The 72,089-nt window shown below is 40.1% G+C and overlaps 1 protein-coding gene and 1 long non-coding RNA gene across 4 annotated transcripts; one reads left to right on the top strand and one right to left on the bottom strand.

Annotated features, from left to right (window-relative positions):
• Positions 1 to 13,570: 13,570 nt before the first annotated feature.
• LOC141509194 (alpha-enolase-like) lies at positions 13,571 to 60,914 on the bottom strand. Of its 3 annotated transcripts, none has more exons than XM_074218532.1 (13): positions 60,807 to 60,914; positions 60,475 to 60,515; positions 50,972 to 51,065; positions 45,200 to 45,295; positions 35,565 to 35,623; positions 31,833 to 31,902; positions 20,743 to 20,876; positions 20,255 to 20,477; positions 18,956 to 19,159; positions 18,097 to 18,298; positions 16,875 to 16,983; positions 16,457 to 16,571; positions 13,571 to 13,846 (listed from the first exon to the last, which is right to left on the bottom strand). In XM_074218532.1, the coding sequence occupies exons 3-13, from the start codon at positions 51,054 to 51,056 to the stop codon at positions 13,683 to 13,685; spliced, it is 1,461 nt and encodes a 486-aa protein (XP_074074633.1). In that variant the 5' UTR covers positions 51,057 to 51,065; positions 60,475 to 60,515; positions 60,807 to 60,914; the 3' UTR covers positions 13,571 to 13,682. The 3 variants fall into 3 exon arrangements, with proteins under 3 accessions (XP_074074633.1, XP_074074636.1, XP_074074635.1); XM_074218535.1 differs by having other exon boundaries at positions 16,457 to 16,515; XM_074218534.1 differs by having other exon boundaries at positions 60,475 to 60,534; positions 60,807 to 60,905.
• LOC141509195 (uncharacterized) lies at positions 45,248 to 51,092 on the top strand. The gene is made up of 2 exons (XR_012474600.1): positions 45,248 to 45,342; positions 50,901 to 51,092. It is a non-coding gene; the product is annotated as an uncharacterized LOC141509195 (long non-coding RNA).
• Positions 60,915 to 72,089: the final 11,175 nt, after the last annotated feature.

Below are 72,089 nucleotides of genomic sequence, written 5' to 3'. Positions count from 1 at the left end.
CTCTCCCCCCCCCAACCTCCGGACAGAAAGCAATCTAACATAGACTGTACATGTGTAATCATGAATATAGCGGTCTTAAAAATGAAATTGAAGGCAATGCCAGTCGATAAAGGAAGCATTTTTTAATTTAGTATATAAAAATCCTCAAAAGTAAATGCTATTATCCTCATTTTGTTATGGAGGAAACTGAGGCAGACAGAGGTTAAAGGGACTTGCCCAGAGTCACACAGCTAGAGGTGGAACCCGCAGATAAGGAATTTGACATTTGCTGTCCATGGTAGCTGTCACTTAAGCGTCTGCCTTTGTTAGAAGGAAGGGGGGAAGTTAGTGAGGGAGGGGGAAAGGGGGATGACTAGTGTGAAAACAGATGGCACTTTGGAAAATGAGTCTGTGACCCCTGACTCCCATGTACGTGCCAGAGAGCTCGTAGGAAGCGTCTTCTGGAGGCGGCTCCGGGTGAGGGAGGAGCTGAGATGGCCCCCGGCCCAGCCCCTTGAACCCCTGCGCCTATCCGCATGGTCTTTGGGGGGTGACGAAAGCCCCCGTGGAAAGGCAGCAGCCGGTTTGAAATCGACACCTGGCCCCCCACCCGCGCGCTCTGCGCGCTCCCATCCAAGAAAGCTCCCTTTGTCTCGTTTGTCCTCAGCTTGCCTGATTCATTAGGCAACGCACCGAGAGCTTCTCTAAATGGCATCTCCAGCCCTTCTCCAAAAGGAACTTTGAGTTTCCGGGCGATGGAACTTCTTCTCCAGGAGATTGTGGGTGGGGGCGGCTGTGCCCTTTCGGGATTCAGTCAACTAGTGGGAGTACGGCCGGTTTTCAGCCTTTGTGGTAGAGCAGTCGGCTGGGACTCCGTGACCCCATTTGGGGTTTTCTTGGCAAGGACACCGGACTGGTTTGCCATTTCCTTCTCCCGTTCGTTTTATTGTTGTTCAGTCATTCAGGCGGGTCCCGGAGGATGGGAGCCTGCCAAGCCCTTCCATTCTCCTCCATCCCTCAAAGTCTGTTCGAGCTCATATTCATTCTTCTGCTCATTTTCCAGCAGGGACTTTTAGGGAGGGGGCGGCAGCTGAGGCAGAGCTGAGCCTCCCTTCAGATTGTGAACACGGGTGGGGCAGAGCTGAGCCTCCCCTCTGATTGTGAGCACAAGTGACTCCCCTCTGATTGTGAGCACAGGTGACTTCCCTAGGTGACTCCCTTCTGATTGTGAACACGGGTGGGGCAGAGCTGAGCCTCCCCTCTGATTGTGAGCACAAGTGACTCCCCTCTGATTGTGAGCACAGGTGACTTCCCTCTGATTGTGAGCACAGGTGACTCCCTTCTGATTGTGAACACGGGTGGGGCAGAGCTGAGCCTCCCCTCTGATTGTGAGCACAAGTGACTCCCCTCTACAAGTGACTCCCCTCTGCACAGGTGACTCCCCTCTGATTGTGAGCACAGGTGACTCCCCTCTGATTGTGAGCACAGGTGACTTCCCTCTGATTGTGAGCACAGGTGACTCCCTTCTGATTGTGAACATGGGTGGGGCAGAGCTGAGCCTCCCCTCTGATTGTGAGCATAGGTGACTTCTCTCTGATTGTGAGCACAAGTGACTCCCCTCTGATTGTGAGCACAGGTGACTCCCCTCTGATTATAAACACAGGTGACTCCCTTCTGATTGTGAACACAGGTGGGGCAGAGCTGAGCCTCCCCTCTGTGAGCACAAGTGACTTCCCTCTGTGAGCACAGGTGACTCCCCTCTGATTGTGAGCACAGGTGACTCCCCTCTGATTGTAAACACAGGTGACTCCCTTCTGATTGTGAACACGGGTGGGACAGAGCTGAGCCTCCCCTCTGATTGTGAACTCAAGTGACTCCCCTCTGATTGTGAGCACAGGTGGGGCAGAGTTGAGCCTCCCTTCTGACTGTGAACACAAGTGACTCTTCTCTGATGTAAACACAGGTGACTCCCCTCTGATTGTGAATACAAGTCGCCTCTGTGAACACAGGTGAGGCAGAGCTGAACTCCCCTCTGATTTGATTTAGTCTGATTTGATATGAACACAATCAGAGGGGAGGCTCAGCTCTTCCTTGTCTGCTGCCCCCTCTCCACTCATTCATTTTCTAGATGAGGAAACTGAGGCAAATGGGTTATGGGATTTGCCTAGGGTCACACAGTTAAGTGTTTGAGGTCGAATTTGACCTCATCTTTCTGACTGCAAGCCAGCATTCTACTACTTAAGGCTTAAGTACTTAAAAAAATTTATTTCTATCATTTAAAATGGCTTCTGCAACACGGTAACCCTCTCTCCATTTATAGAGTCAGGTTGTTAATTTAGGGTTAGGCTTCCCATCCTGGTGAGTCGATCAATAAATGAATCAATGAAAAAAGCTGCACTTTCCCTTCTCATCTTGTGATTCTGCTGGTTATTTTCTTGGCTCTCATAAAAGCAAGGACAGGGAATCCTAGAATTTAGGATGATGAAGCCACCAGTCTTTCTTTTATATTCAAAGATTATGTTTATAACAGCAATTACTTCTTGTTTGAAAAGTGTTGGCTGAAAAGGTGGATTTCTAAGCACTTTCCCCCCTCAGTGTGCATTTATTGAGACTGTTCTTTGTTCTGCAACCCAGACCAAACTGCTGTTGACTCCTGATTCAAAAAGAGCCATTCCATTTTCTTATTGCCACATACCAGGCTAATACAGCTAATGCTGTTTCTTAACTAGGAATAGCACAAAAGTCTCCAGGATAATAAATGCAAGGGGGCTGGCTTGGAGACCCAGGGTCTCTGCTCAGGGGCACTTAGAATTGGAATATGCTTCATTTTCCTGGGTTATGGATCAGATGGAAGAATGGCTGACTTCCCCCAAGGGCAGGAAGGCCCTCTATAACTGCTAAGCATTTTCTTCTTCTTTTGGGGGGATATTTATTCTCTTAATAGTATTTTATTTTTTTCAATGATATGTCAAGATAGTTTTCAACATTTATTTTTGTAAAATTTTGAGATTCAAATTTTTCTCCCTCTCTTTCCTCCCCAAGACAGTATGCAAATATATTTAACATATTTCCATATTAGTCATATTGTGAAAGAAGAATCAGAACCAAAGGGCAAAATCAGGGAAAAGGAAAAAAGAACCCTCAAAAATGAAAAATAGCACTGAGCCTTTTCTTCTGTTGTTTTTTTTTTGGCAAGGCAATGGGGTTAAGTGACTTGCCCAAGGTCACACAGCTAGGAAATTAAGTGTTTAAGTTCAAATTTGAACTCAGGTCTTCCTGACTCCAGGGCCAGTGCTCTATCACACAGTGCCACCTAGCTACCCTAAGGATTTTCTTCTTAGAGATTCTAGATTTCTTTATCAGAGGAGTCATTTTCTTGCATTGTGAAAATTCCCTGTCTTTGCCATTTAGTTATTTGATTCTGGCTCTCTCAGAATAAATTACAGCCCCGAATGCTAAATTCAGGTTCTGGAGGAATCTTATGGGTTGTTTCCTTCTTTCTGATCCTCTACTTACTATGTCATTCTGCCCATGATGAACTTTATTTTGACTAAAGTCAGCACTGGGCTTGATATAAAGAAACAAGATAGCCAAAGGTTTGCCCACTCTGGCTGTCTATCTGTCACACACACACACACACACACACACACACACACACACACATACACACACAGAAGATCAGAGATTAGATCTGGAAGAGACTTTTGTGAGAACCCATTATTTACAGATGTGGAAACTAAAGTCCAGATAAGTTTTGTGACTCGACCAGGGATACACACAACTAGTAAATGGGAGGGTTAGTATTTAAATGTAGATCCTGAAATCTATCCATTATATCATGCTATTGTTTTTTCTAGTCTAACTCCATTTTACAGAGGAGGAAACTGAGATCATTGAAATAAAAAAGAAACTTGTCTAACTTGATCCATTAGAAAGTGATAGGGTGGGGCAACTAGGTGTCGAAGTGCATAGAGCACTGGCTCTGGAGTCAGAAGTACCTGAGTTCAAATCCGGTCTCAGACACTTAATAATGACCTAGCTGTGTGGCCTTGGGCAAGTCACTTAACCCCATTTGCCTTGCAAAAACCCAAGAAAAAAAAAGAAAGTGATAGGGCTGGTATGTGAATTGAAGTCCACAAGTTTTTCACCTTTTAAATTAAGTCTTTCATAGATGATTGCAAATGCCAACCTAAGATACTTTCAGTATTTTCTTTTTTTTTGCTAGCAAGCCTTATAGTTATAGAGATACATATATAGATATAGATATACATAGATTAACTTTTGGAATCATAGTTCAGTAAGGACATTAATAGGGTTGGAATCAGGAAGACTTGAGTTCAAATTCAGCCTCAGATACTAACTGGGTCACTTGGTCACTTAACTCTGTTCACCTCAGTTTCCTCATCTCTAAAAGGAGTTGGAGAAAGAAATGGCAGACCTGTCTAATATCTTTGCCAAGAAAACCCCAAATGGAGTCATGAAGAATCAGAGACTACTGAAACAACTGAGCAACAGCAACTTGGGAGGCTCAGGTGAAGGAACTGTCAGTGGTTAGCCTGGTAGAAGAGAAATCTTAGAGGGGCCATAATAGCTACCTTCAATGAATCAGTCAACGTGTAATAATTCAACATTCAGGTTGTACTGAACAATGGGAACACAAGAAATTAAAATACACAGTTCTTGCTCTCAAGGAACTCATGGTTTAATGGGGGGAAACAATATATAAACTAGAGAGTTGGAAGGTCTGGGAAACTAATTCACCGTTGATTAAATTGTGAAGTCACCCATTTTGGAGAACAAAGTGGAATTATGTCCAAAGAATGAAAAAACTGCCTATACTCTTTGACCCAGAAATATCACTATTCAGTCTGCTTCCCAAAATGATTAATGGAAAAGAACCTATCTGTTCTCAAATATTGTTTACAACTCTCTTTGTGGTAACAAAGAACTGGACATTGAGGGGATGGACATCCATTGAGGAATGGCTGAACTAGTTGTAGTATATGGTTGTGATGGAATACTATTATGTTATAAGAATTGATGAGTTTAATGATTTTAGAAAATCATGGAAAGACTTGCACAGAATAATGGAAAGCAAATTGAGAAGAACCAAGAAAATGTTGTAATGGCCATTTTGTTTTCAGAAGAACTCTGAACAACCAAATAATTTTGACCTAATTAATTAACTACAAAGGACCTATGATGGAACATGCTATCTGCATCCAGAGAAAGAACTGATAAGTAGAAGTATATATAGCTTGGATTTACATATATGTATGCATATTTGTGTCTAATGGTAGCCATTTCTTTGGAGAGAAAAATAAAGTTGCAAGATAATTTTCTTATATATTTAAAAGGAAAAGCAAGTTGTATATAATAGTTAGATTTTCATGTGCAATCCTTTCTTTAAAAAAAGTCTACTTTATTATAGAAATATTTGCTTTATTTCCTAAGTTCTGAAAAAAAAAGGTGGGAGTAGTAGAAAAGATCTCTTGCAGAAGATAGTATTTTAGCTCAGTTTTGAAGGAAAGCAGGGAAACCAGGAAGCAGAGATGACTAGGGGAGAACATTCCAGGCACTGGAAGTATGTCTGGTGAAAGGAACACTAAAGAGGCCATTATCACTGGATTGTATAAGAGAATCAGGAGTAAGAAAATTGGAAAGGTCATAAAGGGTTTTGAATATCAAATGGATGATTCTATATTTGATTCTGAAAGTAGCAGGGACTTGCTAGAATTTGTTGAATAGTCTTCAAATATTTGAAGGTGCTTAGAGTGCCAGGCACTTGAGGGCTGTGATATCAGTGCAAGAGGGATTAGGTATTCTTTTTGCTCACTGTTTTTCTTTTTGGGCTCAGGGAATAAAATCAGAATCAATAGGTGGACATCCCAAAGGACAAATTTAGACTTGATTTTAGGAAAACATTAATTAGAGCTCTCCCCAAATGGAATGGGTTATTTTAGAATAAGAAAAGCCTGGATGAACACTTATGGGATATGTTATTCTGGCATAGATTGGCCTAGGTAATTGCTGGGGTTCTTGCCAACTCATAAAATTCTGGGATTTTGTGATTCCCTAGAAAGAACCTTTGGATTATTGTGATAGCCTGAGCTGAATATGAAATTTAAATATGGGGAATTTCATTTCATTAGAATTTCACATTCCCCTTAAGGAGGGCTGGGAGTATATAATCCCTTCTCCTATTGAGGTTAATTTGGCTTCTGATTAAGCTTGGTTAGGGTCAGTTTATACCTAAATGAGAAGATCTTGGTTGGTCTTTGAGAGGAAAAAGGAAAAACCTTATGTGGACTACACTGGAGCTGGATCTGGATTAACTTCTAAGGCAAACCTTTTAATTCACTCAAGGATCTGTGTTCAAACAACTGGGTTTTGAGAAGGGGAACTGATGAAGATGGTGAAGGAACTGAGGACTGTGGGGTACTTGATTGTCTCAGTGAGCATCTAAGAATACTTTTCTGCTTTGATGGATCTGTGATCTCATCAGGAAGGAGGGTACTCCTTTCTACCAGCTCACTTCCAAATTCCTCTCCTCCTTCTCTTCTTCTTCTTCCATCCTTTTTCATGTCTTTCTGTAAATTTGCCAAAGAGTATCTACTCAATGTTATTCTTGTTCTAATGTTTCATCAGCATTAGTGCTTTAGGGATATCATTTTTTTATTCCATCACACAAGTCTTTCCATATAACCAGTCCTATCTCCTTTTCGAGATCTATTTGTCTTCAATGCATTTGTACACATCCACAATGGTAACACGTATCTTATGACTACCTTGAATCTTTTCATTGCCCTTTGGATTCACCTTCAATTTTGATTCTTCTCAGACTGTGGTATTCCATAATTTGAAACCATTTAGGATAACTCAGAGAATGCTGTTGCTAAAAAAGCTTGGTTTTTAAGCAGTGAACATTTTAGAATCTCAACTACTGTTTAACCTGATCTCCTCCTATTCAGTTTGGTCCCAGTTCATTTGCTCTCTGAAATGTCTATACAAGATGCACATTCCATTCTTTCCCCTCATACAGCATTTTTCTATTTTCTTTTCCTCTTTTGATACTCTACCTTGTATTACAGGTGATAATGCATCTGGAAATCAGGAAGACCTGAATTCAAATCTGACTTCAGACTTGCTAGCTAAATGATTCTAGGCAAGTCATTTTACTGCTATCTGCCTCAGTTCCCTCAATTGTAAAATAACAGTAATAATAAAACCTCCCTCCCTGGGTTGTTGTGAGTAAAGTGCTTAGTTCCTATAAAATCTTGTTTGTTCCTTTGGCAGCTCTTGAAGATCAGGGACTATTTTTCAGATTTTTTATCTCTGGAGCCTAATACTGTGCCTTAATAAGGGATGCCCAAGAAAGGTTTGTAGATTTGTTATGTGTATGCAGATGGCCAGTCAATGAATTGTGGATCTGGGGTTTTGTAATGCTGGGCAATATGCATTTTATCTCCAATGCAGGTGTTTATAAGCAATCTATTCTGAATGACTTTAGAATCATTGCAGAGGCTTTGTTGTGTTCCAAGGCTCAGTTTAATTAGTCCTATGGAACTAGAGCATTTTAGAGAATCACTGAAAGGGAATCCTTCTGTTTGAATTCTGCACAGGTGTCTCCACAATGCTGGAAAGCACAAGGTAAGCTTATGTTTCTCTGCTTGATGCCTCATTTTAAGGATACTCAGGAGATTGTGAATTTATCTCTATGGTTGCATCTGTTATAGAAATGACTATGATTTTTAACATATTTGAAACTACTGAAAGGTACATCTATTCTACCAATCTATATTCCACTAAGTCCAATGTTTTAAACCAACAAAGGCTGGGTGCTTCCTTTTATAATGTCTACCCCTCTTAGGAGGATGGTGGATTTGGCTGTGAGGTGGTAATGACCCAATAGCCTCTCTCCACCCCCACTAAATGAAGGAACCAGAGGAAAAGTTAAAAAATCTTGAGCTTTGGGGTTTCTAGGTGGTGCAGTGGATAGAGCACTGGCCCGGAAGTCAGGGAGACTTAAGATCAAATCTAACCTCAGATACTTAACAATTACCTAGCTGGGTGGCCTTGGGTAAGCCATTTAACCCCATTGCTTTGCAAAAACCTACAAAAAAATCTTGAACTTTTCTGAATTATCTTGTCAGAATAAGGTAGCAATCCATCCCTCAAATTCCTTTTCCCTTGTGCAGAAACTAGCCAGCCCTGATCAGCAAATAGCCAACAATTCTCCAGCACTCTTTATCTTCTCCTATTAGCGTTAATCAGCACCAGTCCTCATTCCAACTTCCCTGCACTTTTCCCTCAATGACTGGTCCTGGGGCAGCTGGGTGGCACAGTGGGGGCAGCTAGGTGGCACAGTGGATAGAGTCTTGGAGTCAGGAAGACCTGAGTTCAAATATGACATCAGACCCTTAATAATTACCTAATTATGTGACCTTGGGCAAGTCACTTAACCCTATAACATTGCAAAAAACACCCCCCCCAAAATATCTTGCATTAGTTGGGGAAGCGAGTGTCCTTTTCCTTCTAGGGTCTAGTGGGGTATCCAACTCCATCCAGGGTAGCAGATTACCTTGTGTCTATTCCTTGACTACCCCTTTAATTTAGTAGTTTTTCAATCATGGTTGACTCTTTGTGACACCATTTGAGGTTTTCTTGACAAGGATACTGGAGAGATTGGAGATTTCCTTCTCACTTATTTAACAGAAGAGAAAACTGAGGCAGACATGCTTAAGTGACTTGCTCAGGCTCACACAGCTAGTATATATGTAAGGATGAATTTGAATTTAGGAAGTCTTCCTGTCTCCAGGGCCCACGCTCTATCCACTAAACCACCTAGATGTGCCTCATTTTGTGTTTATCTACCCTCAATAAAACTGACTTGCTTTATTATATCTCAGGTGGCAGTATTACCTGGTGGTGCCAGGTTTTGGAAATAAAATTTTTACTCAGGCTCTATTAAGATGAAAGGGCAATAAATCTGGATTATAAAGCCAGGACTCAAATCCCGCTTTAGCTTCTTCTGCCTTTGTGACCTTAGGAAAGTCACTTAACCCCTTATCTTCCTTATTTCTAAAGTGAGGTGGCTGGACTAGAATGATCTCTAAAGTTTATATACAGTAGTGTACAATTTAACTGAGATAAAATCAAATAATTAAATTTATTGATAACTAATTTTACAACTTTAAAAAAACTTAATAAGACCTAGGTCCTTATTTTCTTGCAATCACTTTCACATGAGTTGGCATTGAGTTCATAGGATTTTTAATTCATTATGAAATAACTTGTGATACGAAGGATACCTTTGATGAATAGACCATTTTTCAAAGTCTTAACTTTGATCATAGCCCATAGATTTTCAGTGCAGTACAAATCAGGTGAGTTTCCAGGCCATTAAACTAGATTTATTTAAATGACTTGAATAAATTTCTTAATTGTGATCACATCTTTTGGGATGTGTGGCATTGTTCAAGGTTATATTACAATAGTCCGTCTCCAAATTAGGATTTAATTCCAGAACAGTTTAAATGCATATCTCAGCATATCACTATATCAGAATGCATAATTTCTTCAAAGGGGACAAGACTCTCAGATCTACTGAAAATATTAAAAAAATTTTTGGATGCTCTGTATTTTAAAGTGTCTTCTTTTTATAGGTTGACCTGGACTTCTGACAATAGTTTTGGATTATCCTTGAAAGTGAATTTTTGAACTGGGAAATAATTTTCACAACTAGTGTTTCTGATAAAAGTCTAATTTCTGAAATACATAGAGAAATGAGTTGAATTCATAAGATTATTTCTCAATTGATAAATGGTCAAAGGATATGAACAGACTGTTTTCAGATGAAAATTTAAAGCAATATATAGTCATAAGAAAAAAATACTTCAAATCATTATTGATTAGAGAAATGCAAATTAAAACTATGAGATACCACCTCATCCCTATTAGATTGACTAAGATGACAAAATAGGAAAATGATCAATGTTGGAGAGCATGTGGGAAAATTGGAATATTAATGCTCTATTGGTAGGATTAGTGAACTAGAGCAACCAGGAACTATGCTCAAAGAGTAATAAAACTGCTCATACCTTTGACCCAGCAATATCAATAGTAGGCCTATATCTAAAAGAAATCATAAAAAAATGGGAAAAGTCTCACATGTTCAAAAATATTTCTAGTAGCTCTTTAGGTAGTGGCAAAGTATTGGAAATTGAGGGGATGCTTATCAATTGGGGAATGACTGAACAAGTTATGGCATATGAATGTTATGGAGTATTATTGTTTAGTAAGAAATCTTGGTCAGAGAAGCATGGAAAGAATGGCAATAACATTGTGAATAGATCAACTTTGATGGATTAGCTTCTCTCAGCAGATCAAGGACCCTGTTACAGACTTTCAAGGAGATATAGATATATCTGTATAAGGGAGACCTATTATAGACAATGCCATCCACATTCAGAGGGGGAAAAAACAGAATCTCAAAGTATACTTTTAAAAAATTTTTCATTCTTTTCCTATTTCATGAATTTCTGTTCCTTTAGTCCTAATTCTCCTTACCTCAAAATGACCAAAATGCAAATATTTTAAAACACAAATGTACATATACAGCTTTATCAGATTGTTTGCCACCAAGGGTAGGAGGAAGGAAGGGTAGTAGAAAAATGTGCAATTTATAAATTTGCAAATCAATTCATGTTGAAAAACCTCCATAACATGTAATTGGAAAAATAAATTATAAAAAAGGAAATTTCTGTAAAAAATGTGGACTTTTCCACATCTTCAGTAATCTAGGCTTTGCATTATCTTGTTCATAATGGTTTTTTTTTTTTTTTTTTTTTTTTAGGTTTTTGCCAGGCAGTGGGGTTAAGTGGCTTGCCCAAGGCCACACAGCTAGGGAATTATTAAGTGTCTGAGGCTTCATTTGAACTCTGGTCCTCCTGACTCCAGGGCCAGTGCTCTATCTACTGCACCACCTAAGCTGCCCCATGACATGTTTTTTCTTTAAAAGTTAGTTTTTTTAAACTGGCTTTCATGCTGTTCTTCCAACTTTTAAGAAGCTTATGAAGCACTATCGAATGCCCAACCCTTGAACCTTCAGGCCACTCTGAAGGGCTTTGCTTATTTTCTGAGGATTAGTCTGTTTCCCAGAGGTAGTTTGGCAGTTCAGGGCATTGTCTTCTATTTTTGACCACACTTTTTGCTTAGGTTTAAATGATTTTATTTCATTGTTGGCTTGAGCCATCCTTGAAAACACTTGACCTATCTATACCAATAGCTGCTGCAACATCTTCAATAATAGTCCCTGAAATGTGGTATTTGAGATCTACAATTTTTGCACATTTTCTTGGAACAATAGCTATTTTTAAAGATCATAGACTGAAAAGAACAAGAGAACAATGAAAAGTCTTTATAGCCCTAAAGGCAGCACTCAGCTGATAGAAAGCTAATTAAAGGTGGGGAGGCTAAATCAATTCAGTTTCACCTGGTCAAGGTTGGCTGTGTGAGCTGAAGCAAAAACCCATGGCTTTTGCCAGTACCAAATGAAACCATGTCAAAATAGTGGCTTGCCACTCACTGGAAATTGAAATCCTATGATCAAATACCTTAAGATGCTATCTGAGAAAGTCATCTATGAATGCCTGGTGCTTTCCTTCTTGATATTATGTGCATGAATACAACATTCTTATAAGGTTTTATAGAGTTGGTCTATTCCATTCTTTTAGAATTTTCCCCTTTCTAAAGTATCTTGGAAATTCATTCCTGTCTGCCTTGATTTTTAGGTTTTTGCAAGACAATGGGGTTAAGTGGCTTGCCCAAGGCCACATAGCTAGGTAATTATTAAGTGTCTGAGACCAGATTTGATACTCAGGTACTCCTGACTCCAGAGCAGGTGCTCTATCCACTGCACCACCTCCTGTCTGCTTTGAAATGGTAGGACAGTCAGTACCATTTCCCTTGAAGGTCAGTCAGGTCTTCCTTTTATCCTTCCTTTTACTGCTAGTGTAATGTCCTTACATCAGTTCAGATTGACACCCTGGGCAAAGCCATCTCCCTTTACATCCATTTGATTGACCAAGATTTTAAGAATGACATGGCTTAGTTGGCTTCCACACTACACTTTTTCTGATTGCCTATTTCTCATCTCTTTTGTAAGGAGATCACCTCCAGTCTTTCATCATCATCTCCTCTGATATTAGTGCAGGTGAATTTGTAATCTAATATTATTGGTTGAGGCATTTTTCTGACCAAAATTTTTTCATTTATAGATCATCAGTGTGGGTGTGGGTCATTTCCTCCAATTTAAGAATTGTTTGGTTCTTGACACCCAATTCCCCTTTGTCAAGTGTAAGAGACAAAAAAAGATTCCATTTGGATCTCATGGGCTGCCTGGACCTGGCTAAACTTAGGTTTCATTGGCAGAGCCTTCATGAACCCAGGGTCACTACCTTGCTACAATGAAATATCAGGGGACAACTTTAGCGAAGAATTTTAAAATGTAATGACAAAAATATATACTGGACAAATTTCGAACAGCCTGTGTAGGGAGTTATAATTTTAACTTGAACTTTAATTCTGTTTTAATGAACTCAGTCCTTGGTTCTTCATAAGAATATTGTCATACAGGTGAACTTCCTCTCTCTATATCTATATAATGTGAGGTACTAGCCTCTAAGGACTCCACTGGGGATATGGGATGTCAGTAAAATAGAACAGCTTGTTCTATAAAGATGAAGAAGTCCTAAGTTAAGGGATTCATGAGATTATAGATTTAGAATGGGAATTTTAGAGATCTACTCTGATCTTTTAATTTTAGAGATGAGGAAACTGAGGCCTGGAGAAGTGACTTACCTCACCATCCTGCAGGTCACAGGTTAATTGAGTTGGGATTTAAATTGAAGTCCTCAGATCTAGCACATTTCCCACAACCCATGCTACTCAGTGTAGAGGTCAGGTGAGCTGTTCTGGTTCATTCAATATGTGAATGTTCATTCCATTAGTGAACATTTTCATATTGTTTATCAACAGTCATCATTCCAATTTTGTTTTATTTACAGAAGTTTTCCTTGGTGCTATTAAGCCATGTAACTGCACATACTGTGGACTTTCTTTGGGGTTCAGTCTCATCCAGAACATGAAGGGGGAGGTAGAGGTGGTCTTTTCTATGTCTTCTTCTGGCTCCCCAATTCTAGGTGATACTTCTACTTTCTCCCACACACTAGGTGATGGTGGCATTTTTCATCTTTGGATGCTATTTAGTCAGAGGACTTAGTTAATAGTCATACCTAGCTTCTAGACCAAGTCCAAAATCACGGATCATCACAGAGCAGGTGCTTAATACCTGAACAGAACTGAAACAGAGTCTTACATTCAAGCCCATTAAATTGTACCTGTTTTTTTGCAATCCTTCAGATCATACTTTCTGTCTCTCCTCCCCAGCTCTGAAACCCAGTACAGTGAATTAACCTCCAACCCATGAACCCTACTCCCGAGCTACCCTTGTCTCCCTCACCTCTGTCCAAGTGCAATTCGAGATAAGATATAGAGCATTAATGAGCATGCCAAGCATTTTTTCAATGACTAAGGGGTAGAAAGATGATTTATTCCCAGTTGGTCCCTGTCCCATCTGAGATGCAACCACGCCTTCCTCATGGGTTAACACGCTTGCTTTTTGACATGACACATAAAAATCGCTAGCGTGGTGATGGCCGGGGGTTTCTCACAAGGCTTCTCTGAAGACTTCTCAGAAGACTTCTCAGAAGACTTCTCAGAAGACTTCTCAGGCTGGCTGGCGGCACTTGCCTTTCTGAAGTTCTTCCCAGCGAATTTAGCCTGGTTGCCCAGCTGTTCCTCAATTCTGGGGAGAACAGAAATAGTAAACTATATCACGTGTCAGATTTCAACGCCATACAACTCCTTGCTCAGGGATTGCAGCAAGCAGGCGGTGAGAGATGGAAAATGGAAATGCTGCTGCCTCGACTACCTCCCCTGGGGACTGGGTCACGGTAGATGATTCACAAACCAAGTATGTGAATGGAAACATTAGGCGTTCTACTGGATCAAGAATGGCCAAAAGCTCTCAGAATGTGGTGAGCCCGGAGAGCCCTCTCAGAATGTGGGCAGCTTCTCTGCCAATGCTCATCATGGTTCTCAGCAATGCCCTTGATCACAGCTTCTTGTAAATATTCTCATGATATACTCTGTCTCGTTTTCCTAATCTACCTCAAGGGGCCTCCTCACCCCACAGCCTTGGCTTGGCAGTTGCTCTGTCCAGACTGGTCCCATCCTTCTCAGGCCTCACAGTGGGAGGAGGGGGGTTAGCTTTCTCTGCCATCCCAGTTCTCCTTCCTGACAAGTCTAATATTCACCCTCCAAACACTTCACCCTTCCAGGTGCTCAGTTGTCTCATGTTCCATTCCTGCTCCCCCCTTCCCTCCCTCCTACCCTCCCCAGCTGTTCACAGGTAAGGGGGCAACTTAATACTTCAATTCTGGTCAAGATTTCTGTCTTCTCATCTTTCCAAGTCACCCCACTCTTGGACTCCAGGCTACTTTTCTAGTTCATCACAAAGCTGCAAAAATAATCTAATAGAAGATGTAGACTAATACTCTCACTCTCCTGCTCACACACCTGAAGTTACTGCCTATGGCCTATAAGGAAAACTAATGATCCTGAAGCCCTCTAGCTCCCCTTCTAGCTTAAAGTACCCTTATTCTCCTGCTAGCTGTTTCCTGAACTTGATGTACAAGGACAGATGCTATGTGGTACAATGGATAGAGAGCCAAGCCTCAAGTCAGGAAGAACTGAGTTCAAATCTGATCTCAGACACTTGCCAGTTGTGTGACCCCAGGCAAGTCACTTCTCTCTGCTTGCTTCAGTTTCCTCATCTGTAAAATAAGCTAGAGAAAAAAATGACAAACCTCTCTAGTATTTCTGCAAGAAAACCATATGGGGGTCATGAAGAGTCAGACATGATTGAAAAAAAAATGATTGAACAACCGCCACCAAAACCAAGCCTTGAATGTAGTTCTATTAATAAATAGCTGGCACGATTCTCCTTGCCAATGAACATTTCCAAGTTAGATAAAATAAAGGAAAAGGCTGCTTGTGCTCTCTGGCCACAATCTAAATTCCCTGTCTCTTACCTCCCACTACTGTTGGCTTCTGACCAAGCTGCACTTCTTCTTTGTCTAATGTAGCTAATAACAGGTATAACTAGAAGAAGGGATGGAGGGAGGCAAGGTCTGGACACAGCAGCTGGAAAGGCTTCCACAACAGGGAAAGAAGGGTCCTCGGTGAAGAGGGAAGGATGCTTTGGGGCAAAGCAGGCACAGAACTGCCCATCTTGGAGAACGACTGCTTAACACAATGATTTCTATGATGATCTGGAGTTAGGGGAATGAGGGCCTAACAATTTACTAGAGGCTTATGATGGGTCTGGGCCTGACAAAGATTATCTCAATTACACTGATCCTCACAACTCCTCTAGGGGGTAAAGGCTATTATTATCCCCATTTGACAGATGAGGAAACTGAGGGAAATGGAGTTGAGGTGACTTGCCCAGGATCACTCAGTTTATTTAGAATTTGAGGCTGGGTTTGCTCTCAGACTGTCCAGCACTCTATGTACTTACTTGTTCTCAGGGCAGAAAAAAAGCATCAAATATTAATAAGATTGAAATTCAGTCATATGTCAAGGCACTGTAGCAGATCAATTTTAAGTTTCTGTCAGGATTTTCCTGGACAGGAATATGGAAAAATACAAATCAACTGAGCTGAAGGAAATTCCTTCAGCTGCCCCAGGCAGTGAGGGGTGCCTCTCCCCAGGATCTCCCATGTGGTCTTGACTGGGTTTCAGTGTCTCCTGCACAAAGATAACTAGCTACCAAACAGAAGCACAACTATATGGACCATGGAAGATCTAACACTGGAGGTATTCAGGAGAGAAAAAAAGAAATGCTATCCAGTCCTTTGGGATAAGTCTCCTGCTACCCTCTGAACCTGGTGAGAAAATCACAAAATTCATAGTTGGAAGGGACTGTGGAGATTGACTAGTCTACCTTCTCTCATTTTTCAGAGAGGTGAAGGGGTTTCCTCACTGGCTCACAGCTGCTTACAGAGCAGAGCTGGACTCCAAACTAAATGTATGTATAAATTGGGTTCCATTTTCCCTGCATCAAATATCTTCATTCATTTAAGGGTATGAAAGATGCTGAGGTATGCTTTTGTTTTAAAAAAGAGAAGCTGCCAGGGCTGGATTGTTTTTAATAAACTGAATTTTCCCAAAACAAGGCCTTGGTGCTACATTCCCTCTGAGGCATACTGGCTCCTGCCCCATGGGAGGGCAGGGATGGGAGGGGCTGTATCACTGGAGTGAGGACCCCTGGGCAAAGTCATACACAACCATATGCACTAAGGTAAGAAGAGCTTTGTCGATTTTCCCTCAGAGACTCCCCAAAACATCTCACCTGAGAAGCTGATTATACTTGGCCAGATGTTCAGATCGACAAGGGGCTCCGGTCTTAATCTGGAAAGAAAGCAGTGAGGAGGAATCCTTGTAGGTGAGCCCAAGAGTGGGAAAGGCTGCAGGAAGGGGAAGGGGGAGGTCAGTCAGAACCTGAATGACAGTGAGACTTCCAAGAAAAGCCCAGGTCTAGAAGAAGCCTTCACCAATGACAGGGTGGAAAGAAGCTGGGAAATCCTCCTCTTCTGGAAGCTCATGGGTAGGTAAGGGCAAGATATACCAATTATGTGAAGTCTCTCTCTCTCTGATTCAATGTAATCATCATTTCAGGAAGATGTCTGGGATGTCCTATGACCTAGTCACTCTTGATTTCAGGGGAGGGTAGGATGTGAGGAGTACCCTTGTTAAAACCATTTCCTTACCTGTCCAGTGCAGAGACCCACTGCCAAGTCTGCAATGAAGGTGTCTTCAGTCTCCCCCGAACGATGGGAAACTATTACTCCCCACCCATTAGAATGAGCCAACCTGCACCTAGATGCCCCACAAAAAAGACAGAAAACACATGTGATGATCTTTACACATGTAATATGGACTGTAACATGTACTGCTCCATTAGAACACATTACCTGCAGCTACTTAATGATCCTTTAAATTCAGCAAACATGTCTTAAACAAGTCACTTTGGGCTTGGCATTGAGGAAGACTAAGTTTAGGTCAACCAAGGAGCCCAGGCTAAGAGAGGTTATAACACAACAAAAATGAAGAGGATATAAGGGAAGTTTGTAAAAGATTCCTAAAGTTTGAGGTCACTACTGAGTGGATCTGAGTAGTGGGGAAAACAAGAAAAGTTTAGTGTCATTTAGTACCTGGGAAGGGATGGTGGAAGGGAAAGTTCTCGAGGAGTCAAGAATGATGCAGAAATATGAAAATCAAATATGTGAGACAGTTTGGCTGAAGCCCAGAAGACCTGGAGAGGATCAGAATCTGGACAAGAAAAGTCAGGAAATGGTCCCAGATTGTGGTGGGGCTAAATGTGATAAAGATGTTGAAGCGTTTTGATCAGCAAAATAATATAATCTGAGTGCTCTCTAGTTTGCTCTGTTCTGAAGAGTGTAGAGAGTGGAAAAGGCTGCTGAAAGCATCCAGGGAGATGGTAATGAGGGCTTGCCCTAAGGGAGCAGCCTGCAGAATGGAGAGGAGACAGATGGAGCCAGAATCAAGGGAGAAGAAAAGAGTCAAAAGAACAGATGGATGGTGAACAAGGCTCTGGGTAGTACACACTTGAGTTCCGAGTTATTTAAAGTTCAGTTCATCGAGAAAGAGTATTCCTAACCATCAGTCCGTCAGACTATTTATCACATCCTGGCTAGGATCACAGAGAAGTCCCAAATGACCCTTAGAAAGGCAGTGAGTTAACGATCCTAATGACTGGTTTCTAGAGCCTCTGTCTTGCTCTATATCACTTTAATGTCCATCATCAAGTTTCTTTAAAGCTGACCCTCTGATACAGGGCCAGGATTTAGAGACTCGTGTCTCTGGTAATGGCCAGGGCAGGGGCTGATGCCAGGCTCCTACATTTAGATTCTTGGGCATTGGTGTGGCTCTCACTCCTTGCAGAGCTCCCACTCTTGTTAGAGGACTTACGCCTGAATAGATTCAGAGATGGTGCCAATCTGGTTCATTCTGAGCAGAAGACAGTTGCAGGCTTTTTCCTTGATGGCCTTTTTGATGCGTACAGGATTGGTCACCGTGAGATCATCCCCTACTACCTGGATGTCTACAGTAGAAGTGAAATTCTTCCAAGATTCCCAATCTTCCTGGTCAAAGGGATCTTCAATAGACATCACTAAGGGAAGGAGAAGGAAAAACATGAAGGGAGTATAGTGATGCTGCTGAATTCCAGTGTGTTCCCCCCCCGCCCCCCCCAAGAGAACCCTCAGAGACAGCATCTAACTTAAGTCTAGGTCAATCAACCTAAGTTTCTCTGACGCCCTCGTCCTTTATTAGGGCACAAAAGGCAATCCCGAGTTTAGGGACAAGACAGCTTCAAAGGTAATCAATAGCAAGGGAAAAGAAATCAAAGAAAAAAGGGAAGAGAAGGTAATCAGTATTTATATGCTTATGTGCCAGCATTCTGCTAGCATATATTTGATCATGAAAACAACCCTGGGTGATAGGTGCTATTATCCCCATTTTTACAGATGAAGAAAAAGAGGCAAGCAGGGTGAAGTGGGTCACACAACTCAGGTCTTCCTGACTCCACTGCCCTCTGCCTACTGCACCACTATCTGGAAGTATTGAAAGGAAGTAAGAAAGAACTACAATGCTTCTGAAATCCCTGGAGTCCCAGGGAGAGTGCCTCAGAGAAACCCTCCATAACTTGCCGGGAAGGCTCCGATCGACATGCATACCTCGACCAGGCTGGGTGTGCTGATTTCCAAGCCCCTGACTCACCTACTGCTGAGGAACCTTGGGCGCTGTCCTGTGCTCCCCCAAGCCTCACCTGGGTAATCCTTGATAAAAGACTTGTACAGGTTCACCAGATCCTCCGCAGGGATGTGTTTGCTGGGGTCGTCAGTGTCAGGAGACTTGTAGTCCATGTTGTACTTGCCCTCCTTGTAGAACTGTGAAGCAGCCACCCCGATGCCGATGACGACTTCATCAGTGTGGCCGGACTTAGTAATGGCCTCCTTCAGCAGATCAAGAGCTGGAAGACATGGCAGCAGCGGCAGTAGGTAAGGAAGTGCTAGGCCCATAAACTATGCTGGAGAAATGGTTAGAAATTTTGCTAAAAAGGAATCATGCAGGGAGAGGAAGAGAAGTTCTTTCCATCTTTTATCTGGCCCAGAGCTCCATTACCTTTGCTCTGGCCTGCCTGGAGGATGGTGAGCTATTTCTAACTGAGCGCAGCCTGGCCTTTGGGGCTGGTCAGTAGCAAGCACTCTTCCCACTAACCAGTGGCCAGGATCAAGAGCCCGGGGCAGGTCGAAGGGCCAAGCTGCACTTAGAGGAAGTGACTAAGAGAAGGCCTTTCACAGAAGCAGTTTCTTTTTTTTTTTTTTGCAAGGCAATGGAGTTAAGTGGCTTGCCCAAGGCCACACAGATAGGTAATTATTAAGTGTCTGAAGCCACATTTGAACTCAGGTACTCCTGACTCTAGGGCCGGTGCTCTATCCACTTTGCCACCTAGCCGCCCCAGAGAAACAGAGTTTCAATAGAGCCAGAAGCTGGGGTTCTCAGAACAAGTCTCTGGACTGCAGCTGAGATGGAGGCCCAAGCTGGAAGGGCCTCAAGACAGATGCCACAGAAATCTGGCTAGGAAAGTCTCCCATTGTCAAGGGAACTTCATTTAGTTGTGCTTAATCAGTTAAGCATTAGTAAGGTTTAATTAACCAAAATAACTGGAGAAAAGCTGCAAATAATCATGGTTCTGAACCATGACCCTTTTCCAGAACAAATTGATTTCAGATCTTTCCAGGTAGAAAGGACTCAAAGCACTTAGCCTCATTTTGGGAAATAATCAGACTAGTTAAGTATTCAGGTGTGTCCAGCTTTTTGACTTAGAACAAAGTAAAACATAGCAGGATGATTCTTTCCCATTTTGTTTCTCAACAAAAGGAGGAACTAGCTATTGTGCACCAGCCTTGGCCTCCCAGCTCTCTAAGGTCCAGGCTCAATAGAGACTGACTCTGGAGTGGGGAAAAGATGTGAGATTCTGACTTAAAAACCCTCTTGGAAAAACCCGCAGGGACCCCAAGGGCCTAAATAAGCTGAAGCTGGCTTCTTCCCTCAGTGTTTTCACCTTCTTTATTATCCTGGATGCTAGGAGCAAAGCCTCCTTCGTCTCCCACATTGATGGCGTTTGATCCATATTTCTCCTTAATCACATTCTTCAGGTTGTGATAGACCTCAGTCCCAATGCGCATGGCCTCCTTGAAGTTCTGGGCTCCTATCGGGAGGATCATGAACTCCTGCATTGGCAGGCTGTTGTCGGCATGGGAGCCACCATTGATCACATTGAAGGCCTGGAGAAGAAGAGGGACAGAGGCCCCAGTGGGTGGTGGAGGCTTGTCTGGGAGCTCTGCTTTTCTGGTATGGATGACAATCTCACAGCCATTTCAAGATTCCCCTCAAGCTGCAGCGATGTTCCCTTGTATTTGCTGATCTCAATGCCACATGGCTGATTCCCTTTCTTAGTGGGACTCCTCAGGCCTCTGGAGGTCTGAGGTTCCAAGAGCCTGCACAGAATTTAGGGGCCCTAAGCTAGAGGGGTCGAAATGGGAAACCTACTGGTACAGGGAGAAGGTTGTCTTCTTTACAAGCAAGGTCAGAAATGTGGTGGTACAAGGGGACACATCTCTCAGCAGCTCCGGCCCTGCACACAGCCATGGACACTGGCAGGATGGCATTTGTTCCCAATTTACCTGAAATAGGACAAGAGATTTGTTAAAGATGTTTCTTTAATGTTGCCTCTAACATGTGAGAGCCCATATAGTAACAACACAGGCCTATTTAGCATGTGGTCTCTAATAAACTGTTTTTTGTTTTTTTAGATTTTTCAAGGCAGTGGGGTTAAGTGGCTTTCCCAAGGCCACACAGCTAGGTAATTATTAAGTGTCTGAGGCCAGATTTGAATTCAGGGACTCCTGACTCCAGGGCTGGTGCTCTATCCACTGCACCACCTAGCCACCCCTTCCACTGGTCCACCTAGCCACCCGTCTATAATAAACTGAAAAACGTTTTGGGGGAAATAAATTTCTTCCAAAAGAATCTTTATTTTAAAAAACCAAATTTGTGTTTCTATCTTCTGCTTTTATATCACCTTCATTCCCAGATAAATTCTTCCCTGCTTCCTTCCCCTGCCTTTCCAGTGAGTCCACCAGAATGTCATCTTTGCCATGAAAACCCTCAAGGGGGTCTTGAAGTCTCATCTGTGATGGAAATCAAACCAAACCAATAGATCAATGGAGTCTGACAGCTCAAGTGATGTGCTAGCCCCTTCTCCCACTTCTATAAAGAATTTTCTGATCTCCTCTTTGGGCCAAGCCTGGGCATTAGCATTCATTATTTAGTGTTCTTGTTGGCATCTGTGTTTTTCTGGTGTAGTCAGCTGGACATTTCTGGTTCTGCATTGCTTCAAATGAGCCTTTTCTGTATTTCTGTATTTATATTTAAAATTTTTAATACTGGAATGACATTTGATTACATTTATGTATCACATTTGGTTATCTATTCCCTAACCATAGCTATCTATCTGCTGTTTATTCATTTTCGTCATGACCCCTTATGGTATTCTTGGTAAATACCAGAGTGGTTGGCCATTTTCTTCTCCAGCACATTTTACAGAAGAAGATACCAAGGCAAACAATGGGTGAAGTGACTTGCCCAGGGCCACACGATTAACAAGTATCTGCAGCCTGATTTAAACTTCCTGACTGCAGGCCTAGCGCTCCATCCACTATGGCAGTGTCTGCCCATCTATCCCTGTGCTGCTAGAAATATTTGAGTATATATGAGAACTTTCTTATAGTGTATGTCTAGCACTGGAATCTTTAGGCCAAAGGACACAGACCTTTTTTTTTTTAGTACAATTCCAAATACAGAATGAAAAATGGGCAATTGGTTAACTTCTATAAAGCACAATATAAGCCAATAAATATTAAATTTTTTTCTTGTATATAGCACTACTTGTGTATTTACATAGATTTACATAGAGTCTCACAGATGATAGTCATAGACTTGTAATATGATAAGTACAATTGAGAGGGACAAAAGTGCTCCAGGAGGTCTGAAGGCCAAGGTTGTTACCCTGGGGGTTCAGGAAAGGATTCTGGGAGAAGGGATGTTTAAAATGGACTTTCAGGGGCGGCTAGGTGGAGTAGTGGATAAAGCACTTGCCTTGGAGTCAGGAGTACCTGGGTTCAAATCTGACCTCAGACACTTAATGATTACCTAGCTGTGTGGCCTTGGGCAAGCCACTTAACCCCATTTGCCTTGCAAAAACCTAAAAAAAAAAAAATGGACTTTCAGAGAGAAGATTGGGATTCAAGCCAGGTCAGAAGGGGCATAAAGGTCTTTCTTGTACAAACATGATGAAAAAAAATATCCAGAGATGTGGGGGCAGTTTAGAGAGTCCTAATTCCCTTTGGATGAAGTTTGGGGGTGGTCCCAACTTTTTCTTTTTAATAATTAATTTGGTTGATGTACTCACTGACTTTGTTATAATCAAGTTTTAAAAAATGATTTAACAGTCGGCTGATCAGAACATGAGCTCTCCTGTTTGGGCAGGATGAGGATCACACTTTCAGTTGATTTCTTTAGCCAAGGGAATGGGATTTGAATATCAGCTTTAGCAAATACCATAAGCAGAAATTCTAAACCATGAAAGCTAACAGGCTTCTCTCTGGACTTGTACAGTTCTTATCAGGGCAAAGCCAATTGAATTCAGCAAATATGATTTGTAAGAAAATCCTATGTACAGGCCCTGGGCTGGTCACTGTGGTTAGGGGGGAGAGGGGATGGACAGGGAGGGACAGAAGAGGAGGGAGGGAGGGAGGGAGGGAGGGAGAGAGAGAGAGAGAGAGAGAGAGAGAGAGAGAGAGAGAGAGAGAGAGAGAGAGGAGAGAGGAGAGAGATGGAGAGGGAGAGACAGAGACAGAGACAGAGAGAGACACACACACAGAGGTAGAGACAGAGACAGAGAGAGAGACACACACAGAGGCAGACACAGAAACACACACACAGAGACAGAGAGAAACAGAGACAGAGACAAAGAGAGTAAGAGAAATTGATTGTTGAAGTTATCTTTCTCTTTTAATTAAAGATATTATTTCAGTTTTACAATTTTCCTCCCCAATCTTACTCCCCCCCCACCCATGGAAAGCAATCTGTCAGTCTTTACTTTGTTTCCATGTTGTACCTTGATCCAAATTGAGTGTGATGAGAGAGAAATCATATCCTTAAGGAAGAGACAAGAAGTGACAGGATCAGACAATAAGATATGTTTTTTTTCCCTAAATTAAAGGGAATAGTCCTTGAACTTTGTTCAAACTCCATAGCTCCTTATCTGGATACAGATGGCACTATCCTTTGCAGACAGCCCAAAATTGCCCCCAATTGTTGCCCTGATGGAATGAACGAGTCCTTCAAGATTGAACATCACCCCCATGTTGCTGTTAGGGTGTACGGTGTTTTTCTCTCACTCAGCATCAGTTCATGCAAATCCCTCCAGGCTTCCCTGAATTCCCCTCCCTCCTGGTTTCTAATAGAACAATAGTGTTCCATGACATACATATATCACAGTTTGCTAAACCATTCCCCAATTGAAGGACATTAACTTGATTTCTAATTATTTGCCACCACAAACAGGACTGCTATAAATATTTTTATACAGGCAATGTTTTTAACCTTTTTCATCATCTCTTCAGGGTACAGACCCAGTAGTGGTATTGCTGGGTCAAAGGGTATGCACATTTTTGTTGCCCTTTGGGCGTAGTTCCAAATTTCTCTCCAGAAAGGTTGGATGAGTTCACAGATCCACAAACAGTGTAGTAGTGTCCCAGATTTCCCACAACCCTTCCAACAATGATCATTATCCTTCCTGGTCATATTGGCCAATCTGAGCCGTGTGAGGTGGTACCTCAGAGAAGCTTTAATTTGCATTTCTCTAATAATGATTTAGAGTAATTTTTGATATGGCTATGGATTGCTTTGATCTCCTCATATGTAAATTGCCTGTGCCTATCCTTTGATCATTTGTCAATTGGGGAATGGCTTTTTGTTTTAAAAATATGACTCAGTTCTCTGTATATTTTAGAAATGAGTCCTTTGTCAGAAACATTAGTTGTAAAGATTGTTTCCCAATTTACTACATTTCTTTTGATCTTGGTTACATTGGTTTTATCTGTGCAAAAGCTTTTTAATGTAATTGAAATCATCTAATTGGTTTTTGGTGATGTTCTCCAACTCTTCCTTAGTCATAAACTGCTCCCCTTTCCATAGATCTGACAGGTAGACTAGTCCTTGATCTTCTAATTTGCTTATAGTATTGTTTTTTATGTCTATGTCCTGTAACCACTTGGATCTTATCTTGGTAAAGGGTGTGAGGTGTTGGTCTAATCTAAGTTTCTTTCATACTAACTTCCAATTTTCCCAGCAGTTTTTATCAAAGAGGTAGTTTTTATCCCAATAGCTGGACTCTTTGGTTTTATCAAACAGCAGATTACTATAATCGTCTCCTGCTTTTGCACCTAGTCTATTCCACTGGTCCACCACTCTATTTCTTAGCTAATACCAAACAGTTTTGATGACTAATGCTTTATAATATAATTTTAGATCAGGTAGGGCTAAGTCCCCTTCTTTTGCACTTTTTTTCATTAAGTTCCTGGAAATTCTTGACTTTTTATTTCTCTATATGAATTTACTTACAATTTTTTCTAACTCATTAAAGTAGTTTTTTTGAATTTTGATTGGTAGGGCACTAAACAGCTAGTTTAGTTTTGGTAGAATTGTCATTTTTATTTTATTAGCTCTACCTATGCATGAGCAGTTGATATTTGCCCAGTTATTTAAATCTGATTTAATTTGTGTGAGAAGTGTTTTATAATTATTTTCAAAAAGTTTCTGAGTCTGTCTTGGCAAATAGACTCCCAGGTATTTTATATTGTCTGCAGTTACTTTTTTTAAAATTTTTTTCCCCCTGCAGTTACTTTGAATGGGATTTCTCTTTCTAGCTCTTCCTGCTGTATCTTGCTAGACATATATAGAAAAGTTGAGGATTTATGAGGGTTTATTTTATAACCTGCAACTTTGCTAAAAGTTCTAATTGTTTCCAGTAGTTTTTTGGATGATTTCTTAGGATTCTCTAGGTAGACCATCATGTCATCTGCAAAGAGTGAGAGTTTTGTCTCTTCCTTCCCAATTCTAATGCCTTTAATTTCTTTTTCTTCTTTAATTGCTGAAGCTAACATTTATAATACAATATTGGATAGTAGTGGTGACAATGGGCTTCCTTGTTCCACTACTGATCTTATTGGGAATGCCTCTAGCCTCTCCCCATTGAATATAATGCTTGTTGATGGTTTCAGGTAGATACTGCTAATTATTCTAAGGAACAGTCCATTTATTCCTACACTCTCTAGTGTTTTTAGTAGGAATGGATGCTGTATTTTGTCAAAAACTTTTTCAGTATCTATTGATATGATCATATGATTTCTGATAGGTTTGTTGTTGATATAATTGAATATACTAACAGTTTTCCTAATATTGAACCAACCCTGCATTCCTGGAATAAATCCTACTTGATCACAATGTATTATCCTAGTGATAACTTGTAATCATTTTGCTAAGATTTTATTTAAGATTTTTGCATCTATATTCATGAGGGAGATAGGTCTATAATTTTCTTTCTCTGTTTTCACTCTTCCTGGTTTAGGTAACAGCAACATATTGGTTTCATAGAAAGAGTTAGGCAGAGTTCCATCTTTCCCTATTTTTCCAAAAAGTTTATATAGAATTGGAACCAATTGTTCCTTAAATATTTGGTAGAATTCACTTGTGAATCCATCAGGCCCTGGAGATTTTTTCTTAGAGAGTTCAATGATGGCTTTAATTTCTTTTTCTGAGATAGGGTTGTTTAGGTATTTAATTTCCTCTTCATTTAACCTGGGAAACTTATATTTTTGTAAATATTCATCCATTGTTGAATTTGTCTTAACATATAGTTGGAAAATAAATACGTAAAAAATTAATACTGGTAAATAATTGTAACAGCTAGGATATTAGTAAGGGTTCTCTCATAAACTAAATTTTTGGGAGTTTTAAATTATGCTGTTGACAACAAATAGAATGAATGAATGAAGAAAATTTAAGTGAAATAAATCTCTTAGCTATTTTTTGTAATTAAATTTTAATTGTATCTGTTTCCAAGTGTTTAGTGATACTTTGCATGTGGGGTAAAAACCTCTGAGGATGCAATTGACTTTATCCCACTGTATATGTACTAAGTTATCAAGGACAAGTTTGATATTTTATGACAAATCCCCACAATCAGAATGTCATGTCAATTGGAGATATGTATGCATATATAATATATATCCTTGTACCAAGTGATGTTCTCCTACATATTAAAAGGAACATTGTTACTTGGTTTGGAAAAACTATTCTAATATTTCTATTTTAAGGTTAGTTTTGTTATGACTTATAAAATTCTTAAGATTATTAACTGATATACAAAGAAAATCTTGTAATCCTAGAAAGAGATTTTTAGAAACATCTTGTAAATCCTTAACAAGAATTTTCTGTGTTGAATCTTTGTGAAAAATTGGGGTGTACACTTCATAAGTTTTTTTTTTTGCTAAAAAATATTTGTTAAAAATACTTTACATCGGGGCGGCTAGGTGGCGCAGTGGATAAAGCACCGGCTTTGGAGTCAGGAGTACCTGGGTTCAAATCCGGTCTCAGACACTTAATAATGACCTAGCTGTGTGTCCTTGGGCAAGCCACTTAACCCTGTTTGCCTTGCAAAAACCTAAAAAAAATACTTTACATCAATTTGGGTTTGATAAGTTTAAATGTTAAAGATTTAAATCATTTTAAAGATTTAAAGATTTGTTTTTGCTGAATAAGAATGAGATATTATTCCCAACTAGTTTAACATATTATATATGTGATATAATTTTTTAATCTTTAAGCTAATTCATTGCAGTCTGATATTAGCAACTTATTTAATGAGTTGTGGATCCTATATATTGGATGTTTCTGTTGTTAGATTTTGCTGTTTTGATTCAGATCTTTGTACTGGATATCTATATGTAGAGACCAAATAATAAGTCCTACCTCCATATTAGTAGAGTTTTTTTTAGCCTAACTGATGAACACTCTAGGTCAGTTGGGAAGATATCCTCAGCTGACATTGTTGGTCTTTGAGCTCAACATGAATGTGATTCAAAACAACTTGGAATTCCATTTATATCCCAACTACTGTAATTAAGTGTTTGAATGTTTCTGTTGGAATTTTTCTAGGTCTTTTCACCTGATGAGCTGTGTCCCCGCTTATAGCTCTCATTGTTCAAGATAGTAAAATGTGGAAGTTTACCATTTGCAACATTGAAACATTTTGTCATTAGCTAGAAGCATCTAAATTATTGTCAGTTTAAAGTATTTTCTGTTTTTGATATAAATTTGTTGCCATTCCATGGCATAGGTAAGGATTACATTAATTGTTGAACTTACAATGCATAAAATTTAATCCCTGAAGAATCTAGTTTTCTTTTTGAAAATGATATATTTGCATAGAAGTAAATAAACTTATAAAACAAAATATGTAAAATCATTATGTTTATGAGGTTAAAATTAAGAAAACCTCTATTTTTTTTTGTTGTGGATATAAGAAATAAGTTTGCAGTAAAAAAAACAAAACATTGTTTTTAGTGGAATACAATAATTCCTGTGTCACTCTACTTGGAAATCCAATTTTTTCTTATAACTTTTTGTTTCATTTGGAATTAGAAACACTGTTACAATATATGAAAATTATTTTAAAGTCACCTAAGATGCTGTTTAAAAAATGGTTTGTTTCTGTTAGTTTGAATATGGATAAATAACTTAATATGTTTACTATGAAAATTTTAAAAAATCTGGTTCTAGCTGCAATTGGGATTATTTTATTTAAACATTCCAAGTTTTTGTTTGTTATATTTAATTTTTAAGCACAGTCCTTATGTGCAGCAACTGCTAGAATGATTTATGAGTTTTTTTGTGAATGTTGCCACTGCAAAAGTATAGGTACGACATGGTGTATTCTGATACACTTTTTCTTTCTTTTTTTCTTTCTTTTTTCTTTTTTTTTTGGCAAGGCAATGGGGTTAAGTGGCTTGCGCAAGGCCACACAGCTAGGTAATTATTAAGTGTTTGAGGCTGGATTTGAACCCAGGTGCTCCTTACTCCAGGGCCAGTGCTTTATCCACTGCGCCACCTAGCCACCCCTCTTGAATTCACTTTAAAAAAATTTATTTTAAATTTAAGGCAATGGGGTTAAGTGACTTGCCCAGGGTCACCAGCTGCACCACCCAGCTGCCCTGCCCTTTTTTTGCAAGGCAATAAATTAAGTGATTTGCCTAGGGTCACCCAGCTAGGTAATTAAGTATCTGAAGCCAAATTTGAACTCAGGTCCTCCTGACTGCAGGGCTGGTGCTGTCTTCATTGTGCCAACTAGATGCTCTGAATTCATTCTTGATTATAGAAAGTGCTATTAAAGGTCTCAAGAGTCTGAAAATTTGCCTTCTGAGTCCAAATAATGAAGTTTAGGTGTCCTATGAGGATGGCAACCCAAGGATGGTTTGAACATGGATCCTGCAGATGACAGTTCAATGGGAAAAGCTGGGAATTTTTTTTTAAAGCAGACTCTAAGGCTGTATTTTCCTAACTTGGTTTCCCCAAACCTGATATTTAGAAATGTTTCACCTGGCAGATATAAAATATGGCTCAAGGCATTTGGACATCTACATAACCCTATTTGGAAACTGACACCTAAATAAAAAAAGAAGGCAGATTTTTCCTTTCTTATATGCCTCTTCCTCATGATAACTTTCTTTAATCATGTTGGTGGTCAGTGCAAAAAATAAATTTAATTTATGACATTTTTGCTTACAACCAGCTAAATTCTAATAGCCAGTTTAGGCAGTATATAGCCTTGACAGCTTCATATTCCTGTGAGAATTAAGATCCTCTAGGTTTTCAAAATCCTAAAGGGATGATAAATATTTTGTGACATCAAGATATGATTTTCCATTATAACTATCTCAAGTTCTGTTTTAAGGAAAGAAAGTTAGTTAAGTAAGTAGGAAAATGTGTGATAACCAAGGAAGGATAACCTGTGATCTATTTAAAATTTTTTTTAATTTTTTTTTTTTTAGTTTTTTTGCAAGGCAATAGGGTTAAGCGGCTTGCCCAAGGCCACACAGCTAGGTAATTATTAAGTGTCTGAGGCTAGATTTGAACTCAGGTACTCTTTACTCCAGGGCCACTGCTCTATCCACTGTGCCACCTAGCCGCCCAATTTTATTTTTCTTTTAAGAGAACTCCACCAGCTAAGATTCTTTTGATTCTTTTAAACATAGGCAATAGACATTTTTTAAAATAAATCACCTGCTAGATACACACTGTTCTAAAATAATTGTCAAATGTGTATGTTACAAACTCAAGTTGATAAGGAAAAAGTTTTTTTAACTTTTGTAGTAGAATCCTTTTTATTATGGAAATTATTTTTGTTAGTGGAACAGTTTCCTCTCTATGGGGGAAATAAATGAATAATGCTAAGTATAAAACTGTTTTGTATAAAACTAGTTTGGTTTTCAATTTTCTATTTGAAACTAAGTTCTGTATGTAACAATTAGCAAATCAAATGGTAATTTCCATGATCTAAGAGGTTCCAAAATTTTAAGTTTTGACTTGATAAAATTCATGTTGCGATATCTCTTTTCCTGGAAACTTAAATTTTTTATCAACAGGATCTGGAGACATAGAAATATATTAGATATCTCCAGAAAAGAAAAAAGAATGGACCTGATTTACCTTTTCCCTCTTGCACATTATATGGTTTATTTAATCAAAGCAGACTGCTCCCTTTTGATCTTGTAATTTGCCCCTTTGACTCTGTAAATGCATCATTCATCCTTGTGCTTCTCTTAGAACCTCATGTTGTCTGCCCATCTCCTAGTCCAAAATATATTTTTCCCTCCAAATTGCCCATGTTCCCTGCAATCTTTTTTCTTTAATTGATCTACAATTGATGTCAGATGATGTCATCTTTGAGCAAAATGGGGGAAATGAGAAAATTTGATTAAGTATTTTCAACCTATATTTCTGGTTTAAAAAAAAAGTCTGATTTCTTTCATTTCTATTTCTTTCTATTCTATTCTAAGCTGGGTGGTGCAGCAGATAGAGCACCAGCCCTGGAGTCAGGAGGACCTGAGTTCAAATCTAGCTTCAGACACTGTGTGACCTTGAGCAAATCATTTAACCCATTGCCTTAAATAAATTTTTTAAAAAAAGAAATGGAATGTTTAATTCTCCATATAATTACAAACTCAGGAAGACAATAAGAAGCCAGAAAACTAGTCTTTCCCTCAATATATTTTAAGTTCAGGAAGAGATAACAATTCATCCTCATTTAGACCAGACAGCATTGCATAAAGACTTGTGCAACTTAATAGACAGGTCTCCAAGAAGATTAATGATTTTTCTTATTCTTTGTTTATGGACAAATACTCCCACCACCACTTCTGTCCCCCAACCCCACCCCAGTCTCTTTCTTTTTTCTGTTCTTGGATAGATGGCTTTCACCTATAGGTTTACAGTAAACCTTAAGAGGATAAACTTCTAACTTATATTTTCTGTCATTTTTTTAACCCTAAAATTTTAAGGTTTATAATTCTGAACCTGTTAAATCCTACTTATATACACCTGGTAGGAAAGGATGGGCATACAGCAAGGGGCTTCAGGACAACAATTCTGGGAAACAGAACATTTGTTCATTTGTTCAGTCATTTTCTTTTTCTTTTTTTTTTAGTTTTTTTTTTTTTTTGCAAGGCAAATAGGGTTAAGTGGCTTGCTGAAGGCCACACAACTAGGCAATTATTAAGTGTCTGAGGATTTGAACCCAGGTACTCCTGACTCCAAGGCTGGTGCTTTATCCACTACAGCACCTAGCTGCCCCATGTTCAGTCATTTTCAATTGTGTCCAATTCTCTGTGACCTCTTTTGGCATTTTCTTGGTATAGACACTGGAGTGATTTGCCATTTTCTTCTCCAGTTCATTTGACAGATGAGGAAACTGAGGCAAAGAGGGTGAAGTGACCTGCCCAGGGTCACATAGCCTATAAGTGTCTGAGGCTAGTTGTGAACTCAGAAAGATGAGGCTTCCTGACCCAATGCTTGGTGCTCTGTCCACTGAATCATCTCAATCCACTGAATGGCCAGATCCCCCAAATTGTCATATTTCTTTATGAAAAAATGCAGAGAATAATAACGAACAATGTACTGCTTTTCCAGGCATAACAGAATTTGAACTATTTTTCCTGGTAATTTAAGAAAACTAGAAGGAACCTCAAAAAGTCACCTTTAATCTCTTCAGAGCAGGCTATTCCATAGGGGGATTCTCTGACCTTTGTGCTGACCCTGCTCCACCTCCCTACCAGATCCCAGGTCTAGAAATGTCCTCCCTCCTAGTTCCTCCCTACTGGCTTCCCTGGTCCCATCTTCTTATCAGTTCCTATCTCCACTGTCTGTCTCTTTTGTACAATGGAATCTCCTGGAGGGCAATAAATGCAAGCTTAGTATGCTTGTTGACTTGATTTCTCCTTTTCCCTTGGATGACTCACTTTTGTTCTGAGTGCCGTCTAAATCCAACATTAGTTTGTCGATTTTCTCCTGCTCCATAACATTAATTTTCTGCAAGGTAGAAGAGAGGTAAGCTGTGAGGAGGACAGGATCCTGAGGACTACAGTTTGCAGGGACTAACAGAATTCTTGACCCAGGGGTGGCCTGGGGGTGGTGGTTTTTGAATTGTTAATTATGATCTGCTGATACACATCTGTTTGTCTTAAGAAAAAAAATTTAGAAGGTATAATAATAATCAATCAATTAGTTCATTAAAATGCTGAAATCTCTAGCACATGATACACATCCCTGCCTATGACTTTGGGATATAACTCAGAGTGATCAAGGGTTATCTGATTGTATTTCTTGTCACAATTTTCTTCCTCTCTACTAAAATAGCATCTGATGATTCATTGGACATTGTCAAGATTATCTCCAGGAACATATGAGGGAGATTTTGGCAATAACAGGCACTCCCTCCCTCCCTCCCCAGTGTGGATCCCAACCACTCTCTGATTTAGTTGTTAAATCTTAGGGAGTTACTTGGGGTCTAGAGTTTGGCTGTTTTGCCCAAGCTGCCAATATAAACAAATATAAGAGGTTGAATTTGAACCCAGGTATTCCTAATCCCAAGGTTACCACTGTTCATTATACCAGATTGCATCTGTCAGGAACAAGAAAATCAATAAACACTGAACAGTCATGTGCACAGCACCAGCTAGAAACTGAATAACAACAAAGCATAGCATACTCTTTGCCATCAACCTGTTTATAGCTTAAGAGTATTTTCCCTTCCTTCCTTCCTTCTTACCACTGGAGGTTCCCGGGGCAGTACAAGCCTTACTGAACTTATTTGGGAAGGAGTTTCTCTCACTTGGTAAAGAAATAATAATTCTTATTCTTATACCACCACATGGTAATCACAACATTCAAAATATTGTTTCGTTAAAATTTTTTTCCAAGTACACTTTTATCTCTAATTAGTATTAATACTGACAAAATTAGGATTTTTCAAACCCATTCTTTGCCCCAGGTTCAGCCTTTTTTGCCTATTCTTCAAGGGTTATGGGCCATCATAAAGAGAAACAATTTGATTTAATTCAGCAAACAGTTACTCTCTGCTCTTTGGAAAGCACTGGGGAGTGGAAAACAAACAAAATAATGACTGACCTCAGAAAGCTACTGGCCTCTAGGCATAAGGGTCTGGATTCAGAGCAATGCAGGGAACAGGGCTTTTTGGGAGCTGTAAATAATTCCAAGTTTGAGCTACAAAGATGAAGGAAACAGCCTCCAGGCCTGAAATCAGGAAGATCTGAGGTCAAATCTGGCCTCAGAGACCCTGGGCAAGTCATTTCAACCTGATTGCCTCAGTTTTCTCATCTGTCAAATGACCTAGAGAAGGAAATAATAAAAATCACTCCAACATTTCTGCCAAGAAAACCCAAAATGGGATCACAGAATGGCTGAAAGGACTGAAAAGAAACAAAATTCATCCATTAACTAACTATCAAAGTTGAATCAATCTTTAAGATGATGTAAGTTAGCTGTGGGGGGTGGGGTGGGGGAGGGAAGTAAGATTAGGGGGAAAATTGTAAAACTTAAATAAAATCTTTAATAAAAGAAAAAAAAAGATGATGTAAGTTAGATAAGAATCAGACAGATTATTGTTTAAAGACTTTGCTAAAGTCAAAGATGGATTATTAGCATTACCTGATGAAACCTTACTTTCAAGCAATAAAGTAAATGGGAAAATGTCTATCCCTGGCTTAGATGGGAATTTTTTTTCCCTTTGGGTTTTTTCTAAGTCCTAAAATAGTAAATCTACAGTTCAGAGGAAGTGCCAGAATTCCAGACTGCCAGAGAAGCCACTAGCCTAACCCATCCTTCCCTGATGACTCCCTCCAGAAGCTGCCTCATTTCGCTTTGTCAAGAATTTTCTGGTGCCTAGCCCAAGCTCTTTGAGGGGAGGAGCTGGATCACTTCTGTCTTTGCCCCCATAGCACCATGACTAGAATGGTACCTTAATCAATGCTTGTGGAACTGGGGTTAAAGACTTGGAGATGGTAAATCAAGTCCCTTTGACTTTTCCCTTCTTCAGGCTAAACATGGTAAGGTTCCTTCAAATTCTTTTGGTGGTTTCCTCTCCACTCTGCCTCCTCTTCTCTGAATACTCTCCAGCAGAATTATTCATGTCTTCCTAAGCCACAGTGCCCAGAGCTAAAGGCAGTGCTCCCAGGGGTCTGGGCAGGGCAGAGCACAGAAGAGAAGAGCCTGAGGGGATGGGGGTGAGTGGGGGGGGGTGGAAGTGGAAGACCCAGGTTCAAATTCTGCCTTTTTCATTCTCTAGGTGTGACCCTAGTCAAGTCATTTCACTTTCATGGCTTTCCTCTTTAAATGATGGGGCTGAACTGAATGATCCCTAAGGTCCCCTCCAGCTCTAAATCCATAAGTGCTCTCCTTGGAAGCTTGGTCCCTCAGGCCAAGCCCAACCAAACAGCGCTTCTTAAAGTAGCTGCCGTGTGTCAGGCATCCATCTTTCTGCATATACTGGGAGCTGATGATACAGACAAGAAAAGCCTTCTCCCCCAAGTTTGTATTTGTCTCAGAGAGGAAATGTCTAGACATCTAAGTCTACAAAAGAGTGGCAAAATAATTTCAATGCTATTTCTCTAGGGCAAACACTAGCAGCGAAGGCCTCTAGGAAGGGCATTCCAGGTGTGGCCCAGAGAAAGATGTGGGAGTCCATTGTTCCCTGTCATATTGATGACTCCAAGTGACCTAGTAAGGAATCAAAAACCCTTAAGGTGTTTTCCAGGCAAATTATTGTCTTTCTATTCCTCCTTCATCTTGAGAGTCAGAACCCAAGTTTAAGATTTTACATTTATCCTTATTAAATATAAATTAAATTATATTTTATTAGTCTAATGGTCTAGCCCAGAGGTGTCACACTCAAATTAATCCACATATAAGGATCTTTTTATTTATTATTCCGCCCCCCCCAGTGACATGCAAGTTTCAATATTTACTTCCAAAACCTTGAGGTTCAAATTCTCTTTCTCCCACCCCATTCCTCCTCATTGAGAAAGCAAGTTACTTGGTGCAGGTTAAAAATATGTAGCAAGAAAAACATTACAACAGTCATGTTTTAAAACTAAACATGAACCCCCCCAAAAAAAGAGAAACCTCAAGAAAGAAAGTGAAAAAAAAAGCAGGCTTTATTCTGTATTCAAACATCATCAGCTCTGTTTTTGGGTCTACATAAGAATCTATGGACTGCATGGTGATTTAGTTTTAAAATGTAATGTTAAATAGGTTTTATCGTATTTTGTTCAGTATTTCCTAATTACATTTTTAATCTGGTTCAGCCTGAGTGTTGCAGGTTGTATGCAAGAAATATGTTTGACATCTCTGGTCTAATCTGTTCAGATGGTTATTTATATTGACTATCATTCAATGAGTGAGTTAACTGGGTCATCTACAGATTTGATAAAGATGCTGTCTACCATTATCTTCCAATTCATTGATTAAAAATACCAAATGAACTATGACAAGGGAATAGTAACTCAATATTAGAGTCATTTCTTTTTTTTTCAGAAATCCTCCATATTAACCTCTTAAAAAGATTCACTAGGTCAGAGCAGGCTATGTCATTCTCAGGGATTCAAGATCTACTGATTTTTCTAGTTCTTTTAATTACATTATCGGTTATTAGTTAAAATCAGAAAGGCTCCTACCTTGTTAATCACAGCTGGGGCAATAATTTGGTTGACATTCTCAACAGCTCTTGTGACACCTGAAAAGAAGGAAATCACTGACATTAATATGTAGGTGTTCCCAGGGGAGTTCTGGAACTGACACAAGTATGCAAGTTATTTAATGACACCTCAAAATTCCCACCTCTCTTCCCATTGGATCTTTTGGGCTTTCCTGTCTAATCTGTGTGCCTAAGGATGCTAAGAGATTGATTGATGATTGATATTTGTCCTTCATTCTGTTGGTTCCCCTTTTTCTCTCCCTCCCTTATCTCCATCCTCCCCTCCCCCTTTTCCCTTTTAATACCTGAAAGATATTTTTAAGTTAACAACTGTGTGTAAGTTAACTTTAAGCCAAGTCTGATGAGAGGAAGATTCAGGTGTTTCTCATCTCCTCCCTTCTTCCCCTCTATTTACCATAGGTCTTTTGTACCTCTTAATGTAATGAGATTTGCCCCCCATTCAGTCCCCTCCATCCTTCTGTCTCCTTCCTGTCTCCCTTTTTTTTCAAGGCAATGGGGTTAAGTGACTTGCCTAAGGCCACACAGCTAGGTAATTATTAAATGTTTGAGACTGGATTTGAACTCAGGTACTCCTGACTCCAGGGCCGGTGCTCTATCCACTGTGCCACAAAGCTGCCCCTAGAGTTACAATACTTGAGAATTATTAGCGTCTTTCTCCCAAGTAGGGACATAGCCAGTTTCATCCCATTGGGTAGTAGTCTCATGGCTAAGTCATGAGTGTCCATCACTTCTGGCTAAGTATATTCTCCCTGTTAGAGTTACAATTCTCAATAGTTATGAGAATCTTTTTCCTATGCTGGGTTATAGACAGTTTCATCTTATTAGATAGCAGTTTTTTTTCCTTTACACCCCCCCCCTACTTTTTTATGTGTCTCTTGAACCTCCTGTTTGATGTCCAAATTTTCTATTTAGCTCTGTTTTTTTCATCAGGAATTGCTGGAAATCTTTCATTTCATTAAATGTCCATCTTTTCCCCTGAAAGAGAAGGCTCAGCTTTGCCGGATAGTGGATTCTTGGCTGCATTCCAAGCTCCCTTGCTCTTTGGAATATCTTGTTCCAGGCCCTTCAATCCCTTAATTTTGATGTAGCCAGGTCCTGCATAATCCTTACTGTGGCTCCTTGGTATTTAAGTTGTTTCTTTCTGGCTGCTTACAGGATTTTCTCTTTTATCTGATAGTTCTGGAATTTGGCAACCACATTCCTTGGTGTTTTCATTTTAGGATCTCTTTCTGGAGGGGACTGATGTATTCTTTCTACAACTATTTTGCCCTCTGGTTCCATGATATCAGGGCAATTTTCCATAAAAAAATCCTGTAATATTAACTCTAAGCTTTTTTTCCCTTCTCTTTAATGATTTCAGGAAGACCTATAATTCTTAGGTTGTCCCTTCTTGATCTATTCTCGAGGTCAGTGGGTTTGCTGATGAGGTATTTTATATTTTCTTCTATTTTTTATATTTTTTGGTTTTGTTTAACAGACTCTTGCTGTCTCATGAAGTCATCAGTTTCCACAGACTCCATTCTTTTTTTTTTTTAGTATTTTGCAAGGCAAATGGGGTTAAGTGGCTTGCCCAAGGCCGCACAGCTAGGTAATTATTAAGTGTCTGAGAGCGGATTTGAACCCAGGTACTCCTGACTCCAAGGCTGGTGCTTTATCCACTATGCCACCTAGACACCCCCATTCTTTTTTTTTAGAGAAGTATTTCCTTCATTTACATTTTGTAACTCCTTTTCCAATTGATCAATTCTATTTTTGAAAGAGTTTTCCATTTGACCAAGTGAGGTTTTGAGAGAATTATTTTCTTTTTGCATTTGTACAATTATTTTTTCCAATGATTTGTTTTCTTGTTGCAAGGTGTTAATTTTCTCTCCCAAATTTTCCAATTGATTTTTAAACTTCTTCCTTATTTATTCAAGGAAGTCTTTCTGTGCTGGAGAGCAGGTCATATTCTCCTTAGAGATTCTAGGTCTCTTTGAGTTAGTGTCTTTTCCTTCCAAGAATTTTTCTATAGACTCTCCTTGGCACTGGCCTTTCTTCATTATCCTAAGATCTTGAGTTGGGGAGGTGCTGGTTTACAAAGGTTTGGTGTCGGGATCCCTAGAGGCTTTACTCATTAAGTGTAATATCTCTAGCTGGCCAGTAGGGGATGCTAGAGATTTTGCTCACTGAGTGTAATATTTCCTGATGGCCAGGAGGGGGTGCTGGTTGCTTTCTCTGTAGTGTCTGTGACCTTGATTGAGGTCCTCTCCCTTGGCCTGGAGGGAGTGGTTGAAGCTGTTTAATACTTTTGTCTTTGATCAATAGTGGGCTCTACCCTGGGGTGAGGTCATCCCTCTCCCTATTGTCAGCTGAGCTGGTTCTGTTGCTCACACACCTGCACCTGGGCCAGAAGTAGTCTGTAATTGTGTTTGTTCTGGGAAGAGGCTTCAGTTGAAATGGAAGGGTGAGCTTTGAGTTCTTCCCGACCAGAGGAGTCCAGGGATGATGTCTGCAGCTCTCATATGCTGAAACCCTCCTTCTAGTCTGGCCAGCAAGCTCCCAAGGGTCAGCACCACCACCAATGCCTCTGCTTCCTAGTTGGCTTGTGTCCCTATGGTAGACCAGGCTCTAGCTTCACTGCTGATCAAGCTGGTCTGGTTCTTGGGTCCTCAGGCTTCCAGGCTCCTGCCCTGCCACTAATCAGGCTAATCCATGGTTGATCCAGGCTCCCAGGCTCTCATTGGTCCTGTGCTCCTGGCAGAGACCACACTCTGCGCCTGGACTCCCCCACAGTCTCAGAAGACAGATCCTGAGGTGTATGTTCTTCTTCTGGCTTTTCTTTCTGGGTTTTGTTGATTGGATTTCTGTTAAGAGGTTTGTTTCATATTATTTATAAGGGAAGATCAGGAGATTAGCACTGTGCCTGTCTTCTCTCCGCCATCTTGGCTGGAAGTCTACCCTCCATTCTGGAAGAAGACCATGTCAACAGGGAGGTGTTGCCATGACATGGAAGTGAATAGGATTTAAGTGAGAGGATATTGTGCTAAGCCTCTCCTGCCCCTCCTGAGCCATCTAGGTTCAATGCCCAGATATGTATGGATCATGATGACTGGTGATAGCCCTTGCCATGGGGTTAAAACCAAACAGATGACAACAATCTGGGAATGCCTTTGGTCAAGCAAGTTTCCAAAAATGTTTCCACATAAACTAAAAAGACCATTCCCTAAGCTGGTTCCAGTGTTTTCAGGAACTCATTAACATATTTAGTGATTCTAGAGACACTTAAACAGAATGGATGCTGCCACAGAAGGAAAAAAACGAGAAAAGAAATCATGTTCAGGGGCCATTGTACAGTGCGAAAACAGTGGAGAAAAAGAGAAGAGAAAGATGCTCAGAGGTCCAAAGGGAGCCCAAGAACCACTGTTATCATTTGAAGTGGATGCAGTTTCAGGAGCTCTTAGTGCTAGATGCACTAGGGCCAGGGCTCACAGGTCTGATGTGTAATTAGTCTATTATTCTGGTATGAGGAAGGGGATGACACACCTGATCCAGAGTTCTCTCTAAGCTGGAAGGCCAAATGATAAATCCTTTCTGACTCAGAGGCCTGACCAGGGCTCTTTACTCCTCCCTGTGATTCAGTCAGTTTTTGCAGGCAAAAATCTTCTCCCTGGCTACCATGTTTATCCCTAGCCATGTCATATCTGTCTCTGCATAGTCCTAGGAAGTTCAGTTTGGAGGATGAGGTGGAAAAGGAGGCATACTAACTGCCCTCATGAATCTAAAGGTCAAAGAGTTGTCTTGTAGAAAAGTGAGCTTAGATCTACTTGGATCCAGAGAACAGAGAGAGGCAAATTTAGGGGAGGGCACCGACCGGCCACTTCAGAAAGGAGCAGGTTAGGTGTTATTGTAAGTTTTTAGGCCACTACTCCCACTCTTCCTTGAATAATTTATTTTTTAAACTGGATAGTTGCTACCTTTCCATTCATTTTTGTCTTATAACTGATCTTTTCTGACAACAGATTTCTTGGATGGTAGCAGTCATGCCACTTGTTTTCAGGGCTTCACTGATAATAAGCTACACTGCCTTTTAATACTCTTCCCTGTACTTGGGGAAACTTGTAGTTTCGATTCTTTGGAAACCATGGTGGTGTTCCATGATTTACAGCCATCCTCTAATCACTAGAAGAGTATTAGCATGGAAGTAGATGATCCAATTTCAAGTTATAGTCTGAATAACAGGCATTCTTCATCCACTTAATTTTTCCAGTGTGAGTTAGGCTGATCTCTTTTGAGCAACTATGTATTTCATTGAGGAGACTGTGGTAATAAGAATGCATCTTGGGTTTTGGGGGACTAGTATATTTTTTGATCTATATGCATTCTAGCCAGGCTCCCTTCTGCCTGGCACTTCCTTATTTTCTCCAGTTTTCTGGTTTGTAACCTTTTATGCTAGTGACTTCTAATTTCCTAGTAAATCAGGTGAGATCGTGCCCTACCACATGAAACCCTTAACGCATGGAGTGATGATGGACTTGGGAATCACTTTTATAGAGAGAACTCAGGCTTTGATGTTGTATATCAAAGAAAAGAAAGAGAACATGGCCAGCTTTGTACAAATTTATTATGGTATTCTCCTGGTCTGATTTTTGTGCTTTCTGGATATGACTTCTGAGCATCCCAGAAGAGAATCCACTCAGTATTACATAAGCTCTGATTCAGTGCACTCCTGTGGGAACCATCCTAAAAGTTGGTGTTTCAATGTTAGGGTTTGCCAAGTGTTGGACATTCAGTATTTCATTAGAGTTATACAACATGTCATCTCTTTCCTGCAACTCCAGAGGTTCCCTGACACCCCCAGGTTCAACTAAAAAACCCTCTTCCTGACATTCAAAGTCCTTCAAAACCTAGTCCTGCCACCTTTCTTGTCTCACTTGTGACTCCCCCACAGGTGCCCTTGGATCCAATGACACTGGCCTCCTGGCTGGTCTACAAACAAGATTTTCCATCTTTTGGCTCTAGACATTCTTTTGGGCTATCCCCTATGCTGGAATGTTCTTTCTCCTCATATGAGCCTACTGGCTTCCTTCAAGTTTCAACTAAAATTTCATTAAACACTTTCCAATATTAATTCTAGTGTCTTCCCTCTTTCAATTATTTCCTCTTTATTTTGTATATATCCTATTTGTACATGGGTGTTTGAATGTGGTCTCCCTCATTAGACTGAACCTCTTGAGGACAGGGACTGTTTGCTACCTTTCCTTGCATCCCCAGTGTCTAGCACAGTGTAGTAGTAGGCCCTCAATAAATGTTACCTTACTGGCAAGGAGCTGCTATTGACATTATTACATCATTTCACAGAGGAAAAAAATAGTTAAAAATGTCATAAGTGAGGTTTGTAGCTACATCTTCCTGTCCAACCTCAGCATCTGCTATAAAATGTTGGGGAAAAGGACTCTGAATACCTTCCTCTGGGGCCCAGAGACCATAATCTAAAATGATGAGAAAGACTAAGAAGCTAGTTTGAGAGAGCTTCCAGATGATCCAACTTGAAGCATGTATCTCTAGAGGCATTTCTTTTGTGAGAAGTGGGTCTCTAAAGCTCTTAGTGAAGGGTGCTTCCTATAACAGGAGTATGTCATAACACACCTGATGTTTCTAAGGATTAGGATACGAGGATATTAAGAAAATGGTGAACACAACTGTATTAATCTTTAACTGGGAAAAATTCAAATTCAAGTTCTCTCCAGGAATGGTGGTCAACAAGCAGGACCCAGCGGCTAACTATCTTTAAGAAAAATAAGAGTAGAATATACATAAGTTTCCTGCAACTCCTAAAGCCCTCCACATCATGGTGGGGTTCCAAGAGGTCAGATCAGGAAGACTCCCTAATTCTCCAGGAACACAAAGGTCACCTGAAGAAGAAAATCACCCTTGGGTCTGTTGTCTTTTCGCTACATGAGCTTAACAAGGGAACTCTACTTTTCTAATCAGACTGGCCTGTAAGTATTCCCCATATATGACATTCATCTATAATTGCCTCTGGGCTTTTGAGTCCCCTACTTCTGAAGCACACTCCCATCTGACTTCCTTCTCTTATCTAAGCACAACCCAGGGATCATCTGCTATACCAGAAGTTGTTTCTGATCCATGCTCTCTGAATGAGCAGAATATAAGCTCTCTGAGGCCAGGGACTGTTTTGTTTTGGTCTCTGTGTTGCCAGTGCCTTGTTTACATTTGAAATTCAAACACATACTAACTGGATTACTGCTGAGCAATCTGAGAATACTATTGGAAAATGACCCTTTTGGAGGCAGTAGGCCTATATGGAAGCACTGGAAAGAGTTAGCAATGGCATTGTTATTGTCTTGGAAATCTAAGCCTAAGCAATGCTTGTGGTCCTGGTAGAAAGAAGACTAACAAAACTGCCAGATCGTTAATAATTGAAATAAGGTGATTGAATACATCAAACTATGAGGTCAAAATGTCTGGAAGTCAGTGGTTCTTAATGTTAGGTCTATGCAGTGAACATTAGTGAAGGCAGCTCAGTGGGCCAGGGAAGAAAGAGGTTACACTTGGGAGTCAGGAAGGCCCCCTGCCTCATAAGCCTCTTATATAATCCTGGGCAAATCACTCAAGTCTACCAGCCTTAGTTTCCTCTGTAAAATAGGAATAATAATAATAGAATGTACTTCCTATAGCTATGAAGAAATCCAAAGATGATCATTGATGCAAAGTACCTCACTTAAAGCATCACATAAATGTTAGCTATTATTTTAGATACCCCCCTTCCCCTGCCATAGAAAATGAAGATATGACAGCTGCATTCATTTGTCATGTGTGTATGTGGGGAGAGGGCCTACAAATCTGAGCATATATGCAAGGGATTTTTGTATCATCTGCTTGTGGAACAAGTAGCAAACTTTGATGACATCATTGTGTTTGGGAAGATCTTTGAATAATCCGATGATAATAGATTTAGGACCAAAATCGATTTTTGAGTCCACTGTATTCAACTCTTTCAGAGGAGGCTCAGTGTCTGAGTGATTTTCTCAGGTAGTTGCTTGAGGTAGGATTTAGATTCAGGCCTTCCTGACTCAAGGTTTAGAACTTTATCCCCAAAGTCATGTACTATTGAAGCCACTGGAGCCACAGAGGTTGGAAACTTAGGATCTAAAGATGTCCAAGACCAAGAGTTAATAGAATGTAAGCTTCTTGACAGAAGGAGGCACTTGTGTTTTTATATTTTTTGGGGCCTAGCAAAGCGTTCTCTACATAACACATTTCATAAAAATGTTTGTGGTTGTTTTTCAGAGGTTTTTTTAAAATATTTATATATTTATACCATTTATGTGGCACTATATTTTCATAGGGAGTGGTACTGATCCTGGAAAGAAAGAGGTACAGAGATTAAAGCACTGGACCTGGAGTTCTCTGGGGATAGAGACCCGAATTCAAATCCTGTCTCAGATACTTAGTAACTCTGTGACCCTAGGCAGGTTACTTAATTGTTCTGCCTTAGTTTCAACAGCAAAAATAGGGATAAAAGCCACAGTTATCACTCAAAATTGTTGTGAGGATCAAATGAGGTATTTGTAAAGTCCTTTGTGAAGTTTAAAGCACTATGTAAATATTAATTATGATTCCTATTAACTGAATCTATTTGGGGTATGGGTAGAAATTTTGAAGATCTGTGAAAAATGATGCCAGTAATATGGGTGTCAGAAGTAACAGGAAGAAGAGTCAACAGAAGTTCAGAAACAGTGTTCTGCACAAAGGAAATAATATGGATTTGATTCTTAATATTCTTTGGAGACTACTAGAATGAAAATTGTGACTAGATCTTCCAGAAGCAAATTAATTGCCTCATAAAACACATACACCTGTGTCACCTTTGTTGATTCAGGGAAGCTTTTGCCAAGAAGGCACAGATGGCTAGCTGGGAGAGCCCAAGGGCAGTTTTGTACCAGGAAAATGGGGACTCCCAGAAACCAAGGTCATTTGCCAGCTGGGATAAAGTTCTAAACCTTGAGTCATGAAGGCCTGAATCTGAGTCTAATGATGACTCATCACAGACCCCTTAAGGTTGAGTTTGGGGCCTTCTAAGAGGCTACCACTAAAGAAGACTTTTTATGGAGCATCCATCACACAGGCAAGAAAACCTTGACCTCTATCCTCTGGGAGCCATGTTGAATACTCCCAGACAGAGCAGTAGTCCAGGTCAACTATGAGAATCATCATCAAATTCCTGAAATGTCTTCAGTTCATGATAATAATTCTTTTGGATGCAGCCAGCACATGGCATATACCAGGAAAATGCATAGTGAATGCAAACAATTTGTCTGTCTCCTAGTCTTATCCTCTCAAAAACTGTATTGATTACTAAACAGAATGTGAAGGTGATGAGATTCATAGTGGGGCCATTGACATGGGCAGGTGTGGCAGGCCTGGGATTCCTCTGGAAATATTTGTGGAACTAAACTACACAACTCTGAGCCAGTCCTCTATGTCCAGATATAAAAGGTAGGACTGGCTAAGGATGGTGTTAAGTACTTGTGCTGATGGCCAAAAGGAAGGGTTATGAATGCCAGAGAATTAAGTCTAGATGACCAAAAGCCAAGCTACTGTTCTGAGAGTGACAGAAATGGAATTTATTAATGTCATAGAATCATGTCAGATAGTAAGAGACTAAAGTATACCAAAGCAATTGGTACTGCCTAAAATCTACCAAGAAAAGAGTCCTTGGATCTGAGTTTGAGGGTATTTCCAGGGTCCTCTCATTCAATGCACACTTGAGTAGGAATCCCCTCTATGCCCTCCCCATTGTGAGCGATCAATCCAGCATGTATTTGAAGGGCTGTAGTGAAGGGAAACCTGTTACTCACTGGTCCCATGAGGTGGCTCCTCTGGGCCGTGTTCTCCCTCATACAGACTTAGGAGTTAAAGGCTCTTGCTTTTCCTACTTGTCAGTTATTCCAGAGTTAGAAATTGTTGGGCTCTACTGATTCCATGCCCAGCCTTCTTTCCATTCTGCCCCACTATCTTTGGTGGCAGCTACAGAGTCAAATTAATAGGACCTAGGTCCTCAGTTTTGACTTTGTTTATCCAGTGTTTCATGAACATTAACAACTCCATTTACATAGCACTTTACAACCTATGAGGCACTTTTCTTACACAATCCTGTGAATTCAAAGACTGGCAGAGAATCATATTTCGCTCATCTTGTATTATCTGTGGAAACTCAAGGGGACTCACTCAGGTTCCAGCCGTGCCAAACCTGGGATTTGAACCCCATGTTCTATATTCCCTGCTGTTTCTCTACTCCTTAAGAGCCATCTGCTTTAACAGGAATGTGCTGCAAAACACTTGTAGATTCTGAAATCATAAGCTAAGAGAATCAAGAAAACTAAAAAATGCAATTTTTTAAAAAGTCTAAGGATATATATATTTGCCATCAAGAGGTAAGTACTTGGAATTAGAGACTCCTTAACAATAGCTATAAAGCAATACAAATTGAAATCACATAGAAAACTATGGAAGGGAGAGGAAGAGCACTGGATTTTAGAGTTTAGGATGCCTCCTGCAAGGAGATATAATACTGCCAAAATTTTTTTTTACCTTTCCCCAGGTAGCAGCTCTCATCATTGTCTCGGAGTTCCACTGCCTCAAGAGCACCAATAGAAGCACCACTGGGCACAGAAGCTTTGAAGATACCTGTGTGATAAGGAAAAGAACAGAACAGTCATGAATGAAGATGTGAGGTAGGCTAGCATGGACATCAGAACCCCAGGGTTGGAGGGGGAAGAGCAAAAACATTGGAGAGGGATCTAGAATCCAGGCTCTATAATGAGCAACTGAAAGAACCAGATAAGATTCTGAGAAAGGTACACAACAGTATTTGAGGGAATGCTATAGGGAGGAGGATTTGGGGTGGCTCTGCAGGGCTTTGGAGAGCAGACCATAGAGCAGTGTACACAAGTTTGAGAGACAAGATTCGAAGAGTTGGAAGAGACCACAGAGATTCTCAGTTCCAGCCAATCTAAACAAGTATTCCTCCTACAATATCATGATGGCCAGAAGGTTAACCTGGCTAAGGCATGAAAAGATCTGGTCTGAACAGGAGCTGGCTCAGGTCCCAGGCAAAGTTTTGTAAGCCCCATGGGGGTATAAGGCAAGCTTTGAGGTCTGCTCTCTTTCCCCCTCCCTAATTCCTTCCCAGATACAGTCTAAGGATTAATAAATGAGAGATAATCAGGAAAAATTGTGACTATAGTTAACATTAGTAGAGCACCAGATCCTATCCACACAGAGACAGCTAACTTTGTAGGAGGAGAAGGGCAGAGGCAGGGCAATGGCAGCAGTGATGATGCCTGGGGATTAGGAGGTAACAAGGATAAATAAGAATTAAGGTGTAATATCCAGGAGGGACCAATGAGTGACTTTTAGAAACGGGGAGAATTGAGAATGACTTAATTGAATATAATATCTGGCATTCAGATGGTAATAGGAGGACTCAAGACTAAAAAAGCAAAATAAACGCATCTTATATCCCTAGCTATATGTCAATAAAGGACTTAGATAAATTCAAGTTGAAATGACTCCTTGACTTTGGGAATGGTAATGAGACATTGGGCAACAAAATATATGACAAACAATGAGTTTTTGTCTGAATTTCTGAAGGAAATCTATTCTACTTTTGGGAAACTCTAATTGTAAGGAAGTTTGTCCTCATACCAAGCTCTTTAAAACCTCCCCCCCCCCCCAACATTTTCAAGCATGTTCCCTTCTATGTGTCAGCACTTCAAATATTGGACCTGAGGATCACAGTTCCCCAAGTCTTCTCCTCCACTGGTTAAACATCCATAGGTTCCTTCAATGGACACTCTAATGGTGAGCATCCAGGCAACCCTCTTCTAGACTTGTTCCTGCTTTTCTTAAAACATAGAATCCAGAACCAAACCTAGCTGGGGCTGGTCCAGGGCTTGGAATAGTAAGTCAGGTTAACAGCATGTTAATAAGCTCTTCTTAAGCACCATCTATGAATCCTCAGTAGATAGAATTTATATGGTGCTTTCAAGTATATTTGTAATTAGGGACTGTGCCAAGCCCCCAGGACTCCTCCCTTCTTTGTTCTGGGTATTATGTCTTTCTAAAGGCTGCTTAGCACAACACTAGTGTTTTGCTTTTTGTTTTGATGCCATATCACATTGTTGACTCACCAGGCCCAATGTAAGAAAAAGCAGGATGGTGTAGGGTAAAGATCACTGGATTTGACATTAGAGGACCTGAGTTCAGATCCAGACTCCATTATTTCCTATTTGTGTGACCTTGGGAAAGTCACTTAACCTCTGTGGGCTTGTTTCCCCTACTGTAAAACGAAGGGGTGGACTGCAGAATTTCTAACCACTTCCCTCTCAGTTCTAAATCTAGGAAATTCTAACCATAATGGAATGGAGTTCCCCTTCTTACTCCAAGTTTTCCCCTCTTACTGCAAATTTTCCAGTAGAGACTGGATGGGGCAATAATTGGGGCAATGATAGAAGGAGGTGGATTCCTCTTCTTGTTCTGCTTGGACTGGAAATAAACAGATCAATAAAATAGTATCTAAAATGGGATGAGGATTTCTGGATCACAGTTTAAATAATAGGAATGACATGCTCGATGGGGTAGACTATCCTTAAAGGTTAGTAAGAATATATTTATGTAGGTTCTTGCACATTTAATCACAAAAGACTTCAAAATGAAAAGGAAAAGGGAGGGAGTTAAATTGCTTATGATAACCTGAAAAGATAGGCATTATTTAGAAAAAAGGTTTTATGTAGAAGAAGGGCAGCCATCACTCTGAAATCACAGAAGACAAGATTGAAGCAAGAAGTCACCAATAAAAACTATGGTACCAGTTGCTGATACTTGTTTAAATGCACAAAGTATGAATAGCAAGTTAGGTGAACTAGAGATCATAATGTATGGAGACTTCATAGATACTACCGAACCTTGGCTGGATGTTATCCATGACTTGAATTAGTTTTGGAAGAGAAATTACATAGGAAAAGGGAATGGGGATGGGACATGTTAAAAGAATGAACTCATGTGGGGAAATCCAGTAATAAGGGAGAAGGCAGAGCCTGGTGGAGGTCATCTGGGTGAAGGACAAGAGACAGAGAGAAACAATAGACATATATTTCAGACTACTGTGACAGGAAAAATATGAGGAAATTAGGACAATGATTATAAATCTAGCATACTAACTAGGGGTCCAGATTTCTGCTGGAAATTCTCTTTGACCACAGCAGGGCAGCTATTAACTTCTTGAACTACTTAATGACAATTTTATCTTCAAAGAGCAGAGGAACAAAGGAGGGAAATTTATATTTTGGATCTGATTCTCATTAATGAGGAAAAACTGCTTGCTGGAGTAGAAATGATGAAAAACTTGTAAGTGAACATTAGATTTTTGTAATATGTGATAGGGAAAAACCTGGACATAATCTATCATACTCCCTAAATTTGGGGAGAATAGATTTCAGAGAAAAGAAGGGTAGGAATCCATGGCTTAAAATTCTATGGTGAATGTCAGTCTAAGTCTTAGAGAAATGGAAATTTCTAAAGAATGACATTCTGAATGGAGATACAAGAGGGAAATTATTTTTGTGAGGAGGGATAAGAAGAGTTGTCTAAATATACAGAATAGGGATATTCTTCTTTTTTTTTTTTTGCTAAGGCATTGGGGTTAAGTGGCTTGCCCAAGGACACACAGCTAGGCAATTATTAAGTATCTGAGACCACATTTGAACTCAGGTCCTCCTGACTACAGGGCCACCATCCACTGTGCCACCTAGTTGCCCCTGAATGAGTATATTGTTGTGATTATATTCTTGTTCATGTACTGGTCTGATGAAATGATCTTCAAATTCCTTTCTAAATAGAAGATTCTGTGAGTCACATATGACTTAACTTATGAGGAAACAGTAATGTAATCTAACTCCCCCTTCTCAGGGAGAGTGCTGAATGCTAGGCTGGGGGAATTGTTTTGCTTCTAAATGAGAAGCTTCTGGGAGGGTTTGGTAAAAATATGCTCAGTTCTGCTGTTCTGTGGTCTATGAGATTTAAGTTCATATCATTTGGCACAGTTTCATTGATGAGTATTTCTAAAAAGTCCTATCCTTATTGCTATTCTACAGGGAATAATTATCACTGGAGATTTAAAAATGATCACTATATAGTAAATGGGAATGAGAGAGAGAGAGAGAGAGAGAGAGAGAGAGAGAGAGAGAGAGAGAAGGGTTCAGAAGAAAGATAATAAGGAAGAAAGGAAAAAGTCTCTTCAATGAGGATAGTATTTGTTAATCCCCTTATGAAAGAAAAAACTTCATTGTTCAAAGTTCACTTTCTAACTGAATCACACAGTTGAGACTAAAGAGATCATTTAGTCTAAGCTTCTACTCTATAGACAAATACTCTTTATAATATACTTGGTACATGACCACCATGATTGAGGTAACTGGTGGTGCAGTAGGTAGAGCTCTGGGCTTGAAGTTGGGAATGTCTCAGGTTATATCCAGTATCTTTGTCTACCTCAGTTTGCTCATGCTAAAATGGAGATCAAAGCAGCATCTCCCTCCTCAAATCCTTGTAAAGATCAAATGAGATTATATTAGGAAAGAGCTTTGGCTTTGCTTGGACACTTCCAATGACCATACACTAACAAATTTATTCCAATTTTGGACCAGTTTTGGGGAGTCTTACTCCATTCTGTTCACATTTATAATATATATTTTTGAGAAATGATTTTTGGTTTACCCTATATTTGTAATATTCTTATTAGAGAACAATTTTTTTTTTTTTGGATCTGGATCCAAGACTTCATTAGTGAAGTAACATTTGGCTCAGGAACTCCTTTTGCAGACTCCGAACAGCCAACCCTCTCTCAGTGCCCAAAAGCCACAGTCACCCAGCAAAACTGCCTCAAAGAGGCAGTGGCCACTCTGGTATAAGACAAATCCAGTTTCCTTAAAACATTCTCATTTGAGTTCCTTCCTTCTTTCATCTCCAGATCTCTTGGTTTATTTTTAAAAATTCTGCTAATTTCTGCTGGGTTAGTTTTCTACTCTGAGCAAACAGCTTCGTGAAAGGGATTTCTAGCTCCCCCAGAGAAGTTATATAAGGAAAAGATCTACTTTAGGAAGCTGTCTTAACCCTGAAAGCAATCATGATGAATGAGCAGAAGACAGATTCTCATGTCAGTGAAAGGCCCTAATTTAAAGGACTCTAGGGAAATGAAAGGGAGGTTTAGAGAATTCCAGATGGGAGAGACATTCAGTTAGCTCTACCCCACTACCTAATTCATGAATCCTTTCTAGACCATCTCTGACAGGCTAAAAGGTTTGCTAGTCAAGTCAGAACTCACAGTGGGAAGATTCAGCTCTCCCCAGGAAGCAGTACACTCAATATCACTAGGATCACTCAGCTTTTATTTTTCATATATAAAACAGTCAATTCAGGAGGCAGCTGTAAACTAAGACACAAGGGACTTCAAAAAGGGGGAGAAATCTCTTTAACAAATGAGACCTCCTTAAAGTACCCCAACCCCACTGTTTACTGGGGAACAACACAACCATTTCCTTTCCTGCTTCCTGAAAAAAAGGGCAATGGCCATATAAGGTTTCCAGAGGAGTTCTTTTGTCTTACCTGTGTCCCTATTCTCAGGTTACAAAGGGATTGTTATCTACCTCACACTGGCACAGAAGTAACCCTGGCTTCTTAAATGCTATGTCGGGCAAGGTACAAGCCCTACAATGCACTACCCCACTGATAAGGGCTAGGAGCAGACTGACGATCAGAGGCACTGAGGGGAAAGAAGCTCCTTGGTACAAAGCTGGCACTAGGTGATGAATTATTTTGGCCATAGTAACACATGAATACCAACTACTATGGACTATGATCTGCTTCAGAGAAGGGGGCATGCATGCCAATAAAATCAGATCTTTGATGGGAGTAAGACAGTATGGAACTAAAGGAACTGTGCATTTGGCCTTGTACTCACCCCAGCATTTGGTCTTGTACTCACCCCGGCTTTTCCTACTTTTCTGCTTGTCAGACAAAGCACAATTCAGCTGGCCACATCTATCTACTTTGAGTAAAAGATTTTCTCCATAGTCTCCCAACATTTGCTTGTTTGATCACTGGGGACTACCACGTTATCTACCAACCAAGCAATGGAGGTCCCATTGGGCAACAAATAAGTGGATTTGCATCTTGGAGACATTTTTGAGCTTGTAGGTCTTGATTTGATCTTTCTGTTTCATCTCTTTGTCCCTAGAAGCCATTCTTGCCAATTTTAACGTACCTGAAAGAGGACCTGGGGATCAGGAAGGCAAAGGGGGCATGCACCTTTATGAGTGTGTAGTTCAACCTCAACTGTGGGGTTTCCACGAGAGTCGAAGATCTCTCTGGCAATGAGCTTGGAAACAGACATGGTGAAATTCTGTAAGGAATAAAGATGAATGCTTTAGCATGGGTCATCTGCATTTATTCATGTGACCAACCAATATTTGGGTGTCTACTGTAATTAAGATGATATGTGAGGCATTGTGGGGGATACACACTTATATGAAAGATCATTTTTCCTTTAAAGGCAAAGATAATACACACGTCTCTGATATATGTCTGGATATGGGGTGCCCCATGAGTAAGAGAAGTCAAAGACTGCTATCCCCATGGGTAATAAAAACCAAACACTGTATCCACTCAGCACCCCCCCTCCCATGAGTAAGAAAAGCCAAGCACTGTACCCACTCAACATACCATATGGGTAAGGCAAACCACACACATTGTACTCACTCATTATCCCCATGGGTAAGACAAGTCACACTGTATCCACTCAGCACCCCTCCAGTTGTTTCAGGGGCGTTTCAATTTTACATTCAAAACAGAAGTCATCTTCTGGCCCAAACCCACTTTTCACACCTTCTCCACTTTTGTTCAGGCAGCCACCTAATATTGTACTTTTATTTATTAAGTACCTCCCATGTACCACACACTGTGTTAAGTATTGGGGAGGCAAAGAAAGGCAAAAATGGCTTCCCCAAGGAGCTCACAAACTAATAAGAGAGATGACATGTATGCACAAACTGTATACAGAATAGGAAATTAATTACTAGAGGAAGGACCTAGAATCAAGAGGAGTTGGGGCAGATTTCCTGTAAAAGGTGGGAATTTAGCTGGAACTTAAAGGAAGACCACAGACAGAGATGATGGTGGAACATTCCAATTCCAGGGGACAGTCAATGAGAATCTGGGTTGTAGGACATTGGAAGGGGGGATGTAAGATATAAGACTAGAAAGATAGGCAGGGGCTAAGAAGTGGGTCTCCATTCTTTCAGTTGCCCAGGTTCCAAACCATGGATCTTCAATTCCTCCCTACAACCTATTCAATAGGATACCCAATATCTTAATATTACCTCCCTCCAACATATCCAATCACTTGGTCAATTCCTCAAGATCTCTTTCTTTCTATCTGTACAATCACTCTACTCTAGGTCCTTATCACCTCTTGCCTGTAAGGCTCATAATTGCCTCCCCTGCATTTAATTTCTCTTAATTATCAAATTGATCACTTATAATGTGCAGGTATGACTATGCCACCCTTCTGCTCAATATTACCTTTGCATCTCTAGGACTCCTTTCTTTGGCACTGAAAGCCTCTAACAAGTGGGCTCCAACTGAGTCAGTCTTATTCTATATTCTCTCTCTCTCTCTCTCTCTCTCTCTCTCTATATATATATATATATATATATATATATATATATTTATATATATATATATATTCCTTTCACTTGATGTCACACAAACTTGTTACCTCTAGTCTAGAATGAATGAATGACACAGCACTGACTAAGAATTTTGGAGCAGGCACCTTGTTAAATGCTGAACAGACTAACAGAAGCAAGCAAGACAGTCCCTAACGTCAAGAAGCTTATTTCCAAATAGTAGAAGATGGAACACTGGAGGAAATAGTTGTCTGTTCTTCATTCTTTTTAAAAAAATTTATTTTATTTATTTTAAGGCAATGGGGTTAAATGACTTGCCCAAGGTCACACAGCCAGGGCATGTATCTGATACCAGATTTGAACTCAGGTCCTCCCTGACTGGTCAGTGCTCTATCCACTGCACCACTTAGCTTCCCTGTTCTTCATTCTTTTCTTTTGTTTTCTTTTTTGCAAGGCAATGGGCTTAAGTGGCTTGCCCAAGGCCACACAGCTAGGTCATTATTAAGTGTCTGAGGCCACATTTGAACTCAGGTACTGACTCCAGGGCTAGTGCTCTATCCACTGTGCCACCTAACTGCTCCCATGTTCTTCATTCTTGAAGAGCATCAATGACAACTTGAGTGTTATGTCTTGACATGGATGCATGAATTGGATTTGAGGCAGAGCTAGGGAGAAGTGCAGGGAAGTCAGAAAGAATGCTGCACTGAGTCACAGGACATTTGACTGACATATCCTTACCAGGAATGGTAGTGTTGATTTGATTACTTTCCTCTAAACTAGAGTTGGAAAGAAGGAGATATGTGAAGTGATCACATGTTATGGACCAGATGGTAGCCTAGACAAGAGAAAATTAAGTGCTCAACAATCAATGGCTAAAACTACAGTCATAAGATCTTCAGGTCTGGTTGAAGATAGGGGCTAGAGAATAAGTAGCAGGGCTTAGAGGAAAGCTAAGCTAAGAAGAGGCACTCATTTCTTAATTTCACTTTTGAAAATCTGAGGTTTCCTTCAAAGCTGAGCTCAATTGCCACCTTCTACTTGAGGCCTTAAATGGACCTCAATTAATTTTTATTTATTTTATATATATTTGCTTGTAGGATGTTTCCTCAAATAGAATATAAATTCCTTGGGGGTGAAGACTGTTTCACTGTTTCCTTTGAACATTGAGCACCTAGGACAATACAGTTATAAAGAAAGTATTCAAAAAATACACAATTGATTGAAGACATCATTCCTGATTCCCTTAGTTGCTTGTGCCTTTTACCCTTATCTTTTGAATTTTTAAAAAACCTATATATCCTATTGTTTACTATAAATATCAAACAATGAAATAATGTTTAAAACCCCATGGAAGGCACCTATAACCACTCAAAAAAATTGTGTATGACCAACCACACATTAAGACTAAAAGGATAAAACTGTCTATTGACCAATTATGCCATACAGTTGGATGAACAACCTATAGAGCTTATGTAGCATTGTGTCTATAGGGGTGACTTTAATGCCAGAATAAGTTCAGATTACCAGACATGGTAGGGAGTCCTTGGAAGGAATAGAATTGGAAACAGCAACAACATGTTGATTTTTTCCTCAACCCTTTCTGAAGTCACATTGGCTCTCAGAAAAGTGACCATCTTCCAGGTGAAGGTTCAGTTATTAAGGAGGTCTTGTGCATCTCATGACCTTCTCATCACAAACACTGTCTTCTGTTTCCCTAAATGCAATAAAACTTCCTGGATGCACACTCACAGCAAACATTGGCATCTAAGAAACTATGTGATGGGAAGGAGAAGAGACAGACAGGATATGAGAGTGACAAAGGCAATGTATGGAACAGAATGCTGGACTAATAACAGACTCATCCTCTCTAAGCTAAAATGACTACCAGAAGAATTAATGTCTGGAGACATTAGTGTCTCTCTAAGCAGGAAGTTTGTTGTTAACTTGGAGGGAAAGTTGAACGAACCAACACACAGTTGGCAATCGTGGAGCAAAAAAGGAATGGGCATCTTTCAGAGACCTGGTATATAGCACTGCATTTGCTCATTTGGGTCAGAACTCTCACAGACATTAAGAATGATTTGACACAAAGATGGGGAAATATAGAAACTGCTAAATAAAAAATAAGAACTCAGTGTGGTTTACCAGTAGGTTCATTAATTTCTAAGAAGGCAGCATTTAAGTGCAAGTGAAGTTTAGAGAGATGCAGGATTCTGGGCTCAGAAGGAAGGCAGATGAAAATCAATTTTATGTGGATAGTGATAGTAACAATCCAAAGTGCTTTTATGAGGTCCTGAAGGCTATTTATGGGCCAAAGACATATGGTGAATTTGAACTACTTAGTGCTGATGGCATCACATTGATTAGTGATAGGGATATGATCCTAGAGAGATGGGCTGAACACTTTTATAGTGTTCTTAACAGACCATCATCAATCAATGCAGAAGTCATTGAGCATTTACCTCAAGTTGAAGACAGTATCCCTAGCTAAAGTTCCAACTGAAGAAGAGGTTTTGAATGCCATTAGGCTCCTTTCATGTAGCAAAGCACCTGTTGCTGATTCTATTTAGCTGAGATTTACAAGGTGGGGTGTCCATTATTTCTATAAAAGCTGACTAAAATTTTCCAGATTAAATGGCATAAGGTGGCTATACCCCAGGAATTCAAGGATTCCTTCACTGTTCTTTTCTGTAAGGTAAAAAAAAATAGAGATTGTGACACTCACAGGATTGTTTTTCTCTTAGTCATTGCTGGCAAGATCCTTGCCAGAGATCTCCATAATAACTGATCCTTCACCTGGAAAATGATCAACTTCCTGAGAGCCAGTATAGCTTCAGAAAGGGTTGAGGAAAAATCAATGTGGTATTTGTTGCCCAACAACTCCAAGAAAAAAGGCAAAAACAGAACAGAGATCTGTATATAACATCTGTATTTCTGAACAAAGCCTTTGATAGGGTCAGTTGTGATGGCTTGTGGAAAATTATGTCAAAACTGCTTGACCAGAGAAGTTCATCAGTATTGAACTGAGTTCTGGTGAGTGGATGATGCTCTTGCACTTACCCAGTTCACTCCACAACAGTAGAGTGAAACAAGGCTGTGTCCTTGCTCCTAAGCTTTTAAGCATAATGATTTCAGTCATGTTATCAAACGCCTTCACTGAAGATGAACAAAGCATCAAGATACTGCACTGATGGCAAATTCTTCAACTTGAAAAGGTTAAATGGAGGGAGGGTTGGTTCAGGATCTTCTGTTTACAGATAATTGTGCAATCAATGCAGCCTTTGAAGTTGAGATGCAACAAAAATATGGATTGATTCTCTTCTGTATGTGCTAATTTTGGTCTAACAATCAACATCAAGAAAAAGCAGGTGCTCCATCAACCAGCATCACACCATCTGCATGTTGAACCTTCGATAACAGCAAATGGAGAAGTTTTGAAGACTGTGGATAAATTCACTTACCTTGGCAGCATCCTTTCCAGGAAGGTACACATTGATAATGAGATTGACACACTCATTGCCAGAGCTAGCTCAATATTTGGGAGTGTGGGAAAGAAGAGGTATTAGACTTATTACCAAACTGAAGAGTTGTTATGTTATGCCTGTGAAACCTGCAGTCTACCAGCATCATTCCAGGAAATTGGATTGCTTCCATTTAAATTGTCTTAGGAAGATTCTGAAGATCCTCTGTCAGGATAAGACACCAGCACTGAGTTCCTTTCTCGAGCTAAACTGCCAAGCATTTAGAGTGCAACTATAATGGCCATGTTAGAATGCCAAATGTACTCTTGTCAAAAAGACAATTTTATGGAGAAATCACACAGGTCAAGCATTCACAGTGGGATCAGAAGATGTGATACAGGGACTCTGAAGTTCTCTCCTAAGAACTCTGGAATTGATTGTGCAGCACGGGAGACACTGGCATAGCATGCTGTGCTCTCATCAGAGAGGTGCTCTATGAGCAAGACAGAATTGAAGCAACTCAAAGGAAGTGTGAGATGCTTAATTTTAGAGTACCCATCCCAGTATTCAAATGGACAATTTGTGCTTAACCTGTGGTAGAACATGGTCTTCTTCAATAACAAAGGTCTAGAACCAATCAACTAACCATAGGGGACTATTGACAATAAAAATGGATGAGCTGGGTCCAGAATTGGAGGGGAAAATGGGTTGATTATTAGGAAATGGAATCTGAAAACTCTTCTTGCCTCTCTTCAATATCAATAGTTTTCCAAGCTCTACAACAAGTACAAGGTGGTGAAGAAATTGATCTGACCAGCTTCGGAGTGAGGAAGACCTAAGTTCAAGAATGCCTGAGAAATACTCTAAAATGGATGACCATGGCAAATGATGGAACTTCCCAGTGTCTCAGGATGCCTATTTTCATTGGTAGGAGGAGTTTTCCCCCAGAAACTCTCTATATTAATGGAATTAAAGATCCAGTCCAAAAGCAAATTCTATCAATATTTAGGTCAAGTCTTCCAGTATCTCTCCCATAAAACAATGAAAAGGTGGGTTTGAACAGGCTGTAAGAGATAACCAATGAGGAACTCTGATGAACAGGAGAAAGAAAATGCCATCATGAAGGTGAGGGATTACAGGTGAATAGTCTTCTCATATCATATTAATTTTCAACAGAAAAAGAAGAGGATCTCCAAAATGTCAAGTGGACCATCTGTGGCAAACTGACAGGAAGATGTTTACAAATGGTGTCCAGAGAATGACTGGGTTAAGAGCTACATCATTTGAGAAAACAGATCTATTTGGATATCTGAGTATATTCCACTATCTAGCAGGGTACTTTACACATGATAGGAATTTAATAGTTGCTTGTTTATTGGATGTTCCTTTATTCATTTGTGAACATGTTATTTCTCCTCAGGAATAACCTCAGGAGAAGGTAAGTTCCTTGAGGCAAAGATGTTTATTTTTATTTAAATCTTTTGTACCTAGAACATGGTAGGCTCTTAATAAATGTCTGTTGATTAATTGAGGACAGAAGGATAATTTCCTGCCAGAGTGATTAGAGAAGACATGAAGTTATAAGCGGCATTTGAATGGAAGGATTTGAAGGATCAGGGTTTTCAATGGGTAGAGATGACAGAAGGAGGATGAAACTATGATGATGTATTTGTGAATAGATAAGTAGATTATATTGGCTGCAACATCCAGTTCTTTGAAGGGAAAAGTGGAAAAACAGGTCATCCTTTTGGAATTAAAAAATCTAATTAAAATAAAATTGCCCTTAATGCCTTGGCAAAGTCCAATGGATATAAAGTTGACTTTAGAATGAGAAAAACTGGGTTTGAATTGCAGTTGTTTCATTTATTGCTGTAATACAGGTAAATCACTTCTCTGGGTCTCTTTGTAAGAAGATATATTTAGACTACACATTGCCATCTCCCCAAGTTACCTGGAGCTGTGAACCTACAAATATATGTTCTTTTACACTTTCTGGCCTCAGTTTCCTCATTTAAGAAAGAATAGACTTTTTGGACTAAATGATCCTTACCAACTCCAGATCAAATAAGATAGTGCTTTGCAAACCTTACAATTCTTTATAAATGTGAGTTATTACTATTGAGAGGCAACATGGCTTAGTGAATTGTGAGCTTTACTCTAAGCCAGGTCAATGTAGGTTTAAGTCCAAGCCCAAGTATGAACTGGCTAGGACCCTGAACAAGACACAATTTCACAACTTAGTTCTCAAGGCTAGTTGAGTCAAACTCAAATAGCAACAGATGCCAGTGAGTCCCACCAGATTGACTTAAAATTATCTATGCTTTGCATTTATATATATTTGCTTTTTGCAAGGCAATGGGGTTAAGTGACTTGCCCAAAAGTCATACAGTCAGGTAATTATTAAGTGTCTGAGGTCACATTTGAACTCAGATCCTCTTGACTTCAGGGCTGGTACTCTATCCACTGGGCTACCTAGCTGCCCTCCAATTACATGTTTTTTAGTTTTTTTGCAGGGCAATGGGGTTAAGTGGGTTGCCCAAAGCCACACAGCTAGGTAATTATTAAGTGTCTGAGGCCAAATTTGAACTCAGGTACTCCTGACTCCAGGGCTGGAGCTCTATTCACTGTGCCACCTAGCCACCCCCAATTACATTTTAATCTGGTTTACAAACTGAATTTGACACACCTACTCTTGCATTTCTCTTTTACTATAAGAGAAGTCCCTTTACTATAAGATGAAGTCCCTTTCTTGGAAGAGGTCATGCTGCTCATATTCTGGTCCTATGAGGAAGAGTGGGTCATAGAACAATGACTCTGGAGGATGTTGGACATTGGCAGTCAAGGTTGCTGAAATCTGGAATTGAAAAACCCGTGCCTGAATTCTAGCTCTGCTCCCCCCCACAACTGAGCCTCAGACTTCTCATCTGTAGAATGAAGAGGTTGAAAAGATGCAACCTCAGACACTTCTCCTTTCTTTTCTGGGCTCCATTGCCTTCTCTGTATGATGTGAAGGGTGGACCAGATGAATGAAGGCTTTGCTGGGCTGTGGTTACCTTGACTATAAAAGGAGGAAGTTGGGCTCTAGGGTTTCTTTGGCTTGGTCCAGTCTGAGAGGTTTGATCTAGGTAGATGATGCACATCTAGATCATCTATAAAGTACCTTGCAGAGGATATCATGATATGAATATGGGAGAGCCTTGAACTCTAAGCTTTCCTTCTCTACTCATATTCTATATGGACCTGCTTATACACCGTCTTCCAACATTGCAGGTATTCTGTATGGACCTCATTATGCATCTTCTACCTACTCTACAGGTATTCTGTATGGACCTGGCTATACACCTTCTACCTACTCTACAGGTATTCTGTATGGACCTGGCTATACACCTTCTACCTTCTCTACAGGTATTCTGTATGGACCTCGTTATGCACCTTCTACCTACTCTACAGGTATTCTGTATGGACCTGGCTATACACCTTCTACCTACTCTACAGGTATTCTGTATGGACCTGGCTATGCACCTTCTACCTACTCTACAGGTATTCTGTATGGACCTGGCTATACACCTTCTACCTTCTCTACAGGTATTCTGTATGGACCTCGTTATGCACCTTCTACCTACTCTACAGGTATTCTGTATGGACCTGGCTATGCACCTTCTACCTACTCTACAGGTATTCTGTATGGACCTGGCTATACACCTTCTACCTTCTCTACAGGTATTCTGTATGGACCTCGTTATGCACCTTCTACCTACTCTACAGGTATTCTGTATGGACCTGGCTATGCACCTTCTACCTACTCTACAGGTATTCTGTATGGACCTGGCTATACACCTTCTACTTTCTCTACAGGTATTCTGTATGGACCTCGTTATGCACCTTCTACCTACTCTACAGGTATTCTGTATGGACCTGGCTATGCACCTTCTACCTACTCTACAGGTATTCTGTATGGACCTGGCTATACACCTTCTACCTACTCTACAGGTATTCTGTATGGACCTCATTACGCACCTTCTACCTACTCTACAGGTATTGTGTATGGACCTCATTACGCACCTTCTACCTACTCTACAGGTATTGTGTATGGACCTCATTACGCACCTTCTACCTACTCTACAGGTATTGTGTATGGACCTCATTACACACCTTCTACCTACTCTACAGGTATTGTGTATGGACCTCATTACACACCTTCTACCTACTCTACAGGTATTGTGTATGGACCTCATTACGCACCTTCTACCTACTCTACAGGTATTGTGTATGGACCTCATTACGCACCTTCTACCTACTCTACAGGTATTGTGTATGGACCTCATTACACACCTTCTACCTACTCTACAGGTATTGTGTATGGACCTCATTACACACCTTCTACCTACTCTACAGGTATTCTGTATGGACCTCATTACACACCTTCTACCTACTCTATAGGTATTGTGTATGGACCTCATTACACACCTTCTACCTACTCTACAGGTATTCTGTATGGACCTCGTTATGCACCTTCTACCTTCTCTACACGGTTCTGTTGGGACCTGAGATTGGCAGTTCCCCGAGGGCAGGGGCAGTTTTTGCCTTGCTTGGTGTCTGCTGAGCCTGGCACACAGTTGGCACTTAATAAAGGCTCGCTCCTGGCAGGAGCTGGCTCCCTTACCTGGTCTTGGGGTTTCTTCGCCTTCACTCAGAGGAAAACCGCTGTGGACGGGGTGGAGACCAAGGGGGCGCGTTAACTTGGGGTTCCTTCTCCCCCTCCCTTCCTCTCTTCCCGCCCCTCCCAGCCACGCCCTCCTCGGTGGGCTCCTCCCCTCTTCTCCCTCACATTTCCGGTCCGGGCCCGGTGGAGGGGGAGGTACTTTTTTGACACCGCCCCCCTCGCCCGCTTGCCAATCCTCGGAGCCACCCGCAGTGTCCTTTCTCCCCATTGGTGGAGCGGGGAGTCCGTCCCGCCCGGGCCTCCTGAGTGGGCGGGCGGCGCAGCTCCCTTACTGTGGCGCCGCCGGGCTCCGCTCGGGCCTGAGGGCCGCCTGGGTCCGGAAGGTCTGCCGCCAGCCCCCGGCCCTCTCCCCCTGCCCCTCTCCTCGCCCCCACCCCACCCCCCACCCCGCCACCCCTGCCCCTCCGCCCTCGTCTCTACACCCCTCACGCGGACCCAATTTCCGTTCAACCGGTTCGGGCCGCGCGCGGGGGCGGGGCGGCGCCTATTACGCATGCGCTCCCCGTCGCTGCTGGGGGGGTGGGGCGTGATGGCGAGCGCATTTATTAAGCGCCCACTGTGTGCTGAGCCCCAGGAGGACAAAGAAAGGCTCCGCGACTGCAAGCACACTACGCACAGACAAGATGTAGAAGGGATGGATAAATGGGAAGTTAGCAGCAGAGGGAGGAGATGGGAATTAAGAGAGACTGGAAAAGGCTTCCTTTAGAAAGGGGCATTTTATTTGGGGTTTACTGGGAGTAGGCAGAGATGAGGGAGACACGGAGACTGGGGGCAATGCAAGGGGGATTGAGAGATGCTAACGCCTAGTATTTATAAAGCCCAGGACACAGCTAGGAGGATTTTGAGTCAAATCTTCCTGACTCCACATCCAGAGCTCCCTACTGCTACCATCTCATTTAGAGGCCATAAAACATATCAGGGCATATTTAGAACCTAACTACAAAGGACCAGACTCCTCAAATCATGCATATTAAAATAATCTTACTATAATTTCATCTGTTTGTATGAATGGATGTTAATTACAAACAATTATAAGAATCTCAGAGATTCTTTTAAAAAAAGGGAAAAAGGGGGGGGCACTAGGTGGCGCAACGGATAGAGCACCGGCCCTGGGCTATGCACCTTCTACCTGGAGTCAGGAGGACCTGAGTTCAAATGTGACCTCAGACATTTAATAATTACCTAGCTGAGTAGTCTTGGGCAAGCCACTTAACTCCATTGCCTTGCCAAAATAACTAACTAACTAACTAACTAAATAAAAGCTAAAAAAAAAAAAGATGGGATTTCAAAAGGGAAAAGGGCCAAAAATATTTATGGCAGCTCTTTTGGTGGCAGTGAAGAATTGGAAATTGAGGGGATGCCCATCTACTGAGGTATGTCTGAGCAAGTTGTGGTAGATAATTGGGATGAAATATTATTGTGCTGTTAGAAATGACAAACAGGATAATATCTGAAAAATCTGGAAAGATTCACATGAACTGATAGGGAAGTGAGCAGAATCAGTAACTGCAACATTGAATGATGATCAAATATGAATAATGATCAAATATGAATGACAAGGCTATTATTCTCAGTATTATAGTCATCCAAAGGACTCAAGCAGAAAAATGCTATCCATTTCCAGAGAAAGAATTGATATTGTCTAAATGTAGACTGAAGTATCCTTCCTTTCTTCCTTCTTTTTTTCCTCCTTTCCTTTTTGAATCTTCTTGTTCAAAATGACTAATATGGAAATGTTTTATATGTTTGCATATGTATAAACTAAATCAGATGACTTTCCATCTCAAGAAGGAGAGGGAAGGAAGGAAGGGATAAAATTTGGAACTCAGCCCCCCCCCAAATGTTTTTTTAATTTAGGGGAAAACAAAATATCAACAAAAATACAAACAATTGTAGTTTTACATTTTCTTTACTTTATGCATTGGATCAGTTGGATCAGCTTGGTCCTTCAAGGAATTATGAAATTCTGATCCTTTTAATGATAGGGTTTACATACTTTGATCTCATTGATACTCTTAGTTGAGGAAACTTTCTTTACTAATGCAGGTTGGCATCTTCTCAATAATTTATAATCTTAGAGAGTTGCCTAAAATAATGAGAGGTATAATGATGATGATGATGATGATAAATAGGATTTATCTATTCTTTTAAGGTTTGTGAAAAGTTTCACAATTATCTTCACAGAAACCTTGTGAGATGGGTATCATTATACCAATGTTATAGATAAGAATACTGAGGGAGAAAGAGGTCAAGTGACTTGTCCAGTGTCACACAACTAGTCAATATCTGAGGGAGGATTTGAGTTCAGTTCATCTCATTTCCCAAGTCCGGAGCTCTATCCAATCCTAGGGGTCCAGGACCCTGCTACTAATACATATTTGAAACAGTACTTGAATCCAGGTCTTCCTGGCTTTGAAACTACATCTCCAGTCACAATACCTAATGGGCCAAAGGAATTAAATAAAATAGGAGATTGTTGATTCACTCAGGGTTAACACTAGTCTGTGAACCACTATAGTAATTAATTACCCACTCATCTGAATTTTAGTTAATCAGTCCATGTATTATTTTCCCATCATGACTCATGAAGTTAATTTGAGGGTACTTCATGCTACCTAACCTGGAGGAGATGGAAAAGTTGCTAATTATTTGTCTGATCTTTAGTTCTTAGTTTAATGCTTTACATGGAGTAGCTGTACAATAAATGTTAATTGAACTGAATCCTCAATTCTGGATGACCACTTACTGAAGGGATTCTTATTCAAGTATAAGTTGCACTAGCTGACCCTTGTGAGTTATTCAGTCTTTGAGCTTGTCAGTTCAGCCTTTGCTTAACCTTAAGTAAGGGAAACTAGATGGTGCAGTGGATAGAGCACTGGTCTTGATGGGATTTTGAATACAGTCTCTGATACTTTCTAGCTGAGTGACCCTGGGTAAGTCATTTAACCTTGATTGCCTCACATCCAAGGTCATCTCCAGTCATCCTGAATCTTATCTGGTCATGGACCCAGATGGCTCTGGAGGAGAAAGTGAGTCTGGTGACTCAGCACAGCCTCCCTGCTTCAAATCTAATTCATGTGCTTGTCATGGCATCAACTCCCTGATGTCATGGTCTTCTTAGAAAATGAAGGATAAACATTATTATAATAATAACCTTAAGTGAGGGGGGAGATCACTAATTTCCCAGGCAGTTCATTCTGCTTTTGGAGAAGCTAACATCGATAGGATACTTGTCCTCATAATAAGTTTACATCTGTTATCTCTAACTTTCACTGACTTTCATTCATTTTACCTAGTTCTGCACTCCAATGCCGAATAGAACATGTCTAATCCCTTTTCACTGGTAGCCTTTTAAATATTTGTAGACAGTTAACATGGCTTTCACAATTCTCCTCTCTGGAATAAATACCCCTGCTGCCTTACTCCTGGGAGAGTGATGTCAAGACAACCCTTTCCTCTCACTGCTTCTAACAAGTTGATTATTCTGTTGATGAGAAACCATAGGGATCCATTTCCCCTCTATCCTTTCATCCTGCTTTCCTTTTTCACTCATTTTTTTTTCTTCTCCCTGTTTATAGCTTAACCTTGTTAACTGTGCTGGCAAACATCCTATTCCCTGCTGGTTGTGGCCAGGGTCACAAAGCTAGCTAATCCTTAGCTCAGAGTTGTGGGTTACCATTACTTGGTCTGCGATATTACTTAAGGTAAGAGAGCTGGAGAGAGATTTAATTTGAAAAAGACAAAGGACCTTCCAGAGCAGGAGCAGTCAGAAGCCATGAGAAAGACAAAGAATTAAAAAAGGCAAGGATCAGAGTTCTCCCTTTTGACCTAAATTCACCATATGTCATTTTCATGCTTGCAAGATTAGACTAATCAGAATTTTCCCCTGCAGCTATGCGTGAGAAGCATGAAAAATTAGGGAAATGTAAATCATTCTTTTTAAAATGGAATTCTATAGCACGGAAAGCAGTATACCAGATTTGGTCCAAGCATCAGCCCTTCATTTCATATTGCCCCCTACATGCAGATCATCATAATTAGAATTTAATGAGAATAGTTCTGCCATCCGGGTGCTTAGTAAACATTAATTAATTCTGGCTTCCACCACCTTTGTGAGGCAGCTAAACGTTATATCTTCCCACAATGAAATTGAGGTTTGGAGGTTAAGCAGTTTTGATGATTTAAAAGGAGGATTCATACCACAGAGGTAAATCAATGTATGGGCTGAAATTAATTTTTTTATTTCTAAAAGTGCAAGTACTCCTGGCTTGAGTGGATAGATAATGGAAGGTTGTATGAGCCCTCTAGAGCCTGTGTTTTTGTTTGCAGTGTTATGCTCCCTAAACAAAAATACAAATAGGGGAAAGATTTATGACTTCCTTAAGGTGAGGAACTTTATCATGCAGACTGCAACCATAGGGAACATAGTAGGTAAGCCCTAAGGAGTTACCTGAACAATTGAAGACTGGTAAGTATCAGAAGTAGATGAAACTTGATGTCATTACTCTTTCCATTAAGATATGTACCCTCAAAATGAAGGATCTCAGATTTAATTTTTTTGTTCTTCAAAATACAGTTTCTGAACCTCAAAAGAGGCCCCCCCCTCCACATTTTCCTTGGTTTAACCCTGAGACTTGACTGTGATTTTTTGCAAGACCTCATCAATTTTTTTTTGGAGGGGAGAACAAGATAAAGGAAAAATTAAAGAATAAAGTGCCTTAATTAAAGTTCTCCCATAGAGAGGTAATGGCTAGAAGAAGGCTCAAACTGTGAGGAGGAGAGCAGAAGTCTGCATAGTCCCAAGGATCACTTGGTTTGGATCTTAGCAGCAGTATTTCAGTTGAGACCCCTGTGGTCCCAACCACATTGCTGTCATGATTGCCAGCAGTAACTCTTCCCCTTTATTATGGAGTCTTGGGGTTTGGAAACACTAGAAAAGCAACAAGGAACTCTAAGCAGCCTTGGGTAGGGACCCCTGATGAAATTCTAGGAGTCAATTTTGTTTTGGATTTTCTCTCAGCAATTTTTAAAATGAGTATGCACATTCCAAAAATCAGAGCAATTTGCATGCAGTTGTATGTCCTTTCATTTGTGTTTCTTACAGAATTGTAATTAGGGATTTAATTAAAAGGATGGAGCAAGTGAAGAGGGTTGGGGTGCAGAGGACAGTCCAACTGCAGGTGTGATCATTCTGGTAGGAAGACAACTTCTTTTATTACCATTGATGCCATCTATGAAAAAAAAAGAAAATACTGATCTCCAACATGCCCTGGGACACCTTATCCCTTGATCCAGGATTGCCTCCAATGGCAGCTCAGTTATTAGGCCACATACCCCATAACCCAGAAGTGTTAAACCAAAGGAGGTGAGCCAAAACAGTGCTAAGGTGGGGTTTTGTTGGGAATCTTGTGGGGTTTGGGGGCAGAAGCACTTTTGGAAGGGTGGTCTGAGTTTTTGGGAGATAACAATTGCCTTGGGAAGAAAATTGCTAGTGGTGCCACAGGGACAAAACCTTGTTTATCCCTCCCAAGTTATAGCACTAGAGAACTGGCTAAAGATAAAGTGAATAACACATGCCTCTATTTGCTATGGGGATCTGTGGCTGGTACCAATTAGCCAACTCTTTCACGCTTTTCCAAGAGTCATGTGGTTAACATACCATAAGGCATTTCTTTCTTGTTAACACTTACTTATGGTAAGCTTTCAGGATGTAGAATTGGAGCTGGCATCTTTTCAACAGCCCTCAGGGGGAATTTATTGAGTGTAGGCAGATGCATGTCTTAAAAATGTCCAAAGAAAGTTCTGTATTCAAAGAATGCTCTCTTTACTGACAGTAGAACCCATGATTGCCCATGTTTTACTTGGGCCACACCCAGTCCAATGATGAACTGATTGACAAAGAACTAGAAAACTGAATTAAGAAAGCCATTATGGGTTTTGGGAGACTGGCAGAGAGCCTAAGATGAATCACACAAAACTTTTACTCATCATTCTTGGTTGCTGGGCTCCCTATTCCTATTTTTGGATAGGCAGATATCATAGATTTAGAGGTCATCTTGAACAATTCCCTGACTTTACAGAAGGGGAAACTGAGGCCCATGATCACACAAGTAGTGAGTGGCAGAGGTCACACCAGGTGGCTCTGAAATTAGCATTCTTTCCATTGTAGCCCAGCTAACTTCCTGGCCTAAAGCCCCAGCACATTCTGTATCATTTCACAAGTAGGCTCATGTACAAGTTAGTCTATTTGGAAATATGAAAAGCAAGTACAGTCCAAGACCTTTACAAAGTTAGAAGCCAAAGGAAAACATCATATGGGACTCTTCAGCATGCATATTAGACAGGAGGCAGAAAATCCCCAAGTTGTGAAGATTATTCTGTTGCCATTTTTGATGAGAAAGTTTTATCTTAGAGTTGACCTGATTTTTTAATGAAAGTTTGCCTTCAGAGCAGCTTAAGACAAAAGACTTCAGGACTGAGATAGAAGTACTAAAAGGAAATGAGGAAAGAAGCTATGTTGAGGATCAGAGCCAAAACAAAAGAGAAGGAACTGAAGATGGAAACCACAATCTCATCTCTAATGTTAGCTCCTTCCTCACCTTAACATTATTTTGACTCTTCTCCTTTGATTGAATACTTATAGGTTATGTGTCAGATGGCATAATGACTGAACTGCCATCCTGTGCAATCTTGGATCAAGGCATAAAGTGTCCCAGTGCATGTTAGAGGCAACATTTTCTTTTTCCATAGATGGCATCCTTCTTGGGCTTCCATCTTCTTTCCCTCTTCATGCTGAGTTTTTCTGTGAGCCTCCAACAGAATGTAAGGCTCCCTGAGTTCGGGGACTATTCCCTTTATGTCTTCTATAACCCCAGGACCTAATACTGTGCCTAAAAGTAATTCTTTCCTTTTAAGTACCTATCAATAGGAGTTTTTTTTTTTTAACAATAAAGATCATCTGGGATAGTGGAAGGAAGGCTGGATTTAGCATCAGATAAAAGATAAAATGAGATAATAGTTGTAATATTCTTTGAAAATCTTAATGTGCTATATAACTAATAGCTATTATTATTTGTAAAGTGAGAAGGTTCAATTAGATGACTTCTTAGAGCCTGTCTAGCTCTTAAATTCATGATCAATTGCTTTTTGGATTGGGTTTCATTGACAAAGGCCAGCAATGAACTGCTGATGTTCTCATTATGGTAAGCCGAAACCAGTTGAGAATTTCTTTCAAATATTCCCTTTTTTTGTGTGCTAATATCATCTTAATACACAGAGTGAACACACACATATTCCTCAAGGGGATTATTCTTGGAAAGAGATGTCTAGTTGGCAATTGGGTTATATTGAAAATTAAGTTAAAATTTAATAAATAAGGTCAATTTTATCTCACTAGAAGCTTGTGTTCCCATTAAGTGGGTCTTTGAATGTCCCTTCATGTGGCTGTTTTGTCTCTAATTGATCAGGGTGGGGGGTTAGCCTGAACACTACTGGTTCCCGTCTCTAGGAAGAAGCCAGTGAAAAATGTGGCAATTTTAATTTACAGAACATGTGTTCCAACTGCTTTGACCTTTGAGAGAGACAGCGTGGGCTGCTGGAGGTGATGAAGAAACTGAGGAAGACTGAGTCCACTGAAGAATGGCATCTTTTTTGTTAAGTATTTTAGAATGCATTATTTGTAGATGTAAAAATTGGCTGTTTTAAGGTAGCTCATAGAAAGGCAAGAATAAACCACTCCCTCCTCCTAGGGAGACTATGATTCTCTCCAGGAGGGAAGAGCCAGAAGTTGGGGTTTAGAGGCTGACCATTCTGCTCTCCTCAAAGAGAGGGGAGTACCACACCAGAATTATGTCTATTTGTTCCCTTGAATATTATCAATAATTATAAGTTATTATAAGAAGTTATTATAATCAGATAGTGTATTAGGGAATTTTTAGGTTCAAGCTATAGTCCCTGATCACTTTTTTTTTTTTTAGGTTTTTGCAAGGCAAATGGGGTTAAGTGGCTTGCCCAAGGCCATACAGCTAGGTAATTATTAAGTGTCTGAGGCTGGATTTGAACTCAGGTCCTCCTGACTCCAGGGCCAGTGCTTTATCCACTGTGCCACCTAGCCACCCCTGATCACTATTTTTTAATGGGGAAAGAGCTCCAAGCTCTTTTTAATGGGGGTAAGGAGCTTCAAGCTCTATATCAAGATTTCTTCTCCTCTCCTCCTAATGCCAGTTCCCCAGTGAACATACACAGCAAATTAACTCATTTATCCAAGGCAGTGGCAAAACATCCAAAGTATACATATGAGATTATATACCAGATGATAGAGAATGAAGGAACTCTTTCCCTGGGAATGACTCAACTATAAAAGAGAGTCTAAAATGACTCAAGGGAAAAATTCTCTGAAGTTACTAGAGTAGCAAACTGAGATTAGGGACTTTGTGGAGACTGCCAGCCCCCTCTTATCAGTTTTTCCCAATAGTTTTCTTCCTTCAGCAACGTGAAGGGGAGAAAAAAGGAATAAGCATTTATATAGTATCAACTATGTGTCAAGCCCCATTTTACATGACATTAACTGAGACAAATAAGAGTTAAATGACTTGTCTAGGGTAACTCAACTAGAAGGATTGTGAGTGAGGTCTTCCTGATTCAAGGTTCAGCACTTTAACGTGGTGCCACCTAACTACCTCCTAGAGAGGACCTGAAGAGAGGTTGGAATGACCATCTCTTGTCTTAGAATTAGAAGCCATAGCAGCCTTCTGGCAGTCAGAAGAAAACAGATCTCTTTTCTCCCCTACTCTTAGCAATTGCTTGAGTAGTTATCAGTCTTCAAAAACAAAGAGAGATCTCATTGACCCTTTGAGATATGGATTACATATTGTACAAAATTTGTTCTAATAATATATTTAGATTGCAGGGCAGAAGTAATTTGCTAAAACTTTATTTTTTTATGAAAGAATGAATAAAGCATTTACAATATGCAATTTGTTGTACATTGTAATCTGTTGGTGCAGATACAAAAGTAACATAGTCATTGCTCACAAGGAGCTTAAGTATAATTTTGTAATAGAAAAGATGAAAATCTTTAGGTCCTGAATGTATCATGTATCCACTGTGCCACATAGATGCCCCAGCAATCATGTTTTAATCAGCATTCAGACTCCATTAGTTATTTCTCTGAAAGTAGAAAGCATTTTTAAAAAATTTTAAGTCCTTTGGAATTGTCTTAGATCATTGTATTGCTGTGAAAGTTTAGCCATTCACAATTGATCATTATACAATATTGCTGTATACAGTGTTCTCCTGGTTTTACTCACTTCACATTGTGTTAGTTCATAAAAGTCTTTCCAGGCCTGGTTTTCATTTTTTTATGGCACAATCATAATCATATACTACAACTTGTTCAAACACTTTCTAATTGATGCTCATCTCCTCAATTTCTAATTCTTTGCTACCATAAAAAAGTTACAATAAATATTTTTGTATATATTGGTCCTTTTTTCCTTTGATTTCTTTTGGATACAGACCAATATGACCTTATAGTAATACTTTTTTTTTTTCAGTTTTTGCAAGGCAGTGGGCTTAAGTGGCTTGCCCAAGGCCACACGGCTAGGTAATTATTAAGTGACTGAGGCCGGATTTGAACTCAGGTACTCCTGACTCCAGGGCCAGTGCTCTATTCACTGCGCCACCTAGCCGCCCCAATAGTAACACTTTATATGAAAAAATTTTTAAAAAATCAGTTCAACCAAGTTTGATAGGCAATATTTTACATTTAAAGTCCTCCAACTCTTCAAAGAAGAGAGGGAGGCAAATTTACTGATTGTTTTTCTAGAGCCAGGCTTGGTGATTATAATTATACAGAGTTCAATTTCTTTGTGCTTTCTCATTTCCATTTCCATTGTTGTAGTCATTTTATATATTTATTTCCTTGATTCTTTTTACTTCACTCTGCATCAGTGTGTAATTTCCCCATGTTTTTCTGAGTTTTAAATACATTGTTTCTTATAACACTCCATTCATGTACCATAATTTGTTCATATACCACAAAACTATTCCCCAATTTATGGGTATCTACTTGGTTTCCAGGTATTTGCCAATACACAAAAAATGTTGTTCTGAATATTTAGGTGAATATTTGATTTTCTCCTTTCCTGGAGCCTCTTTGACTTTCTTGGAGTATTCACCTATTGATGGAATCTATGGGTCTTTAAGAATATGCAGATTTTTATCACTTTTTAGGTATAATTCCAAATTGCTTTCCAGAATGATGAGAATCCAATACTCAATTGCACATATTAGTGTGCTTGTCTTTCCACAACCCCTCCACTATCGATTATTTCCATCTTTTGTCATCTTTGCTGGCTTTCTGTGTGTGAAGTGAAAGCTCAGCATTGTCTTAATAATCATGTTTTTTCATTAATTATTCACAGCCCTTTCATATGATTGTTAATAGTTGGCAATTCTTTTGGGAATTGTTTATTCATGTCCTTTTGACTACTTGAGAAAGTATCTTCTGAGAACTCCTGGTGTGATCCAGGATGTTAAGAGACAAGAAACATCTTTCTTAGCTTCTCTAAATATATGAAGTTTATGTGAAGCCTTCCTTTGAAGGTCATAGTCTATGTAGCAAAAGCCAGGATACTGCAAAAACTTTTGAGTAAATAGGATAGAAAACTTATTTTTTAGAGAAAGAATAGACATAGTTTAATAAATTCAGTGTGAAAGAGGAAGATGACCTCCTCTTTCTACTCATCATGTGTTTATTGATCAGCATAAGTGTCCATTTTATTTAGTATTTCCAGAATCTTTCGGTAGGTTTTTCTTCTGCATATTGAGAATTTTTCTCTTTACTTAATCAGTTTATGTTTCTGAAAAGTCTGATTAAAGTTAAGTCCTATTAAATGAATTTTCCCAAATTACTTGGTCTCTTGGTCCTCAGTATTCTCATATGTAAAATGAAGTACTACAATACATGACTTTAGGTTTCTTTCTAGTATTAATATTTTATAATCTATTGTAGTGGAGAAGGACAGAAAACATCCTCAAGAAGGAAAAATGCCTTTTTAACATCATCAAATACATTGAGGCAAAATAGAAGTTTTCACACCATTTGATTATGATTTCCCCCATCATATATTTAACAAGGAATATTGTATCAATCAATCAATCAATAGCTATTAAATATTTATGTGCCAAATGAAAAAGATGGCATAGTAGATAGACCTCCAGGTCTGGAGTAAAAAAGACCTGAGTTCAAATGTGACCTCTAGGGGCAGCTAGATGGTGCAGTGGATAGAGCACCAGCCCTGGAGTCAGGAGTACCTGGGTTCAAATCCGGTCTCAGACACTTAATAATTACCTAGCCGTGTGGCCTTGGGCAAGCCACTTAACCACGTTTGCCTTGCAAAAACCTAAAAACAAAAAAACACAAAAGACTCCAAATGTGACCTCTAACACTAACTGTGTGACCCTAGAAACTGTTTGCCTCAGTTTCTTCATCTGTAAAATACTGGAGAAGGAAATGGCAAACCACTCCAGTATCTCTGTCAAGGAAACCCCCA

This window comes from Macrotis lagotis, chromosome 1 (genome assembly GCF_037893015.1).
Source record: "Macrotis lagotis isolate mMagLag1 chromosome 1, bilby.v1.9.chrom.fasta, whole genome shotgun sequence".
In the NCBI taxonomy this organism is placed as follows: Eukaryota; Metazoa; Chordata; class Mammalia; order Peramelemorphia; family Peramelidae; genus Macrotis; species Macrotis lagotis.
This window is presented reverse-complemented; position numbering and strand designations above follow the sequence as displayed.

Bases quoted from the DNA above. Each gene is read 5' to 3' on its own strand.
- LOC141509194 (XM_074218532.1), bottom strand. From the start codon at position 51,056: ATGTCTGTTTCCAAGCTCATTGCCAGAGAGATCTTCGACTCTCGTGGA. The intron at 45,296-50,971 runs GTGCATGCCCCC...CTTATCACACAG, and splicing joins TGAACTACACACTCATAAAG to GTATCTTCAAAGCTTCTGTG. The intron at 31,903-35,564 runs GTAGGAGCCTTT...TCTACCTTGCAG, and splicing joins CCCCAGCTGTGATTAACAAG to AAAATTAATGTTATGGAGCA.